The following is a 72,089-nucleotide window of genomic DNA, read 5'->3' on the forward strand; positions in this document are numbered from 1 at the left end:
ATTCTTCGATCCATTCAAATGGTAGTCTGTTTTCTTCCACGTCTCTCTGGTTTTGCTTTCCTTTTTAAAGCACTGGAGATCATTTTAGCTGAACAGCCTATCATTGTTTGCATTTCTTTATAAGTTTTACCCTCTCCAATCAACATACGCTATTCTTCTGAACAGTGTCTCGACAATTTTCTGTGGTGCCAAAGATTTCTGAAGTAACAAACTTGGATTTGGAAAAACTAAAGTAAAAAAGTAAAGGCAACCCTAGTATAGGTTCATTTTGCAAAATATGCCTGATGTTTCAATTTTAGACCAATTTGCAGACATGCATTTAGCCTAAAAGATAAATTCTATAGTTTCTAGGGGTAGGGAATGGGGAGGGGGACAAAAACAATTTTCTAAAAAGTCCTATGCTACTTATTCCTGCAGATTCAGTGTAGGAAAACTAGTAGATAAGCCCCATGGGTTAGAGCTTTAATAGGAATAAAGCTTGTGCAGACCCAGAGACGATATCAAACGCACCACCTTTGACAAGTCTAACACATGTGAATCAAGCCCTAATTTGTTAAGACACTGTCCACCTTTTCATAACAGTTGTCCAGCACAGGCATATACAATTGGCTGAACACTGGTCCAAAACCCATAAAATCAACAGAAATAGGCTGTGATCTAGTGTTCTGTTCATGGACCAGTATGCCCAATGCCAGATACAACGAGATGTGTTCTGGCATCACTTCAGTGTTTGCAAAAATATGTGCGTCAATACACCATAAGAAGCCTACAGTGAGTCAGTAAATATACCACAGTGTTTTATCTCCATAAAGTGACACCGATGCAACCAGTGATAATTGCAACTTCAATTCTGTACACTTTACTATTCAAAACTACAATTTTGCTATATTCATCCTTAAAGGGAATCTGTCATCAGGTTTTAGCCATTTCATCTAAGAGCATCATGATGTAGGGGCAGATGGCTTGATTGCAGGGATGTGTCACTTGTTCAGCTGCTTGCTGTAGTTTCAATACAATCAGTGTTTTATCAGCAGGAGAGTATCAAACACTGTAGGACTAGGTGTCACGTCACGTGCCAGCCAGTCCGTCCAGCTGTGTGTAACCCCACCCCTGATTGGCAGTTTGTTGACAGCGTACACAGGAAGCAGCCAATCAGGGGTGTGGGCGGGGTTATACACAGCTCAGCATTTGGCCCACTGCTACATCTACAGCAGAAAAAACAGGGATATTATCAAAACTGCACCACACAGTCCAGAAAGTGATACAGCTCCAGAATCCAGGTCTGAGAGCACTATAAGCTGGGGCATGAGAATACATAAAACCTGATGACAGATTCCCTTTAAAACGAAAGTTGTCCACTAATGGACAACCCTTGCTTAATGGCTCCAGGGCCCCATACAAAATCTATACTCACTTCCTGCAGCAGCACCGTTCCAGACAAGCTGGCGCTGCTGTTCTAGGTGGGTCTTGTTATTTTCTTGTGACACATTACTGCTGCAGCCAATCAGCTACTGATGATTGGCTACAGGATTTACTATCTGCTCTGACAGAATGTTATTGAGACAGGACGGAAGTAGACAATGCCATGTGACCCACCTGGGATAGCACTGCCAACATTGCAGGAGGAGAGTATAGATTATTTTTCTATGGGACCCTGAAGTGATTAGGCACTGTCTGTCCAATAGTGGACAACTCCTTTAAGCATATAGTGATCATGCCAATTGCCATTGACTTGGTGGATTTTGTGCACTTTGATGAGGAAATGTCATTGAATACTTTTAAAGTACAAAATAAAAATTGCACTGGTTCATGAATCTAGGAAAAAATAATTTACTAGTGAAATCAAACATTATTCAGAGATCTGTTATCCTCGTGATCACATGCACATAAATCACTAAAAGTAAAATCATGGTTACAATAGCATTTTTCACTGTACAACAATGGAACAATTTGCAGTCTTTATTCAAAAATTAAATAAAAGAACTGTCTGGTGAACAAAAAAAAAACAAAAACGCATTTTTAATACAATACATGTGTCTGTGTTCTTCATTCATGCTTGCAAAAGGAAACAAAATGGAAAAACAGACAAGTTTCAGCACCTCAGTGATGGGTTAAGGATGTCGATACAGAAACATTGTTACAAAAACTAAAAAAATCAGATTAAAAATATAGAGGAACAATATAAAGCCACAACTACAGGGAAAATTTCCTTGACTGTTTCATCTAGGCAACCAATCGACATGTTGCATCTGCAGAAATACACTGGTGGCTGCAGAGCTAGACAGCTTCCCAGTATCATAAATGAGCCTTTACATGGCTATGCCTGCAATGCCCATACTTTGCAATATTTATACATTAAAAAAGGCAGCCCAATACCCATGAGGAGCATCAGATGACCGCTTTGCACTAGTGCAAAACAAGTGGTCATCTACTTGGAGCATGCTAACAGACTTGTGATTCCAAATCACCTTATTATGTCCATCAGTGACAACACAAAGTCTAAAAAGCTGACTCGTGTCACTACGTCATTCATCCATTCATATGGTGGCCATATGGGTTCTCAGTGACCCACGCAATCTGGAAAAAAAATTACCTTTCTCTGCTCTATTATGGAAGAAGTGAAGGCCAAAAAAAACCTTCAAGAAACAAAACCTTGTACGAACATAAAGTTGCACAGTCTGCAGCTCCAAATCTAGATTCACATGGGCTAAGTTTGCTCGCCTTATCGGATGGTACAAAACCAGTAAATCAACATGCTGCATCTTAAGTCACAAATACACTAGCTTTCCTTATCAAGGGAACTGGTTAGGTGAAAACTTAGGTCAGTACTTCATTTTTATACCACAGGTAGAGTTCAGGACAAAAAAAAAAACATTGTTGCTTGAAACACCCTTAAACATATAGTATAGTAAAGTTGCAAAATGTAATAGGATGGGGACTGATTATTGGCATGCTTCCCATCAATAAATTTCTTCTTTTTTTGCTATATTACGAAAGTACATTTATTCTTCCTCCTCGATATGAATAGCACACGAGACATTACTCCTTAATGATTGTGTTTGTCAAATCAAGCTTTATTGATAAAATGGAATTCAAAACTCTCTGTAGCAGCAACAGACCCAGCCAGTGTAGTTATTTATAATAAAAAGGAAAAAAAAAAAACACAATCGACACACACAACTGATTACTTGTTAATGGATCTGAATGTTTAAATCGTGGGTACATATTTGTTCATAAAAGACTGCCATTTTCAGTCACTTTTTTTAATATCAAAAAGGAGGAACATCCTGTAATCAAAAAGGCCCGAGCCAGAAAAAAAAAAAAAAAAATCAAAAAAGCTGTCAGAATGCAAGGCTGATCTTCATCCTGAAAAATACTGTACACTAAAGTTACAAATTTATAAACAATCTCATAGGGGACACCCAGCTGGTTATGTTGCTGCTTTTTTTTTTTATCTTTAATATTTTTTTTTTTCCCCCCCTCGCTCTTTTTTTTACCCAAATCTAAAACAACCACATTAACGTATAGGGTTAGATAACTGGTTGCATCACATAACAAGCTAGACCTCCTGTAACCTTTAGAGAAATTTGCAGTCCATAATTAAATATGACAAATTTTGTACAAGGACAATTGCACTTTACAAAAAAAAAAAAAAATCATACAACAGAATTTGCTGGAGTCTGATTTACAACATGTATTCTCTGAAAGTACATTAACAATTCAAATTTTTTTATTTTTTTTTTTTTACAAAACAAAAAAAATTATATATGTGTAGAGAAAGAAAGGGCATTAGGAAAACAGTACAATATTCGGGATTATTTGTACTGATGGGAGTTTTATTTTTCACCAAGCTCACCCACATCATATTCCCTTCTTTAAATCGGGGGAGGAGGGGAAATAAGGTTGAGGATGGACGCTAAGAAGGATCACTGAGGTTGGGCTGTATGTTCATTGAGGACTGATGTAAACTCCATTGCTAAACGGATACATTTACCACATGTCATCAGCTGACGCAGAATCCTTAAGATGAAAGAAGAATAAAAAAAAATACTGTTAGAAACTTATTTTAAAAGTTTAAGCCATTTTATCTAGAACATTCAATGCCTATGTCCACCCTCACAAGCGATTTTCTTGCTCTAAACTTTGGCTACAACACCTTTTAACACAAGCTCTGCAGCTTAACTAATACAGGACAGATAGTAATCACGGTATATGTTTGTAGACTGTTACCTTGTATAGTAGCTGTAGAAAGTTGGGACATTTTGATCAAGCTTTAATGTGCAAAAAGTCTGGTTTAAATTGCACCAAGAAGAACAACAAAACACAACACTGTCTTATGACTTGCACAATATTTATTGTGTGTTTTATACACTACCTTGTGTGAGAAGGGAGCATGGCTTCCCTAAGAGGGGCATGGTTTAAGACCCGACACCTCATAGTTTAGTCTAAGGTCAAACAGTTGAAGGTTTTATGTTTTGGACTCCCTTGTCTAACTGAAGACAACGGCTTAGTCAGGAGCACATGTGAAGCAGAGGACTCAGCTGGGAGACCCAGACGGAAGTCATGAAAGGCCCAATTCTACTATTCTACTTTGCAAGCTCACTATATGCATACGAGCACTGAGAAGCAAGTAAAATGCCATCTGTTTAGTCATGTAAAGTCGGTGTACATTACACCAAGAGTGATTTCTAAAATTGACTGCATATCAATCCCCTGTAAAGAGTTTTTCGTGCATAGGACAATTTTTCACAACTTGTTAGGGAAAAAAAAAAAATAAATAAAAGCTTCAATAATACTTACAGTGTCATCATTTCTATATGGGTTCAGCTTGTTGTACACGGCTTCAATCACACTCCGCCTAAACCAAATTGTGAGAATTATTAAACACAAAGCACTGAAAACATTGGGGATGATTCAATATATAACAGGGTCATTTATCAAGAACGCAGTAATTTAAGGAGTAACTAAACTTATCTTCATATAATTATCCTCCCAGCATTGCAGACTTATGAATATTTGTAAGATATTTCATTACATTATTTTGCTCGCATACACACCATGATGAAAGTGCTGTTTTAACTGCCTTGCTCATGTAGAAGCAGTTTTGGAGCCGCTGCTCTTACAAGAATACATACACGATGTACGAATTCTCCGCTTCCCTCCACAATGCTGTGTTTAGTACCAAACCTTGCTAGAGCTGCAATCTAAAGCAGCTGCTGAAGGAACATGAGCTAGGCAGTGAAAAAAGAGCACTTTTGTAGAGAAGCATAATACAAAGTAATTGAATTATAAAGATTCTGAACTTTGCAAAAGCTGATTTAAAAAAAAAAAAAGTTAATCTTTACACAGATTCTTATAGGGCTTGCTGATAAATGAAATTGAACAATCGGTGTACCTGATCCCATAAAGAGGAGTCTTACTTTGGAGCTATTTAACGGATATATATATAATATAGGGTACTTGGATAACACTATAGTAGGGCTCATTTCTTTGGTTTTACTGTAATCTCTTGAACCAAAAAGGGGGCATGGCCGACCCTTTCTGAAATAAGTATTACATCTGTATAGCTTCCAGTGGATAAGTGTCTCTGTTGGGACCCTGTCTTGCTCTGTCGTTATTCACATTAGGTCACTTGACACATGGTAAAGTTTAAAAACTAGAGACAGGTTAAGACCGTCCCGATGGGTACCCCTTGTCATGGTTTAGATGGCTTTTATGGTTTTTTGATCAAAACAGAGTTAACCAAGTACCCTACGTTTTTTACATGTCCTATTACCATTTACTTAATTGATGTAGTGCATATGCTAATTTAGTTTTTTTTCTTGAGTCACACATGATACACACAATGGGTCACAGGATGAATTCATTATAAAATGGTGTCCATGATTGGTCAGCACTCCCAGAGACATTAAATGGTTCAGATGTCGTCATCTGTCAATTAATTAAGAAGTAACCTATACTCACCCATATGCTCCTCCGAACACATGCCCCCTGACTAAGCTAGGGTGAAACGTGCATTGGGGTGAGAGGACCACATGCGACCTGAAGCCACCACATACCCATATGTAAGTGTACTATTACTTTTGAACACAAGTTAGACCTAGGTATCATACAACATTTGCATCTCCCCACAGGGGGGGCTCATATACCAATACAAGTTGGGTTTTAATTTTGTCAGCACCTTATCAATTGAGTATATACCAATACATTGGGGTTTCATTTGGTTCTCATTTTTTGTCATGTTCTAATTTTTTGGCTTCTGGACTACATTACCATGTCGGATTACAACTGTGTGGTAGTGCTTTTTTGCATGTGGCCCGCCATGGGTTTACTCTGTATTTTACTGCTTTTAATTTTCTTTAAAATAAAAGTTACATTTTAAAGAGCTCTATATGCACCATTTTTTTTTTCTTCGGTTGTCGGACTAATCTGTAATATGAACAGCTGTCAGTGCATGGAATAGGGAAGATTTCTTGGGACATGTTTTTTTTACAACTATTTGTATGAAGGCATCTTTATAGCAGCTTGTGTTTTGTCTAGAGAAGGAGGATTTGCATGGTGGATTCACGCACTGCAAATCTGAAGCAAATTAGGGTGCCTCCACTTTGCGTTCTGGGTCCCTGTCGGGGCATACGTCCTAAATTCCCTGCAAAACGGAGTCTGGACGTATGCTCTGATGGGGGCTATAGACTGCAATGGTGAAGGCAGAGCGGACGTGAGCTCTGCCGTGCACTTTTTTCGGGAGTCTATGGCCCCCGTCAGAGCATACGTCCAGACCCCATTTTGCAGGGAATTTAGGACATATGCCCCACCGGGGACACAGAACCCAATGTGAAAGCACCCTTACGAAACAACTGTAGATTAGGCTTTGATAATGCCATCTACATGTATAGGAATCTTTTAGAGCAAGAAAAAAATATATAAAAAATGACTAGGCTATGCCTCAGATGCCTCCCACTTAAAGGGAACCTGTCACCCTCTGTGACGTATATAACTTATTAATATGGGCATACAGGTAATAGAAATGTTAAACTAGTCCTACCTGTATGCCTCATATTAGCCGTCTTGAGAAATCTTAATTTTCTTTATGGTAATGAATTCTTACAGGCTCTGGGGCATACGGTGCCTGGAAGAAATCCCTGCCTCCTTGTGTCATTATAATGCCAACTCCCCTCCCATGCATGTCACAGTGCCCTGTGACGTGCAGCTGTGGCGCCGGAATCCCGCGCCTGCGCCCTGCACTCCCTCCGCGATCCGTATCTTTTCCTCCCTTCTATAGGCAGTGTATTCAGGGATCTTCTGTGCAGGCGAGTCAGACTTCCACTCCAGTGACCTCCGGTGTGCACGACGATACGGTGCTCTCCCCACTTCCTCCCTGCATAGTTATCGCAAGGAACCAAGTGTGTATGATCTCGAATACACTGCCCATAGAAGGGAGTAAAAGATACAGATTGTGGAGGGAGTGCAGGGCGCAGACGTGGGTATTATAATGGAGAGCAGGCAGGGATTTATTCTAGGCTCCGTACACCCCGGAGCTTGGAAGAAATCATTAGCATAAATGAAATAAAAGTAAAATAAAAGATTTCTTAAAAACAAGACTGCTAATATGAGGCATACAGGTAGGACTAGTTTAACATTTCTATCACCTGTATGCCCATATTAATAGATAATATACATCCCAGGGAGTGATAGACTCAGTTTTATGCACAGAGAACTGACTGGTAATTGTGCAGCAAAAACTGCATACAAGTGGATTTTGCTGCATCAGAACATTTGAAAGAAAAATTAAAAACGAATACATTACCACATTATGTACTTTAAGATGTGCAGCAGTACAAACCTTTTATTAGGAGACATTCAGACAAATTACAAGATTTTAAAAAGATGTGTGTAGCTTAAAGGCTTGTCATGGACATTGTACACCTTTTGCTTTAAAACCTGTAAAGAAGTCAGTTTCAGCTAGAATTCATGGTATACAATACAACCGTGGAGAAACAAGTCTACAGGTTTTTTTTTTCCTTTAACATCTGATGGAGACCTTTTCTACATAGTCTTAGGAAACAATTCAAGAAGTCAGACACTAGCAGCAAAATGCAGTCCCTGGTAAAGGAAGGAAAAAACATCAAGATGACAATAGAGGGGAGAAAACTGCATCCATGGATCTATGTAGCATTTGTGAAGGGAAAAAAAAATGTGCTGAGGGAAAATGTATAGCAAATTAAAAAAAAAAAACTGACAATTTAGTATTAGCTGAGAAATGAAGAAAAATAACGAAAGCTAAAAAGGGGGCAATGCACGTTTCACAGCACACAAAATTGATCATGCTACACAAATATATGCCACAATTTATATAAATAAGTTTATTACCCCCTCCATTGGAAAACTCCTACCCATTACTGTTCATATTATGCAAGTAAAAAAACAAAAAAAACATTTAGTTTTAGGTGCCCTAATTGTTGAGCTTTGTTGTTGTTGTTTTTTTATATTATTCTTCTAACTTGTGTCTGCAAGCAATACAATAGATTCTCTAAAGGACTGCCTGGCAAATCAGCTCCTCAACACCAGCTTTTAGGAGTGGAAACCTGTGAACAGCAACAGTTAACAGCGTCACATTTCTACAGTAGCATCAACTACAAAATAAAAGAAATGTGGTATTTAGATGGTAACCTCTAAAACAGGCATCATAAAATATGATCAAGTCCATCAAACATGAACTCATTTGTGATGGGTTGTAGGAGTTGACCACCATATCCATCTGTGGCTTCGAACAGACGAGGAAACCTCTTGATAATGATTTCAGGTTGTAAAAAGGACCACTGGTATCTAAACTTATTTTCAAAATTGTGGCATAGTTATTCCTACATATATTGTACAGACAAAAATGCTCAGGATAACTCACTTGCTTGCCAATTCTCCTCCAGGTGGGAGGTTAGGGATGGTCTCAGTGGCTAATGTACGCATCACATGGACTAAGTCTGGTACACCTTCTTCACCCTGCTTCTTTATGATCTCTAGGAATTAGAAGTACTTGTTTTGTAAGTGCTGTTCACATGTAACCAGTGTAAAAGTACAGCTAACCATTACAATCATGCACAGGAATGCGGTATCATGTGACAGAATAAGATGCCTTTTCTCATAAAAAAAATAATGAATTAATGTTTCAGGCTACACAAATAGTCCTGGTCTGAAGCAGTGTGCAGTTTTACACATACATTGTAAAATTGTCATTTTTTAGCACATCCACACACAAATGCTCAAAACAAAATAAAGAAAAGAAAAAGCGCAAAAGTGAACTTTTTTTTTTTTTTTTTTTTACACAATAATGGTTTGGTTCTGAATAAAATGCAAAGATATCAGATTTGTTTTGCCAAATTATTTTATTGTGTAAAGGTAACATCTAAAATTGAATCTACAAAGGTTTCTATTGCTGAAATTAAATATACAAAAATAAAGAGTATGATCTGTAGACAATAACATCTGGGCAGAGGATTACAGGTAACAGTCTCCACTAAACATGTACATTAATTAGATTAGTAAGCTATACATACTGCATGATACAGGTGACAAAAACAAAAAATAAGCCAATTAAAAGGAGCAAATTAGAGTAACCAACACACAAGATCATTTTACATCCCCACACCCAAAATTAAGAGTTTTTCCACTATTGGCAATTCACTTTATTTATTCCTTGCTGCAGATTTAGGAGCATAATATTAAACACCAGTATTGTTCACTTTTAGGCTAAATTAGCCTACTTTCATGCATAGTTGGCCTATAAGGGAAAGTGATTTTTTTTTAAGGGGGGGGGGGAATAATTACGTTTTATTTTATTTTTTTGTAAATGGCAATGGCTTTATTCACATCATATTCTATACCTTCTAAGTGCCAAGGTGCAGCATACAAAGGTCATTTGCCATAATGCAAGAAAAAAAAAAAAAAAGCTTTTGCATAGTCAGCTGCTGCAAAAAAAAATAAAAAAAATAACGGGTACATGCCATGCAAGCAGTGGCCAAAAGGATACGCTTTTGGCTATTGTTGGGTAAATTTTGACCTGTGGCTACGCTTAGTGAGTTAGTCTGCCAAGTGCTTTCCAGTAACGCGCACCGGACAGTGTCAGATGTTAATAGAGTAGTCACATTTTACAAGATATTCTCAATCTTACATCAGCACTAATAGAGCTAGACCCCATAACAATACAGGATGTACAATGGGGACAAACGTTAATTGTGCTGCAGACTAATTAACAGACTTATGATACAATTATTTTAAAGGCTCCTACTCAACTCCATCTGGATAATCCAGCCCACATTTGGGTAAAAAAGTGCTTCATGTGCTCAAAAAAATTTGTAGATTTAAATTATCGACCTGATTGAATAACCAGCAGAATGAGAATTTGTGTCACTTTCATTTGGTCATTAGCTGGATTAAAATATATTAAAATTCCATTCACCAGGCAGATTTTGTTGCATAAATGTTGCAATATTTCCTGAATATTTCACCCTGCGATCCACAGTAAATTAGCATGCTGAGGATCTCAAATCCAGGGGTGTGATGAGATTTTGGGAAATCTCATTGATTGTAGTAGCAGGAGATTTTCATCTGTCTGTACATTAACCCTGCGCACATATTCCCTTTGGCTATGGAAAAAGGTCTAAAAAGGAAGAGGTTAGAAACACACCTACCTAGAATAGGTTTTGTTTTTTGGGGAGGGAGGGTGCATGACACTTCAGGTTTCTCATTCACTTGGCTGGCATCAGGTTTAGCTTCAGATTTTGTTCACAAATAAGTGTGGGAAAAAAACGCAGGAAAAACGCAAAATGTGTACACATGGCCTTAGGGTACCACTTCAAGGTGAAATTTAGGGGGGGGGGGGGGGGGGGACGGACCCCAATCAGACAGGTTTCAGTAATGTATGGTTCCCTAAGTATAGCAAAACACTTACCGGTGGCAGTCATCTAATATTTCCAGTGTCGCTCAGGTCCCTTCTAAGCCAGCTTGTGACTGCAACTTTAATAAGCCAGAAGTAACAGCTATAAGTCTATGAGAGCCTATGAAAGCCTAGTTCACTATTTGGCCAGTGTTTTACATTAGTATTTGTAAGTCAAAACCAGGAGTGGAACAATCAGAGGAAAAGTATAATAGAAACAGGTCACCACTTCTGGCTTACAAATACAGATGTAAAATACTGAACGTGATCTCAGACTTGTATTGAGAAGTGACCACCTGTACACTCAGCAAGCACTGCAGTAATCCAGTCACAACTCCAGTCGTGTGATCCAGAAGAGTACCAGAGCGGCCCCGGAAACAGCAGAAGAGTACCAGAGCGGCCCCGGAAACAGCAGAAGAGTACCAGAGCGGCCCCGGAAACAGCAGAAGAGTACCAGAGCGGCCCCGGAAACAGCAGAAGAGTACCAGAGCGGCCCCGGAAACAGCAGAAGAGTACCAGAGCGGCCCCGGAAACAGCAGAAGAGTACCAGAGCGGCCCCGGAAACAGCAGAAGAGTACCAGAGCGGCCCCGGAAACAGCAGAAGAGTACCAGAGCGGCCCCGGAAACAGCAGAAGAGTACCAGAGCGGCCCCGGAAACAGCAGAAGAGTACCAGAGCGGCCCCGGAAACAGCAGAAGAGTACCAGAGCGGCCCCGGAAACAGCAGAAGAGTACCAGAGCGGCCCCGGAAACAGCAGAAGAGTACCAGAGCGGCCCCGGAAACAGCAGAAGAGTACCAGAGCGGCCCCGGAAACAGCAGAAGAGTACCAGAGCGGCCCCGGAAACAGCAGAAGAGTACCAGAGCGGCCCCGGAAACAGCAGAAGAGTACCAGAGCGGCCCCGGAAACAGCAGAAGAGTACCAGAGCGGCCCCGGAAACAGCAGAAGAGTACCAGAGCGGCCCCGGAAACAGCAGAAGAGTACCAGAGCGGCCCCGGAAACAGCAGAAGAGTACCAGAGCGGCCCCGGAAACAGCAGAAGAGTACCAGAGCGGCCCCGGAAACAGCAGAAGAGTACCAGAGCGGCCCCGGAAACAGCAGAAGAGTACCAGAGCGGCCCCGGAAACAGCAGAAGAGTACCAGAGCGGCCCCGGAAACAGCAGAAGAGTACCAGAGCGGCCCCGGAAACAGCAGAAGAGTACCAGAGCGGCCCCGGAAACAGCAGAAGAGTACCAGAGCGGCCCCGGAAACAGCAGAAGAGTACCAGAGCGGCCCCGGAAACAGCAGAAGAGTACCAGAGCGGCCCCGGAAACAGCAGAAGAGTACCAGAGCGGCCCCGGAAACAGCAGAAGAGTACCAGAGCGGCCCCGGAAACAGCAGAAGAGTACCAGAGCGGCCCCGGAAACAGCAGAAGAGTACCAGAGCGGCCCCGGAAACAGCAGAAGAGTACCAGAGCGGCCCCGGAAACAGCAGAAGAGTACCAGAGCGGCCCCGGAAACAGCAGAAGAGTACCAGAGCGGCCCCGGAAACAGCAGAAGAGTACCAGAGCGGCCCCGGAAACAGCAGAAGAGTACCAGAGCGGCCCCGGAAACAGCAGAAGAGTACCAGAGCGGCCCCGGAAACAGCAGAAGACGGCGACCAGCAAGTAGTTTTACCACACAGGAAACATACATTACTGATACCTATACTGTGGTGAAAAGTATAATATAAAAAAAAAAAAAAAAAAAAAAAAAAAAGTGGTACTTTAATGTGCCGTACAATGTTTATATTTCTTTTTAGATTTCATTTGTTAAAAACATGCTTTTAAAAAAACAAAAATATTAAAGATGTGTAAATGTTTAGGCTGGCATTCGTAAATGATTATTCAAGCATGGGACAACCCCTTTAAATGCAGATGAAAATTAAAACTGATTTCATTTAAAAAATAGAATTCAATTCCCAGAGAAGACCCAATAAAGTTAGCTACAAGATCTTTAGTCCTCAGATCTTACAACTATGCTCAAAGCGACTGTTTTGTACCTCTCACTGCTTAAAAGGAGTTATTCCAGAATCTGTTATTTTTCCAAACACCGTTAGTATATTCATCTCTCTAAAGTAACCCACCCAATCCATATAATACTTGTGTTAATTTCCTACATCTTTTCGGGCTCCAGCTCCTCCATAACTCTCCCAGCTCAGTGTCCTGCCCATGTGACCAGTGCCAGCTAGGTTTCCCCATATCCACTCTGCTTCTCCAGGATTCCTGCTCTCCCCCATGTATAAAAGAAAAAAACACTAGTTACTCCTCTAACGGTTCTTTGATCTACTAGTGGCCTCCGGAGCAGACAATAGACATGTCACTGCATAGTTTCTATTATAGCAACACATGTAATTCTTGTCTGTCGCTACCACTAGGTGTAAAGGATTCTGATCCTTCATCTCTGTACATGTGTTTGATACGTTCCACTAATGAATCCTCTCCTAGTTCCAAAAATTATCAGTCTAGCTTTTATTTTACCAGAACCGTATTTTTTTTTTTTTTTTTTTTTTTTTTAAAAAGTAAAGCAGAGAGCTCCGACTGGTGGCTGAGGTTAGCAAGGACAGTTTCTTTTGCAGACAGTATATATAACTGTCCAGTTGTATTTAGCAGTAGGATGCGTCAATTATATAATTATGGACAAAAATATTCATGGTTTTAGAATAACCACAGATGTTTAGTGGCTGGTAATTCTGTACATGCTCTGCTGAGCAACACAGTCAGGAGAGTAGCTGTTCCTCCTTTACCAGGAGAAGATGTACAGTGCCCAGGTCCATCCTGAGGCCGGTGCCATCACCCTGCAAAGTAATAAGAGCATACCCACTATAGAAGAATAGCAAGTCTCTAATGAGCACGTGCCACCTCTAATGAAGGAGCTGCAAGACAAATACATTTGCAAAAGTCTGACATGCAGGTTTGGTTGATATAAAATGGAGCAAACACTTTTTGCAAATTGGTAACATGTGACCACTATTTTAAGCCACTGAGCTATAATTGACATTGAGAGAAAAACCCTTTAAGTTCTGAGTGTTCAATGCCATGTAAGTTTAAAAGGGTTTGTCCAGGACATTACCATTGATGACCTCTCCTTAGGATAAGTCATCAATGTCTGATCTGTGGGGGTTTGACACCTGACAACCCCGCTGATCAGCTGTTATTGGTGTCGGCCAAAACTGGTTAGTTGTGGAGCACAGCTCCGTCGACTGAGGCCAGGAACTGCACATCCACCACTTATTCAAATCAATAGGGGGTGGATGTGAAGTACCAGGCCGTGGCCTCTACTCTGGCGATAGAGCTGTGCAGCTCTAGCTGCCGATGACACCGGGAACAGTTGATTAACAGAGCTGCCAGGTGTCGCAGCCCCACTCATCAGACAGTGATTACCTATATCCTAAGGAGAGGCCATCAATGTTAAAGTCCCAGAAAACTCCTTTAAACTAAAGGCAATAGGGAAATGCTGCAGAATGAGGCCACTTGGTCCTACAGTAAAGGCTGTCGTGGAACTTATTAGTTAGAACAAATGTTATATGTGATTTTACTTTAAGATAGATGTATATATCTAATAAAGGGACTAAACTATCTGTACTGTGCCTATACTCCCTACATGACTTATATCTTCTCACAAGAGGGATGTGACAAAACGAGTCTTTTGTAACTAGGCTACTGCAGGCATTTACCTTCTGCTGATGTCACCAGCATGACATCACACACGCTGCATTGGCTGCCATTTGTGGCTACATTATATTTGTAATATCAGGGAGAAGCCAACAATGCTGTCTGTTCTGGGATGCCAACAATGCTGTCTGTTCTGGGATGCCAACAATGCTGAAGTCCAGTTAACTTCAGTGAGAAATCCCGGCATGGAAAGAAACAAAGGCAATCAATGTAACTTGATTTGTGAAATTTATTTTATCCAGCAATATAGTGAGCAGATATACTCTGACACTTTGACCAAAGGTCTTTCTTCAAGGACATCTGGAGTGGTTGCAGCCAGGAGTAGCCGTGCTTACTTGCAGAATAGCACTCTACTTCTTACATAGTCCATCTCAGATGTCCTAGAAAATTGGTTAAAACGCAGGACTATGTCTGTGCACACTATTGCCTGGATCAAATAAAATTCACAATTCAAGGGCTATTGTTCCAGTGGTCATAAGTTTATTTCCCTTAATATATTTCAGACATTATATGGGGAAGGGGGGGGGGATAAAAGGTCACAGACTTGAATTTTTACATCTTTCACAGACTGATAAACTAACCTTATTCTATGACACGCCATGACGACAGCAATATAAATTATATAAATTTGATATTGCTGTCATCAGGGCGGGTAGACACTCATTACACATTGGTTCGTTAGCCGATCCGCTGGTTCAGACTTTATTAAAAGTTTATGGGGGTCTTTAGAGAATATTTCAGCTGTATGAAACAGCAGAACAGCCAACCATCTAATGTGTATGGGGGCGTCGAATCCATTTAGCGACAGATTATGCCAGGGACCATAAGGATTGGGCAGCTGAAATTCTATTACCTGGTCCTTTTGCTCGCCGGAGTCAATTATTTTGGCAGACACTCCAATGAATACAGAGGGCTCTAGGAAGCAAAGTGTATGGGGGAATCTGGAGAAATAGCTTAGATGACAGCTATTTAATGTGTACGCGCCGAACATATAAAAAGGGTTTATATACAATTTAAAAAAAAAAAAAAAAAAACACATACTATGAGACTAAAAAACTAAGAGGCACTTAGTTGCTACCTACCTGCATGTTCTACCTGGTGCTGGCACACCCAGCGATTCAGCTGCACCATGTCCACAGATCAGCTCTTCTTCCAGGCTGCTGTGGACAAGGCATGACTGCTGACTTCATGCTGATCGACAGCCAGCTCCCCGCAATTAGGAAGCCGCTGAAGCGTCAGCAGGATCAGTCTGTGGCCACTGTGCCGGCAGAGATCGGCACCAGGCACAACAGACAGATAGCAACTAGGCACATAGAGTTTAAAGAAAAAGAAAAGGTAGTCCCCCACGACCCCTTGGACTGTTATGGGGGACTCCCTTTTTGAATAGGTAGTAAAGGGGCATGACCATTATTACATTAAGAAAAGAGAAAGAAAAAAAAAAAAGTGTTTGCGGGGGCTGCGACGGGTGTTTGCCACAGAGCCTATCTGGTCCTGTTGATTGAAAGATTGTGCTATAGACTTAAATTGCCATGCTAGAGATCCAATTAATGACACAGTAAAGTCCTGGGACATGACAATGAGTATCTTTGGCATGGTGACTAATTATGGGTACCCACACGCACACATAGTGGCTCTATCAGAACATGATGTTTGATAAAACTGAGTGCAAATTCATGCTAACAAACCATACTATAAAATACTACTTCCTATGACATGCTTCTGTCATTCTGTAAAACTATATCAAGCTGTCCATTGCTAACTGTAGGAACTTAGGACTGCAATTATAAAATGTTTTATACGCTAAAGACATTGAAGCATGCCATAGTGCCTAATAACGCTACATATTTAGAAAGTCCCAATGAGCAATGCAAATTTTAAAAATCAAGTCAATTAACAAAATCTCTGTACAGAATTACAAACTAAAACATAGGAAGTTGTTACCCACACTACTGATTTGTAAATCACATAAGTAAACTGATTCTTTTGTTTTATTCACAAACTACTATGCATCTTTGGATTTGGACCCTTCCCTGACAAATATGCCTTTTTTTCTAGGAAATAGCCAAAATTTTCAAAAATGTAAGAAAGGTGTCAGTAGACAAAGCTCACATCATATAGACTGTAGTGAACTGTGAATGCCACGTTTACATGGCACTTGAAGGCAAGTTTAACAAAATACTATTCATTAGGTTACTAATTTTGGTTAAATGATCCACCTTCTACTCTGCTTTCCAGGTACTTGTCCAATTCTGCTTCTCTTTTCACTGCCTCGGGTGATACTTTTGGAGCACTTGGAAAACAGATCAGTATGACACTCATGTTGTCTCGGCTTCCCTAGAAGGGGAGAAAAACATTAGTCAGACATCTTTCAATGAGAGAAAGAAAACATTATCATACATTTATCTTTAATTGAATATGCTGTAATTTAGTAATTTTTTATCATCGTTTCACTGCATGAATACACTCCTACTCTGCTAAATCATACAACGCCATTTGTGCTCATCACAGGCATGCCGTTTCAGCATCTCATAAAAGACCAGGTTCAGAAGTTTCCTCTTCCTATATCTATTGACCATTTTCAAAATTTGCATTTTTTTATTTTTTTTTTGTATGCAATGTAGTATACATCCAATATATACAAAATGTATATGGCTTGCATTCCTATAAGGTTCATTCTACCATGTACACATTTGAAGACTTCTTTTTTTATAACTCCAATGTATATATTTTAAAATATTAAAGCATTTACAATAAATTGTACTTAATTTTGGATGGTTTGTCTTCTGCAGCTCCTGTCTTCTACAATACAAGACTAGCTGTTGGATGCAGGTCAACCAGGAAAAAATCTCTGACAGCTCAGTGTCTGTAGCCATCACCTTTGCTGCCCTGAATGTTCAAGTAACTCTTTTGGTGTAAAGGTTTTATGCAGAAAAAAAAAAATTAAAAAACAGCCACTCCACTAATTTTGGCGGAATTGGCCAACTAAAGTGTATGGAGGAATCACGTTCGGTCCCTAACAAATGATGTGGGGGGACGGGGTGGGGGAAGAAAGATTGGGCCTGGTGAATTCGGATGATCTGCTGCCAGAGGAGTCTGGCACTCTCAAAGCAAAAACATAGGAATGCTCAGCTGAGTGAGGACGGGGTGCGCCTGGAGACACTGCGGACAGCCAGTTTAAGATTATTTTATTTTATAAATATCAGTTTAGATTTGCGTTTAGGAGACAGGTTTTTTTTTTGTTTTTTTTTTTAGGACATTCTCTTCTTTTAAGCACAACAGAAGCCTTAAAGTGTGATACAGTATCCCTCTGTTTGGTATACAGAAAAATGCTTCTGACATAAGGCAACAATGTAGTTTACAAAACTGGGCCTAACTTCTGTATTAGGCCTCAGTCACACATCAGTATTTGGCAAGTAATTTGCGTTAGTGTTTGCATGCCAAAACCAGGAGTGGAAGATACAGATAAAAACTATACTTGAAAGTTTAACACCTCTTCTGTAGTTTGGAGACACTCCTGGTTGTAGCATACAAATACTGATCAAAAATACTGAGGTGTGAATGAGGCCTTATACAGAACGGTTTCCCACCAGCCCTGTGTGCATTTTGCAGAAGGATGGTTTCCCCCCTTCCCCAGCAAACACTGACTGCATTTATTCTGGCAAAAATTAGTCACATTCTACTTGTGCCTTGCAAAAAAAATACTTAAAGCTGCAACACCAATCTGTTAGTAAAGATCAATGGAAGAGCAGGAAGCTAGATGTCACAGCCAATAATAGTCTGCTTGCATGTAGCTTCCAGACAGCAGAGGTAGCACTGCAAAGAGCTGCTAGTTACCACTGGTAGTAGAGGCAAGCACTGCTGCAGTCCTTGTGGTGGAAGAGGAAATGGCACTGCTCTGCCCGCATCTCCCAGCAGAGACAGATCCCCATATGGCACTTGCAGTGCTTTTTTTTATTATTTTTTTTTCCAAATATATGTTTGGTGCGTCTAGGTCCACTAATGAGGGCGAAGAAACATTAGTGGGTAAAAGCTAGTGCTGGAGCACTGTAAGAAAAAAAAATACACGCAATACACAGACACAGCTCAAGTAACAATAATGCATTTAACAAAAATCTTCTGTTCATATGTACACTCGCTGTGATCTGCCATCTCAGTCCGTGTCAAACTTTGACTAGCGCGGCAGTGCTCATGCTCCATTTACACCGAGAACTCAGGTCGCTGAGCAATCGTACAATTATCACCTATTCAACGAGTAGCTAAGCTGCGATTATGGAAAAATCTCGAATGACTACTTAAAAGGGGTTTCGAAATCGAAAATAAAAAATGATCAAGCTGCAGAGATGTCACTGTATAACCCACGTGACTGCTGCAGCCAATGGCCTCAGTGGTCTGGGGACATAACTAAGGCCAGTGATTGGCTGCAGCAGTCACAGGGAAGAAAAGTGACGCAGCAGAATCAAATTGTAGTTTTAAATACCATTTCTGGTTAGGGGCATTTTTTTTTTTTATATCTTGGAGATTGAACGGCTTTTTTTGCACTTGCATAGAGTAAGGCAACTCTCGTTTTGAATAAACATAACATAAGCATACAAATATCACATTACCAAATGTGACATGGAACCATGTTTACATACAATACCTTGTACAAGCAGGTGTCAACTATTTCATTGCATACTTTTTCAAGGTCATCAGTAACTTCAAGTCGTGATCTTACAAAATCACATAACTCTTCATTTCCCATGACATCCCATATGCCATCACAGGCAAGAATTATGAACTGGTCATCTTCTTCTGATCGCTCAATTTCATAAACTTCGGGCTCGGGTGAAACAAGCTGCTCTGTAGGGCCTTTTCCGTGGACACATTTGTAGTCAAAGTCACCTAGAGCCCTTGATACCGCAAGAGACCCATTTACACGTTGAATCATTACAGAGCCGCCAGCATTCTGAATACGCTCCTTTTCAAGGGGATTACTTGGTTTGTGATCCTGTGTAAAGAAATGAACTTTCTTGCTTCTACAAAGTAAGCCTCTGGAGTCTCCACAGTTGATAAAATAAATGTGATGTGGCGAGAGCATAACACCCACAGCTGTCGACCCACTTCTATCAGCACCATGTTTCTTCTCAGAAATAACTCTCATGTGTTCATCAATCTGAAGAAAACCTGTTCTGATTCCACTTTTTACACTTTCCACAGATAGCTGTCCATCAGTCCCTTTGAAGTCTTGGTTGCTTGTAATGTGATCAAGCAAATGCTCACAGCAGTATTTGGCAACCTGGGAACCAGCATGACCATCATATACAGCAAAGAAAGACCATCCATCAAGTCCGTTTGGCAAGCCAATCACGGCTGTATGTGCATCTTCCATTTCAACCCGCCAACCTTGCATGCTGCTTAGCCCATAACGCAATCCATTTCCGTGCCCTTGGGCATTATGTTTTTCCATCTTTGGCTTGTCTAAAAACGCCCCCATTGTCTTTCAAATTTTATTTAATTCTGCAAAAGGAAATAATTAAAAAGGAAAAAAAAGAAAAAAAAGTTCAATATCCGCATTGTTCATTGCAATATAGTGAGAAAACAAAAGTTATCAACATTTTAAAAAGAATTCTATCACAAATTATACACAGTATGTATCATACCAGGAAAAACAAAAAGTTGCATGCTAGTTTTCATTAATGTATATATTACCAAACTGTATATTGCTATGGTGAGGATTACCAAGATACAGCTGGAATAGCCATCTGCCTGCATTTAGCTTCCTGTGTAGTATGGATTCATGGGGTTTGATTAGCAAGTAGATGCAAAAGGAATCGGCGTTTCTCAGCTCCAGATTAGACTTCAATTAGAGCTTGAGGGTGACAGCAGGCTTGTCATCAAGAAGACCATGAAAATGCAGATTAATACTCTGGGAACCGCAATGTAACTGGTGTCAAGCATATTAGTCACCCAAGTACTGTCACAATGCTACTTGCTACTTTCTAGAAGTTATATAACCTGCTGTCAATTTTTCGCTTCCTATATTTAGTATTTTTTTTTGTAAGGGCAAAATAAATTGTGACCATACTTTCATACAACTTTACTTTTTTTCTTTTCCAAGTAATCTAATTAAAGGGAACCTGTTATGTCTCATCTACTATGTAAACTGCCCCCATTGCGTTGTTAGTGATGCCATGTGCATCACTAACATGCTTTTTCATTAAAATTGGTGCGAATATGATATACACATATACTACCTGCTCGTTCAGTCATGAGGGTGTGATCCTCGCATTCAGTTATGGGCAGGTGCCGTCCATGCATTTGAATTTTGCTCCCGTCTAGCGCTGATGTTATGCTGCACAAGCACCTCACTTACATGGCCAGCCGCGCGCATTTGCTCATGATATTAGCACGAGTTTTAATGAAAAAAGCGTGCTAGTGATGCACATTGGATCACTAAATGCTTTGGGGGCAGTTTACATAGTAGATAAGACATGACAGGTTCCCTTTAAGACTTATGGCCTGTTGTACACAGACTGTAAACCAGTTTGAATGACCAGAAGTTTACAGACACTCCTGAGGATTAGAGGGACATTTCCATCAGGATGATTCGATGCTGGCAGGATGGAAACACCAGAAGCAACATGGTTTCTTAGTGACAGTTTGACAGATGTGTGCTGGACAGCAATGCTTTCAGTAAACGTACATGTCACTATAAGGGGTATTTATAGGCTTTTTTTTATTTTATTACAGATGCATCAATCTACTTCAGCAATACACAGCTTTATCATTCTACACAGGTGGGGGGAAAAAAAATCCCCCAAAAAAGTGAACTGTAGCAATTGGCCAGTTTAACAAGACCTTCAGCCCAAACAAATTTTGCTAAAATATCCAGCATACTTCTAAGCAGCTTGGCGCATCATTTGCAGTTTTATACTCCAACCCATAAGTCAATACAGAAAACAAGCTGTCAGGGCTGTGGAGTCGGTAAGCCAAACCTCCGACGACTCAATTTCCATGACACCGACTCCACGACTCCAACTCCCTTATACACGGCTCATGTTTAAGTGATAAATTTACTGTAGCACAGATTCATCTCCGCTGAAAGTCTAGACCCTTAGATCAGGAATAGGACAGACATTTATAGGACATTACATAACTTTCCCAAATTCTTATGAAAAAAAAATTCCCCACAAACTGCATTGAACTACTGTACCCAATTTATTATATATTTTAGGAGTCGGAGTTGGTCCATTTTATACCGACTTCACCAAAATGGGCTCAGACTCCACAGCCCTGCAAGCTATAGACAATTGTGGAGTAACAAGACTTGTTTAAAAGGCAGCCTGTCCCCACAGTATCACTAAAACATCACATTATACTCAATTCCTAAAAGTGCCCCTTTTAAAATGGTCTTTTGCAGCATAAAATAAAGTAGTGCACACAGTCAATTACTTGCAGATTTATGAGAAAAGTCATAGGGAAAAGTCATGTGGATGGTCCTGGTCTCCTCAGGAGTCATTCAGTCCTGGCATTTGTGACTCCTCACTGGCTGAGATACATCATTGCCAAACAGCTCTGACATGTGCAGATGATCCAGTACACCCTGCATTATTGTTCACTCGGGCAGCACGGTGGCTCATGTAGCGCTGGGGTCCTGGGTTCAAATCCCACCAAGGACAACATCTGCAAGGAGTTTGTATGTTCTCCCCGTGTTTGAGTGGGTCTCCTTAGGGTTCTCCTCCCACACTCCAAAGACATACTGATAGGAAATCTAAGTTGTGAGCCCCGATGGGGACAGTGCCAACAAGGTCAGTAAATGGTCTGAATTGTAAAGCTCTGCAGAATATGTTAACGTTATACAAATAAAAATATTATTTGTTTTAATTCTGATGTTAAAAAGAAACAAGTCAGTAGGATCAGCCCTCCTAAGCCATCTACATCTGCATGCAGGTTAGAGAAAGCTGAATAAAATGATACCTGCAATCCAATGTCCAGAGAAAGTCACATTTTTCATATATGTGAATGAGCTGTTAAGATCTATGGGCTAGACACTGATCTGCATGAGTATCAGCCTCCAGAGCTTATTTCATATGACAGGAGGCATTAGCAGTGTGATATACAGTACAGACCAAAAGTTTGGACACACCTTCTCATTTAAAGATTTTTCTGTATTTTCATGACTATGAAAATTGTACATTCACACTGAAGGCATCAAAACTATGAATTAACACATGTGGAATTATATACTTAGCAAAAAAGTGTGAAACAACTGAAAATATGTCTTATATTCTAGGTTCTTCAAAGTAGCCACCTTTTGCTTTGATGACTGCTTTGCACACTCTTGGCATTCTCTTGATGAGCTTCAAGAGGTAGTCACCGGAAATGGTCTTCCAACAATCTTGAAGGAGTTCCCGGAGATGCTTAGCACTTGTTGGCCCTTTTGCCAGTGATTCGGAAATTGTTTTTTTCGTGACATTGTACTTCACGTTAGTGGTGAATTTAGGCTGAAAGTTTTTGCATTTGTGAAAATATAGGAATTTTGGTAAAGATTTAGAAAATCTCAAACTTATTTTTTTGTCCTTAAACCATAGAGTTATATCACACAAAATAGTTGATAAAGATCCTAGTTACTTACCAGTAACAGGATTTTACAGAGCCCATGACAGCACCACCTGAGAGAGTATCCGCCCACCAAGGACAGGAACCTACTGAATAAAAAGGCAGTACCTCTCTTCCGCCATCAGTTTTTGTTTCAGAGCATGAGAGGGCCTCCGAAAACAGGTTAATACAAAACCGCCACCTCAACATTTGTAATAAACACCTTAAAAAGTGCACACCATAGTGATAAAGGGGAGGGAATTAATAGGGTGCTGTCATGGGCTCTGTAAAATCCTGTTACCGGTAAGTAACTAGGATCTTTTCCCCTTCTCCAATGACAGCACCACCTGAGAGATTTATAGAGATCAGACACCAGAGGGAGGGATCACCGCTTGCAACACCTTCCTACCAAAGGACAGATCAGTAGAAGAGGAAAGGTCAAGACGGTAATGTTTGTAAAATGTAGCGGGGGATGACCAAGTTGCCGCCTTACATATGATGTCGATGGGCACATCCGCCTTCTCCGCCCAGGAAGCAGCTACCGCTCTGGTGGAGTGGGCCTTCAGGTTCTCTGGAATCGGCAGATTGCTAGAAGAGTAGGCTAAGGTAATAGTATCCCTGACCCATCTAGCTATGGTCCCTCTTGTAACCTTAAGTCCTTTCCTAGCCCCCTGAAAGGATATAAATAAGGCGTCACTCTTCCTCCAGGCTTTTGTCACCTCCAAATACTGGACTAACACCCTTCTAACATCTAAGGTGTGAAGCTTATGTTCCTCAGAATCCCTAAGATTAGGATAGAAGGAAGGGAGAGTGATTACTTGCGTCCTATGGAATTTGGAGGCTACCTTCGGAAGATAGAGTAATCTTAAGACCAGACCCAGCCTATCAGTACATACTTGAGTGAATGGATGGTTAACAGATAGTGCGTGTAAGTCACTGACTCTACGAGCTGATGTCAGGGCTACCAGTAGGGCAGTCTTTAAAGTTAGGATTTTTTCTGAAACTTCCTCTAAGGGCTCGAAGGGAGGTTTGGTTAGTGCCTCCAGAACCAAATTAAGGTCCCAAGGAGGAATCCTTGGAGTAGGAATAGGCCTGGACCTATCACAAGCTTTAATAAACCTAATGATCCACCTATTCGTCGCCAAGTCATAATTATATAATGCCCCCAGAGCTGATACTTGTACCTTAAGAGTACTGGTGGCTAGACCCATGCTTAACCCCTTCTGGAGGAATTCTAGTATGGCCCCAATAGGAACCCTCCCTTTAGCGGACTGACCCGAGGTAGACAGGAACTTAGCCCAGGTTCTACCATAGATCCTAGTTGTTACCGGCTTTCTACTTGTCAGTAGGGTAGTAACCAGATCCGGAGAAAACCCCCTTTGTGTCAATAGCGACCTTTCAAAATCCAGGCCGTCAAATGCAGGCCCGATCTTTGGGGATGACAGCCTGGGCCCTGCCTGAGAAGATCTGGGATGTCCGGAAGAACCCATGGATCTGCTTGGGACATTCTCTTCATCCAAGTGAACCATGGTCTCTTGGGCCAGAACAGGGCGATCAATATAACCCTCGCCCTTTCCTCTCAGATCTTCCTCAGGATAGTAGGGATCAGTATTAAAGGGGGAAAGGCATAGGCTAGAGTAAAATTCCAAGGAATCTGCAGCGCGTCCACCGCAAATGCCCCCTCTTTTGGATTCAGGGAGCAAAAGATTTCGGTCTTTCGATTGAGTCTGTTTGCAAACAGATCTATTTGGGGCTGTCCCCATCTGCCCACAATCTGCTGAAATACGGCTGGATTCAATCCCCACTCTCCTTGTTTTAAGATGTGACGACTCAGGAAATCGGCCTTTACGTTCTCTTCCCCTTTTATATGAAGCGCCGAGAGCGTGAGCAGCTGACTCTCGGCAAACCTGAAGATCTGATCCGCTACTAACATCAGAGGGAGAGACCTGGTACCCCCCTGATGATTGATGTAGGCGACTGTCGATCTGTTGTCTGACATTATCCGGATGTGATGACCCCGAAGAACAGGACTGAACTTTATTAGAGCATTTTTGGCTGCCAACAGCTCCCTCATGTTGGAAGAGAGACTTTAATCGCTGTCCGACCAAAGGCCTTGTACAGAATGATCTCTTAGGTGAGCTCCCCAGCCTTCTGCACTTGTGTCCGCTGTAATTGTATCTGACACCTGGAAGGTCCAAGGAACCCCCAAAGATAGATTGACTGGAGATCTCCACCAGTCCAGGGAGTTGATTACAACTTCTGGAAGAGATATTTTGCCATTCAGGCGACCTTTGAGCCGCCTGTCCGCTGCCAGGATCTCCTGCTGAAGACATCTGGAATGGTACTGGGCCCACTGAACCGCCGGGATGCAAGATGTCATTGTACCCAACAGAGACATTGCCTTCCTCAGGGTCATGGTCGGATTGCTGATAACCCGAGATATTAGGGATCCGATCTTCAGCTTCTTTTCCTCTGGTAGAAGACAGGTTTGGTTTTCTGAGTTCAGAATGAGACCCAGGAAAGACTGGACCGGCTTTGGTTCCAGCCTTGACTTCTCTAAATTTAACAGCCAACCCAGGCGTTTTAGACTGGCCATGACGGACGTCCGCCAGGGCTAGAGCACAGTTGTCTTGATCTGCCCACTACTAGGAAGTCGTCCAGATAAGGGATGACCAGAATATCTCTTTACCTTAAATGTGCTGTGACCTCCAGGATAATTTTTGTGAAGACTCTCGGCGCCATGGAAATGCCAAAGGGAAGAGCTGCGAACTGAAAATGCCTTACGTGCTTGCCGAACTGTACAGCCACCCTCAGAAACTGTTGATGATCTGCCAAGATCGGGACGTGGTAGTAGGCGTCCTTCAGATCGAGGACGCACATATAACAGTCCGGAAATAGCATCCTTATGGCTGACTTTATTGTTTCCATTTTGAACGGCCTGTAGATTAAATGGTTGTTCAGCTTCTTCAAGTTGGCAATGGTCCTGAAGGAGCCGTCCGGCATCTTTATTAGGAAGAGAGTTGAATAGAATCCCCTTCCTTGCTCGGGTGCAGGCGTTTCCACCAGAACCCCCTTCACAAGCAGAGAGAGAACTTCCTGCTGCAAGGCTATCTGCTCCGCTAGACCCCTGGGGGCTGAAATTTTGACGGTGTTCCTGGGCATGCTCTTGAACTCCAATGTGAGCCCCCTCCTGATTATCCCTAAAATCCAAGAATTGGATGAAATTTTCTCCCAGGCGGGCAGGAAGTGGGACAACCGTCCTCCCACCTTGCGGGGGGGGGGGGGTTACTGTCACTTACGGGCCTTTTTATTCTCGGAGGAGGGACCCCCCGAACATGAAGCCTCTGTTATACGGCTTCCTGTCTTTCCAGGTACCTTGGTCTCTAGGAGCTTTACTGCGACTGTACTTCCTCTTCCGAAAGGAGCTTTTAAACTGGGAACCAGACACAGTGGGAAACCCATGTTTTTTGTCTGTGGCCTTATCCAGGATGTCATCTAGACCTTTGCCGAACAGAAAGTCCCCCTCACAAGGGATTGAGCATAGCTTAGTCTTTGATTGCACATCCCCTGGCCAGCTCTTGAGCCATAGCGCCCTACGAGCTGCATTAGAGAGATTTGCAGACCGGGCAGCCAGCCTCACTGAATCTGCCAATGCATCTGCCAGGAATGCAGCCGCCCCCTGCACAAGAGGAAGGTCCGACAAAATCTTCTCCCTCGAGACATTCCCCTTAATCTGGTCTTCCAATTGTTGAAGCCAGATCATCATAGATCTAGCGGTGCAGGTGGCTGCCACCGCCGGTTTAAGGGCCCCTGCTGACGACTCCCAGGCTTGTTTAAGGAAAGACTCCGCTTTTTTATCAAGCGGGTCTTTCAAGGCCCCTAAATCCTCAAGGGGCAGAGTGGATCTTTTTGAGGACTTTGCAATGGCCTCATCAATCTTAGGGGTTTTGTCCCATTTAGCCGCATCCTCTTCCTCAAAGGGGTATCTCCGCTTAGAGGAGGAAGGTAGCTGACCCTTCTCCGTTTTTTTCCATTCCCTTTCTATAAGCGATTTGATCCTCTCATTAACCGGGAATGTGCGTCTCTTCCTCTGGGCCAAGCCCCCGAACATAACATCCTGGACTGTTCTGGGAACTTTGGTATCAGTAATACCCATAGTCACTCTGACGGCTCTAACTAGTCTCTCAGTATTATCTACCGAAAAACAAGGCCTACCCCCCCCCCCCCCCATCATCATCCGAAGATTCCGATGATGATGAGGAGGGATTAGAGGAGGAAGGCAGTTCTCTTGTAAACCGGGACTCTACAGATTCCTCTGATTCTGAGGAAACTAGCTTCTGCTTCTTCCTGCGTGAGGTTAAGCTTTTTAAAGAATCCCTGACTTCTGTCTGGATCAGATTCTTTAATTCCATAGAAAACCTGGGGGACTCTTCCACTATGGTTTTCTGAATACAGTCCGCACACAGGTTTTTGACGTAGGAGGTGGGAAGACTGATTTGACATAAAGCACACTCCTTGTTTTTACTCTTAGAGCTACACTTATTTGGCTCCTAACACCCCAAGAATTGAAAGGAGAAAAAGAGAGGAAAACAGAGAAGAGCACATTACTCAGGGTGAGACTTTCACGAAGATCACTCACCACACTGCCGTTCAGACTAGGGTACCGGAGGCGGTGGTTGGTGTTCACATGAGGGCTCCCATCTGGCGAAGGTGAACTGACTAGGTCTTTTCTGACCGGTTCTGACGGAACTCATACGCCCTCCACTGCTGTGGCTTTGGTGATGGGAAGATTCTTGAACCAGTTTCTTAAGCTGCTTGCGCTGCTTTGGCAGCTGTGGCTGCTGCTGTACCTCCTGCGGTGGTGACAGCTGCTGCCCAGGTGACTGCGGCTCCTCACTCATTATGTCGGGGATGCAGACACCGCCATCTTGATTCCTCCCCATCCTTTAAAAAGCAGTAGGGCTCCACCTCCTTTAGGCTCCTCCCCTTCCGGCAGCGTGCTCATTCTCCCTCTTTTTTTTTTTTTTCAAATTTGGTCAGCTGGCGCGCTACACCGCAGATCCTCCTCCTTCTGCGCGTGCGCAGCCCAGCGGCACCCGGAGCGCTTGCAGAGGGATGTCGGCCTCCCACCCGCGTATGCGCAGACCCGGCTTCCGGCGCACTCCGTGACCGGGCGCATCACCACCCCGCGCGTGCGCAGCCCGGGCTTCCGGCGCGCTACGTCACAGGGTGCGACGCGACCCCCACGTGCGCAGACCCGGAAGTCCTGCCGGCCGGCGCGCGCTCAGTTTAGTCCATTGTGAGGCGCAGACCCGGCCGCAGGACCAGGCGCACGCGGGGAGGACTCCGGAAGGCAGCCCCCCCACACGCAGACCCGGGCAGCAGCCAGATGGGCTGAGAACAGGGGCCATCTGCTGCTTCCACGGCCTCCAGGCCGCACCGACCCCGGAATCCACGGTCCAGGTACGTGAGGTACCACCTGGCGAGGCTCCCATCAAGGACAGGAGTCAAAAACTGATGCGGAAGAGAGGTACCGCCTTTTTATTCAGTAGGTTCCTGTCCTTGGTGGGCGGATACTCTCTCAGGTGGTGCTGTCATGGGAGAAGGGGAAAATAACATTTACAATATGTCTTTACATCAGCCTCATTTATACTTTTTTATTGTTAGGAAGTTAGAAGAGTTAAAAATTGATCAGCAATTTCTCAATTTTCCAACAAAATTTACAAAGCAATTTTTTGAAGGGACCACATCACATTTGAAGTGACTGAGGAATATGACAGAAAATACCAAAAAGTGACACCATTTTAAGAACTACACCCCTCAGTGCTTAAAACCACATTCAATAAGTTTATTAACTTTTCAGATGCTTCACATGAATTAAAGCAATGTGGAAGGAAAAAATGAAAGTTTCTTTTTTCCTCAAAAATGTTAATTTAGCCCCAAATTTTGCACTTTCACAAGTCTAACAGGACAAAACGGACCCTACAATTTGTGCATTTTCTCCTGAGTACACAGTTACCCAATATGTGGGGAAAACTACTGTTTAGGCGCACGGCAGGGCTCGTAAGGGAAGGAGCATCGTTTGACTTTTAGAGCACAAAGTTGGCTGGAACAGAGAGGACAAGTTACCCTTGCAGCAGGGCCGTTGAGTCGGTAAGCCAAACCACCGACAGACTCCTCAATTTCCCTGACTTCCAATTCCACAGCACTGCCTCACTACTGAGCGTGTATACAAAGTGCAGCACAGATTAATCTCAACTAAAAGCCTAAATCCTTAGCTCAGAACAGTTCATAACTTTCCAAAATTTTATTGAATGCGCATACTGCATTTTACTAATGAACCCAATTTATTATATATTTTAAGAGTCAGAGTCAGTCCATTTTATACTGACTCCACCAAAATGTACACCAACTCAGACCCCACAGCCCTAATTTGTAGAGCCCCTGATGTGGGTGGGTTTCCACTGTTTAGGCACAAGTGACCCCATTTTGGAAACTACGTGCCTCAAGGAATTTATCTAGATGTGTGGCAAGCACCTTGAACCCACAGGTGCTTCACAGAATTTTAGAACATTGAGCCGTGAAAACGAAAATACATTTTTACAGCAAAACAGTTGATTTTACCCCATGTGTGGGGAACCTCAGGACCAAGGGCCATTCATGACCTTTTCCCGCAGATTCCTGGGGACCACAGTGCTTGGGACAGCAGCTGTGTTTTGACGGCCACCGGCTTTTTAATTTCTTCTTGCTCTGTGAGCAGACGTAAACAGCATTCACTACTGCATGTGGAGGCATGTGCAATGAAAGATTACATCCTGACACCAGTGCCAAGTCTTACTTTTGTGGGCAGAGTTAGGGCACAATTTGTACAGCCCCCGAAGGATGGTATAAATCAGGGGTCGACAAAGTTGTTCAGAATCTAGGAGCCAGAATTTTTTTTGTTGACAAACTGTACATATAGACCCCCTCACACACGGCGTCTCCCCGGGGAGCACGGCCTTTGTATGTACTTACACAGGTAGCGGGAGATGAGAACGGGCCCCCGGCCACAGCGATCCTTCCCCCCAGGGCCGGCTCCAGGTTTTTCTGGGCCCCGGGCGAGAGAGTCTCAGTGGGCCCTTTTAACACATACACGATTCATGATGCACAGATACGGCGGAGAAATAAATAAATAAATTATATATATATATATATATATTATATATTATATATATATATATATATATATATATATATATATATATATATATATATATATATATATATATATATATATATATATATATATATATATATATATATATATATATATATATATATATATATATATATATATATATATATATTTCACATGGCCCAGCCTGCCCCCTCATCCTTCACATACGCAGACATATGCGCGCGCGCGCACACACGGTACGCAGACATATGCGCGCGCGCGCACACACACGGTACGCAGACATATGCGCGCGCGCGCACACACGGTACGCAGACATATGCGCGCGCACACACGGTACGCAGACATATGCGCGCGCGCGCACACGGTACGCAGACATATGCGCGCGCGCGCACACGGTACGCAGACATATGCGCGCGCGCGCACACGGTACGCAGACATATGCGCGCGCGCGCACACGGTACGCAGACATATGCGCGCGCGCGCACACACGGTACGCAGACATATGCGCGCGCGCGCACACACGGTACGCAGACATATGCGCGCGCGCGCACACACACGGTACGCAGACATATGCGCGCGCGCGCACACACACGGTACGCAGACATATGCGCGCGCGCGCACACACGGTACGCAGACATATGCGCGCGCGCACACACGGTACGCAGACATATGCGCGCGCGCGCACACACGGTACGCAGACATATGCGCGCGCGCGCACACACGGTACGCAGACATATGCGCGCGCGCGCGCACACACACACGGTACGCAGACATATGCGCGCGCGCGCACACACGGTACGCAGACATATGCGCGCGCGCGCACACACGGTACGCAGACATATGCGCGCGCGCGCACACACGGTACGCAGACATATGCGCGCGCGCGCACACACACGGTACGCAGACATATGCGCGCGCGCGCACACACGGTACGCAGACATATGCGCGCGCGCGCACACACGGTACGCAGACATATGCGCGCGCGCGCGCACACACGGTACGCAGACATATGCGCGCGCGCGCGCACACACGGTACGCAGACATATGCGCGCGCGCGCACACACGGTACGCAGACATATGCGCGCGCGCGCACACACGGTACGCAGACATATGCGCGCGCGCGCACACACGGTACGCAGACATATGCGCGCGCGCGCGCACACACGGTACGCAGACATATGCGCGCGCGCGCACACACTGTACGCAGACATATGCGCGCGCGCGCACACACTGTACGCAGACATATGCGCGCGCGCGCACACACTGTACGCAGACATATGCGCGCGCGCGCACACACTGTACGCAGACATATGCGCGCGCACACACTGTACGCAGACATATGCGCGCGCACACACTGTACGCAGACATATGCGCGCGCACACACTGTACGCAGACATATGCGCGCGCACACACGGTACGCAGACATATGCGCGCGCGCGCGCGCACACACGGTACGCAGACATATGCGCGCGCGCGCACACACGGTACGCAGACATATGCGCGCGCGCGCGCACACACGGTACGCAGACATATGCGCGCGCGCGCACACACGGTACGCAGACATATGCGCGCGCGCGCACACACGGTACGCAGACATATGCGCGCGCGCGCGCACACACGGTACGCAGACATATGCGCGCGCGCGCACACACGGTACGCAGACATATGCGCGCGCGCGCACACACGGTACGCAGACATATGCGCGCGCGCGCACACACACGGTACGCAGACATATGCGCGCGCGCGCACACGGTACGCAGACATATGCGCGCGCGCACACACACGGTACGCAGACATATGCGCGCGCGCACACACACGGTACGCAGACATATGCGCGCGCGCACACACGGTACGCAGACATATGTACACATACAGACATACACATAGATAAAACAGACAAATATATATACACTGACATTCACATACATGCACTCACACAGACCCATTACTAATATTTTTAATATGGGGATTGGGGAAGCCTCACTCACCTGTCCCCGGTCCAGTGTCCTGTCCAGCAGCTCCTCGGGTATGGGGCAGTGCAGGGCCCCCGGCGTGTCACAGACTTCATGGCCCTGGAACATCAGAGGGGCCCACTTGCGGTCGGGTCCGGGCCCCTCCCGCCCATCTGTGCAGGACCTCCGCTCCGACGGTGTTTGATTGCCGGCACTCCCCCAGACATGGCCGCGCGCTGTGCGGCTGTGTCTGCTAGTAATGACGCGGCAGGAGCGACACACAAGCACAATTAAAGGTGCAGTGCCGTCGACCCTGCCGTGTCATTACTAGCAGACACAGCCGGACAGTGCGCGGCCATGTCTGGGGGAAGTGCCGGCAATCAAGCAGCGCCTGCGTCCCTGAACAGGTGCCGAGGAAACGGCCAGGGCCCCGACAGTGAGTGGGCGGGTGGGTGTGTGGGCCCGGCCCCGACAGTGAGTGGGCGGGTGGGTGTGTGGGCCCGGCCCCGACAGTGAGTGGGCCCGGCCCCGACAGTGAGTGGGCCCGGCCCCGACAGTGAGTGGGCGGGTGGGTGTGTGGGCCCGGGCCCCGACAGTGAGTGGGCGGCTGGGCCCCTCTGATTTTCCAGGGCCCCGGCACTTGCCCGGGTACGCCGGGTGCTGACGCCGGCCCTGCTTCCCCCGTAACCCAACTCTCCCTGTCCAGTCCCGGAGCATAAGGGGGGCGGAGCAAAGTGGAGAAGGCGGCCTGAGCGATACTGTCCCTGCTTCCTCCGATTGGATGACTCCGTGCAGGAGGTGGGATTGGATTGAGAGTATTTTTTTTTCTTCTCAACTCCTCAAGCACCAGGCAACATTTTCTAGGCGCCACTGGCGACCAGGCGCCTGGGTTTGTCGAGCCCTGGTATAAATATCCAAACAGTCCTTTGCAGAAAAAAAAGATTCCTCACCCCTGCCATATGTGTGTGGTACTACTGCTTGGGCACACGACAGGGATCAGAAGGAAGGAGTGCCAACTGAATTCTGAAGCTCAATTTTGTCTGCAATAGCTTATGGATGTCATGTCACATTTGAAGAGACCCCGACACACCAAATCAGCAGAAACCCCACAAGTGACCCCATTTTGGAAACTATGCAATAGATGAGGAATAAGGTGTTTCAGAATCGTCACTGCTGAAAATCAAAAAGTATGATTACACATGAAGATGACGAAATAAATCACATTCATGCTTCAACACGTTTCAAGGTTTTCAAACCTCTTCATGACAAAACCACAATTTATCCTGATCAAGAGGTTTGAAAACGTTGAAACGCATTGACACAATAAACCACATTCATGCTTCAGTTTTGTGTGTGATCATACTTTTGGACCTTCGGCAGCACAGACTCTGAAGCACCATATTCCTCATCTATTACATCGTATCTCATTGGTGGTCTGGCAGCAGCCTTTTACATGCTTCTATAAGAGTTGTGACGGTCACAACCCTATATCATTTGAGTACTCCTTTAATATTCAATACCGCATGGTTACCGGATAAGACCCTATTTTGTGCTTCGTCTCTTCTGTTATTCTGATTTTCATTTTGGAAACTACCTCTTGATAAATTCATCTAGGAGTGTAGTGAGATTTTTAGCCTTCAGGCGATTCAGATAATTGTGTAACATTAGGCTGAATAAATGGAAAATTACTTTTTTTTTTCCATTAAAGTATTGCGTCGGCCCCAAGCTTTTAATTTTCAAAAAGGGATAATAGGAGAATATGAACGGCCCACCATATGTTATCAGTCACAAATGCTCATCTCTGTACAGAACTGTAGAAGAGCTTAGTGCAATAAAAAAAATACTTATCTAGTTACAAAATACACAGATTTCACAACACAGATAAAAAAAAAAAATCTTCTATAAATAGTTTTAATTTTTATTGTAAAGTGGTGCGGAATATGTTGGCGCTATATAAATTATTATTATTGCTTTACACTTTTTTTGGTTTTAAGATCATATTAAACATTTGTTTTTAAAACTTTTGGAGAATTCAACTTCATAAAACTTATATTTGTATTTTAGAAATGGTGAAACTCAGGAACTTGGGCCAAATCTGGCCCGCAGGGTGGTTTTATTCGGCTCGCAACACAAGAACCACCAACCCTATGTGGGGCCCATCATTCTGAATACTGGTTGGCCTGTGACTGATGTGAGACTAACTACTATAGAACCTTAATAATCAACACACTGGACCAATGCACAAACTCAATATCGACGTTATTTTTTTTAATGTATATGTTTCAGCACAGTGTTTGTGCATCTGTATCATAATGGTATGTTCACACAAAGCAGATGCAAATCGGAACACTGAATTCATACAACGAGCGGTCATTCCACAAAGTATTAAGAGTAGTGGCAAAGTACAGCAGAATTTAAATCTCATCTCCACACTTCCAAAATAAAATCTGTGCGAAAAACTGGAATGAGTTGGGGATTTTAAATTTGCAGCGTGTCAATTTTTTAAGGCTATGTGGCCACGATGCAGAATTGATGAGGATTTTTCCTGAGCGTTTCTGCATCTCCCTGGCAGAAAAAACGCATGAGGATTTTACATGCGCTTTATCTGCCAGGGAGAAGCGATTTTGCATGCATTTCCGCATGCGTTTTTTCAAGCGATTTTGAGCATCACTTGGAAAAGTGCTTTACAAGTTGGTCACGCAATATAAATCCATGCAACTGGCATGGATTTATACTGTGTGACCAACTTATGCTGCTTTAAATGCAGCATGAATAGTAAAAAAAAGCATTAAAAAGTAAAAAATGAAAAAAAAAAAATTATACTTACCTCTCCGGCGGCCCCCGGTCTCCTCTCTGGTGGGGTCCTGTCATCGGCATTCCGTGGTGTTCTGAAAGGACCTGCGTTGACGTCATTTAGTCAGCTGACAGGTCCCGCGACCGCTGACGTCAGTGGTCGAGCGACCATCACATGACTAAATGATGTCACCGCAGGTCCTTTGAGAACACCACGGGACACAGAGGACAGAGCATGACACTGGAGAGGAGACCGGGGGCCAAAGGAGAGGTAAGAATAATAATAATAAATATATATATATATATATATATATATATTTTTTTTTTAAGTTTTAATTTTTTTTTTTACTAATGGTACCCGGGTCGGATGAGTCTCCTTCTCCAGACCCGGGTACCATCCGCGCATTGAACCGCATGCATACATGCGGATGTTATGCGGTTCAATGCAAGTCAATGGCGGTGATTTTGCAGCGATTACGTACAAGAAATGGTTGTGCTGCAGATTTTTCCACAATGATAACCCGCAGCGGAAATTTCCGCAGCATGTGCACAGCACATGCGGATTATCATTGGGAAACATGGCAGACAACTTAACAAGCGTTTTTAATGCATTTTCGCGGCGGAAATACAGCCGCAAAAACGCATTAAACCCGCATCGTGGGCACACAGCCAATGCAGATTTTTATTGTGGATAATACTTACAGCAAAAGGTGAAATTCGTGGCAAATTACAACCAAACCTGCATATAATACATGAAAATTTTTCCACAGATCCAGAAAATAATAATTTGTCACACGTGGACGTTACTAAGTATTTCCTGCTTCAAAATCAGTCCTCCTTGCCAATAGCTTAGGTGAGAAGATAGTACTCTAAACTATTGTATAAATATAGCACGGTAAGTTTGCATGGGAACACAACATTAATGACAGTATTTAATATACAAGTAGACTGTATTCCGTCAGCCTTCCCAGCCTACCAAACAATAGGAATTCATACTGTTCCACTGCTTGAAATTTCAATATTTTATAACAGGGAGTTACTGCTTATGCAATTCCCCAGAGGGGAATGTAACCAAATTCAATATGCTTTTGACAACACCAAGTACAGATCAACTGATTGTCCCGGGTTTGCCCCTAGGATATTAACGTATTTGCAGTAAAAAGTCAAATGAATAGGCAACCATGTAATAACATGAGCTTGTGCCTCTCACTGCAGCAGTTCTACCCTCTGGCTAACAGAAGGATGTCCACAGCAGGACACAAATAGGATTTGCTACAAATCCTATAAAGAAACTACAGTAGCAAATGGCTCCACTCTTCATAAATGCAGTATTCCCAAAACAAAATGTCTTAAATATTTACCCAAAGACTTCTTAAACACTCAATTCTTAGAGGGGCTGTAAGAATAAATCATGGGCAAGTATCTGAGCAAAGTAAGCCAACTCCCCCAATGAATTGCATGTCAATCACCTGTTGTGCACTGGGCAGGCTACTAATCTCATTGCTTGTGTTGATGTAGCCATGGCACATGCTCAGTAAGCTGACCAGAGGGCTCACTTGGGTCAACTTCTCATATGGTAGTCCAATCCAGGTCTCTTCATCATGGGATTTGTAATATTTTAGCATTAAACTAAAAACCACTAACACGTCCCATTAAGCAGTGCTGTGGAGTCGGAGTCAGTGTCCATTTTGGTGGAGTCTGCATTAAATAGACCGATTCAGTCACCTAAAATACACTCATGTGAAAAATTAAAAGCATCAATATTTCCAAATTCATTTTGAAATGGAACAATGGTTGGCTTGAAACAAACTTTTGCATAGCTGTAGGCCAGACCCTAAATTTCATGATAGGGAAATTGTGTTGCTGTTTTCAAATCAATTCTAGGGCTGCAACCCTCTAAACACCCCAAATTGGAAAATGGCTAGAGATTTCATTTTGTGACTTTAAGGCCATCTTCACACTAGCCGTTTTTTTCTGCAGTATTCTCTTGGCAGGAAAGAAGCTGCGTCAAAAACGCAGGTTTTGGTGGGTTTTTCAGGACCCCAAAGCTCAGCTTTGCTTCCATCACAGAAGCATGAACACAGATCACCAATGCAAGACATATGTGAAACCATATTAACCAGAATTACACATGTAATAGCGGGGGGGAAGTGAATTGTTCAGGAATAATTTTTCAAAGACACTAGCAGTGCATTGAGTTTGTAGGACACTATTTACTTTCACACTATGGTCTGCCATTGAGTTGCTCAGAGATTGTTCAATTTCACACCTCTGTGGGCCACAGGTATTGTTCAATCTCACACCTAGGTCAGCCAATGTTTACATTTTACATATCACTAATTTAATTACTGTCCTAATCCAAACTGCCATCTCAGGTGACCAAGACAAGATGGTAAAACCACAAAAGTAAGCAAGTTTCACATACTGATGTACTTGCTTTTTTCACTAAACAGCAAAACCTGATAGCTATGTTCACAATAGGAGTTTTCAGCTTTTTTTCACCACCCATTATTTTCAATGGGTGAAAAACGTTGAAAATAATACAGAAAAAAAACACAAAGCGACATGCTCTACTGCACAAAAAAACATGCAAAGCACAAAATACTGATGACACAAAAGCCAATGTGTGTGTGCATGAGATTTCTGAAGTCTCAGGCTTTGCTGGGACTGTAAAACGCAGCTGAAAATTAGCAAAAGAAAAATGGGGGAATGTAAATTTCAAGTTGGCAGAGAAATTACAAAGGCAGTATTTAAAAATAGTAGGCAGGTCACTGAAAGCTCAGTGACCTGTCAGAGGCCAGAGATAGGAATACATAATGAGAGCACCAGATACACACCCCTCCCTAGAGTTCCGCCCCAGAGCACAAGCATATCATTGTGGTAGAACTGAAAATAAAGATTATAAAAGAACCACTGGACGGATTTCATCAACAAAGATATCATTTTACTCAGTGTAACGGCGCACACCTGACAGTTTGTGTGGTTTACTAAGCACAATCCTGCTGACAGGTGTGCTTTAAGAGATGAATGGCTGAATCTGAGTATAGCATAATGTAGAGGCAGCGATGTCACTTGCTGGGCTGCCAGCTGTAGTTTTGCTTGCTGCCTCTACACCATGCTGCTCTCAGATGGGGTGGCAAAAACTTGATGACAGCTTCCCTTTAATAAATGTCACAATTAGCTCACGTAATTCTTTTTTTTTTTGAAAATTGTATAAAATGGCACACTTGAATCTGCTTCATTAAGAAGGCAGTACAGCTGAATTTTTCTAAAAAAGCAATTAAAGTTGTACCTTTAAAAAAACAAAAAAACAAACACTTTACTCAAACTGCGCCTAGGGACTGGGATATTCTGAAAGTACTACTTTCACACTGATGCCCTATCCGTAGGACAGGGCATCAATGTATGATCGGCTGGAGTCCTGCAAGCGGCACCCTCACCGATCAGCTGTTATCGGCGCCAGCAGCCAGCCGGAAGTCCTTACCTGCGGTGCTTGGCCGTCAAGTTGTAGGGGCCGGCGCTGGTTACTGCACATCCGCCTCCTATTCAATTCGGCGAGGCGGATGTGCAGTACCCCGCGGTGGCCACTACAGATGGACGGCCAAGCACCGCAGGTAAGCACTTCCGGCTGGCGGCCACCGATAACAGCTGACCGGCGGGAGTGCCGCGTGCGGGGCCCTGGCCGATCATACATCCACATGGATACGGCATCAATGTGAAAGTAATGGACAACTCCTTTAAGGCTGTCATTTAGAGGTTGTAGCCACCATGTTTGTGAAAACTGCACCTGCATGCTGGGCAGCACAACACATGAACATAAATATAAACCAGGTTCACATGACTTACAAAAAAACAAAATAGTCAATTTCACCCTGAAAATTCTGACTTTTTACCACTTATGCGTGTGCAATCTGTTTTTTATTTTCACAGCCGCTATTAATTTACAAGACCATTTACAGTTTCAGACGTTAAAGAGCTGCAATGTGTATGAAAATCGGATGCTATACATATGGAATGCATGTATCTTTTTTCCTTCTTTACAAACCCATAGACTTGAATGCATGATTCTAATCTGATTTACTAAGGAAGATACTATAGTGCATGCTGCGATTTTTTTCACACGCAGGTTTGTTCATTGAAAAGAAAAATTGCTGGTCTGCACTGCTCCATTAAATAACATTGGTCTTGGTGTGCGTTTTTTTTTTTTGAACACACACACACACACACACAGTCAGAGCTGTGGAGTCGGAGCCCGTGTCCATTTTTGTGGAGTCGGAATAAAATGAACCGACTCCAACTCCTAAAATAGATAATAAATTGGGTACAGTAATTCAATGCAGTTTGTGGGGAATATTTTTTTCATAAGAATTTGGGAAAGTTATGAAGTGTCCTATAAATGTCTGTCCTATTCCTGATCTAAGGGTCTAGACTTTTAGCTGAGATGAATCTGTGCTACAGTAAATTTATCACTTAAACATGAGCCGTGTATGAGGGAGTCGGAGAGTGTGTCATGGAAATTGAGTTGCGGAGTTGAGTCGGAGGTTTGGCTTACCGACTCCACAGCCCTGCACACAAACATACCATGTCTGTATAGGCTCATTTTTGTACTTTCGCGATGTTAGGAAAAAAAAAGAGGGATCAGCTATGTTAAAGTAAGTGTCGCCCCAAAAACTCAAATTCAATCAACCATTTAAACATTCTTATAGGGGGAATTACACCCTATAAAAAAAATCCTTTTAGTGTAGATTTTACTTTACAGTTATGAAAAAGTTTGGGCACCCCTATTAATCTTAAGCTTAATGTTTTATAAAAATTGGTGTTTTTGCAACAGCTATTTCAGTTTGATACAGTATATGTAATAACTGTTGGACACAGTAATGTTTCACCCTTGATATGAGGTTTATTGTACTAACAGAAAATGTGCAATCTGCATTCAAACAAAATTTGACAGGTGCATAAGTATGGGCACCTCACCAGAAAAGTGACATTAATATTTAGTAGATCCTCCTTTTGCAAAAATAACAGCCTCTAGTCGCTTCCTGTAGCTTTTAATGATTTCCTGGATCCTGGATGAAGGTATTTTTGACCATTCCTCTTTACCAAACAATTCCAGTTCAGTAAAGTTTGATGGTCGCCGAGCATGGACAGCCCTCTTCAAATGATCCCACAGATGTTCAATGATATTCAGGTCTGGGGACTGGGATGGCCATTCCAGAACATTGTAATTGTTCCTCTGCATGAATGCCTGAGTAGATTTGGAGCGGTGTTTTGGATCATTGTCTTGCTGAAAGATCCATCCCCTGCGTAACTTCGTCACTGACTCGAACATTATTGTCAAGAATCTGCTGATACTGAGTGGAATCCATGCGTCCCTCAACTTTAACAAGATTCCCGGTGCCGGCATTGTCCACACAGGCCCAAAGCATGATGGAACCTCCACCAAATTTTACTGTGGGTAGCAAGTGCTTTTCTTGGAATGCTGTGTTTTTTTGCCGCCATGCATAACGCCTTTATGTATGACCAAACAACTCAATCTTGGTTTCATCAGTCCACAGGACCTTTTTCCAAAAAGAAATTGGCTTCTCCAAATGTGCTTTTGCATACCTCAAGCCGACTCTGTTTGTGGCGTGCTTGCAGAAACGGCTTCTTTCGCATCACTCTCCCATATAGCTTCTCCTTGTGCAAAGTGCGTTGTATAGTTGACCGATGCACAGTGACACCATCTGCAGCAAGTTGATGCTGCAGCTCACTGGAGGTGGTCTGAGGATTGTCCTTGACTGATCTAACCATTCTTCTTCTCTGCCTTTCTGATGTTTTTCTTGGCCTGCCACTTCTGGCCTTAACAAGTACTGTCCCTGTGTTCTTCCATTTCCTTACTATGTTCCTCACAGTGGAAACTGACAGGTTAAATCTCTGAGACAGCTTTTTGTATCCTTCCCCTGAACAACTATGTTGAATAATCTTTGTTTTCAGATCATTAGACAGTTGTTTGGAGGAGCCCATGATGCCACTCTTCAGAGGAGATTCAAACAGGAGAACAACTTGCAAGTGGCCACTAAGTAGCTTTTCTCATGATTGCATACACCTGGCTATGAAGTTCAAAGCTCAATGAGGTTACTAAACCAAAAAAAGTGCTTTAGTACGTCAGTAAAAAGTAGGTAGGAGTATTTAAAAAAAGAAAATGATAAGGGTGCCCATACTTATGCACCTGTCAAATTTTGTTTGAATGCAGATTGCACATTTTCTGTTAGTACAATAAACCTCATTTCAAGGCAGAAACATTACTGTGTCCAACAGTTATTACATATATCAAACTGAAATAGCTGTTGCAAAAACACCAATTTTAAGAAAACATTAAGCTTAAGATTAATAGGGGTGCCCAAACTTTTTCATATAACTGTATCTCACTTTACATGCGAAACATTATTTGATATGTAATCAAGGGGTTCTCGTTGCACCCAGGGCTGTGGAGTCTGAATAAAATGGACCGACTCCAACTCCTAAAATAAATAAATTGGGTACAGTTGTTCAATGCAGTTTGTGGAGAATATTTTCTCATAAGAATTTGGGAAAGCTATGAAATGTCTTATAAATGTCTGTCCTATTCCTGATCTAAGGGTCTAGACTTTTAGCTGAGATGAATCTGTGCTACAGTAAATTTATCACTTAAACATGAGCCATGTATGAGGGAGTCGGAGGCATGGAAATTAAGGAGTCGGAGGTTTGGCTTACCAACTCCACAGCCCTGGTTCCACCGTTCCACACAACTTAAAAGGGGTTGTCCACTACTATTCAAAATAGCCCAATGTGTTTTTATGATGAAAAGAAGCCTCTTTCTAATTACCTCCCACTGCTATTCCTGCCTGTGAGTGGGCGCTATTGCTGGCCGTTCACAGGCATCACGCGACCCGCAGCTGCAGCCGGCTCTGACATCAGCTGATGTCACGTCATGATTCCGGATGCAGCCGGGGGTCTCTCTTCTGCGTTTCTATAGCGGATGTTGGGCTGTGGGCAGGGTTACCCCTCCCCCATCACACCCAGGGTAACCCCGTCCACAACCCAGCAGCCACTGCGGGGACCCTAGCGCTGAGTCACGCCTCACTTGACATGATGTCAGCGGGGGGGGGGTCACGTGCTGCCTGTGAGTGGCCAGTGATAGCGCGCTCACAAGCAGAAACAGCAGCGGGATGTAATTAGAAAGAAGCTTCTTTTCATCAGAAAAACACATTGGGTTATTTTGAATAGTACTGGACAACCCTTTTAACATTACTAAAGACCTCTCCTTATGATGACAGCCAGCACTCGCTTTGGAGCGCTGCCTTGATTGAATCTTCAGCCCTGCACACACTAAGGCCAGTTTCACACGTCCGTATATTTCCGGTATCGGAAAAATCGATACCGGAGATCTGTGTCCCGTGTGCGTCACACGTGTGGAAACCATGTGCCGCATCAGGATCACACAGACAGGAGCCGGGGAATTGGCGCCTGGGAATCAGCGCTACAGTTAGCGATGTTCCCAAGCACTGAACACTGCCCTCATCATGGTTCCCTGCCGGCGCTGCAATCAGCACCAGCAGGGACAATGATGAGGGTAGTAATAGTCTGCTTCTGCAGTGTCCCTGTGTAAAAAATAAGATTAAAATAAAATCCTTATACTCACCTGTCCCAAGTGTCCCCCGCTGTAATCCTCCAAGCGCTGACGCCAAGGAGAATGAGCCGCTGCAGCGAGCGGCTTCGGTGCTGAGCTCACTGAGTGACAGGACACCGCTACTGAGCTCAGCTCCGGAGCCCACTCGGTGTGGAAACACACTGACATGTGCACAGACACATAGATTTGAATGGGTCTGCGTGTGCCAGTGTCTCCAGTACGTGTGGATACTGTCACGTACTGGAAACACAAGTGTGAAAGAGCCCTAACAGCAGGAGCAGAGTGGTCACACAGTGAAGGAGTGTGCAGGTGCGTTCCCATATCCCACTCATATGCAGTGGCCGCTCGCTGCACAGAGGATCATACAGTAGACTGGCCAATGCGGAGAGGAGAGGGATGACAGCTTGCTTATACACATACACAGAGGGCCAAAATGAAAAACTTGGACAAAGTCGCGGGCCAATCAGTATACAGTGCCCCACACAGAATAATGGGCCCCACATAGTCCTCCATACAGTATAATGGGTCCCACAAAGTCCTCCATGAAGAACAATGGATCCACATAGTTGTGGTTCTGGTGTTGAGGGCCAAATATAACTATGCGGCCAGATTTGGCCCACAGGCCGGGGTTTGACACGTATGGCTTACACTGTGTGCCTGCACTTGCTGGGCTCCTGCTGTGTAGTGTGCACATGCTCTCATCTCCCTCTTCTTTCAGCATCGACCACCCGCTACTAAGTGATCCTGTTTGCAGTGAGTGGCCTCTGCAGATAAAAGAGGCGGATAGGAGTGCACTTACACTAACAAAGAGCTTGGCCATTGCAGAGTGCGCACGCATGCAGGGTCTAGGATTCGATCCATGTAGCACTCCAAAGCCCGGGCAATCAACATATAGGTAGATATGGAGGACTGTAACTGAGGAGGCGCAATTGTGCAATAAATTCTTGGACATGTCAAGAAGTACACCGAGGACCCCTTATTTACATATGCAATAAAACATTTATGTAAAACGAAATAAGTAAAATCTACACGTCAGGTATGATTTTTACAGACGGTAAGTCCCCTATATGAATGTATAAACGGTTTTATTTGAGTTTTGGGTGTAAGAAATTCTTTTAGATGTCGGTATCAATAGCCAAAGGCTAGGGCCACATGAGCACATTTTCTTTCATCCAAGAGAATAGAATGGAGTATACAAATCACACTGTGATCAGAGTTTGATCATAGTATGCTCAGATTGTCTCAGATGAGAAGATGGAGAAAAAAAGTCTCCATCTTCTCCAGTCAGTCTGTGGAAATCGGACTGCACTCAGATATCATCCAAGTTCAGCAAGATGGTTTCCACAGACTCATTGACTTACATAGCCGAGTGCCATCCGAATATAGGATCAAACTCAGGCATGCCATGATCATTTCCTCAGACTGGCTCTGTCCAAGGAGAGAAAAAAAAAAAAAATCGGAGATGCACGGCCCCATAGAATAACATTGGTCCGGGTGTGATCTGATGTTTTGTCGGATCGAAAAATACAGTCGTCTGCACATGGCCAAAGAGTAAACAAATTGTAGAAGGGTCCGACTAGTGGGACATACAGCGATCAAGAGAATGAGTCTCTCAAATACTCAGTTCATTCTCATTGGAACTGCCGGAAGAAGTTGTGCTCTATACTCTGCGATTTTCAGCAGTCGCATAGAGAATGAATTATAGTGATGTCATGCATGTGTAGCCACTGCTCTATCCCAACAGGGCATTTCAGAGTCCCGTTTTCCCAGATAGGTGATAACTTTTAAAGGGATAATCTGGCACACCTCACTTCCGCACTGGGAGGCAAGCGGAGCTCGTTAAAGTCATTTCTGCAGATTTCTGCTGGTTCAAGTTCACGGGAGGAAAGTTTTGATCTCAAATTTATTACATATCCGTGGACATGACTGACCAATGCAGAAGTGGAGATTGGGCACGCGGTCAAAGATTGCTGTATACCAATATTACATCACAGCATGATGCAAATGAATGGAGTCACATTGCAACATTGTGACCTACAGGGTGTCATGACAAGCAAATCACCAAGAGTCGGCGACAGATTTTTAGTGATTCCCTTGTCGCGGTACCTTGTGGTTCACAATGAAACCCCATTCATTTGCATTATGCTGCGATGTAGCAGTGGAATAAGGTGATCTTCGTTCGTGTCCCAGCCAAAAAGTCAGCTATGAAACCAGCCGCAGACATTAGATGAATATCTGACAAACGGTGCATTGGCTGATTGTTTGGTCGGTCTTCATCTTGGCCAGCTCTCCCATACACAGAAGAAGTTGTTCATCTGATAGCTCCTGTGTTCTCTATGAGAATATCTCCCTTAACGATTAGCTGTGCGGGTCCCCATACACAGTAGACCACATATGCAAAACTCTGGCCCGCAGGGGGGTTATATTTGGCCTGTGACACCAGAACCACCACCCCTATGTGGGGCCAATTATACTGTATAGAAGGCAATGTAGGGCCAATAATACTGAGGACGACTATGTTGGGCCCATTATACTGTACGGAGGATTATGTGGGGCCCATTATACTGTATGGGAAGCTATGTGGGGCCATTATGGGACCCATTATACTGTATACTGGTTGGCCGGCGACTTTGTCCAAGTTTTTCATTTTGGCCCTGTGTTTTTGACATCCCTGCATTAGACTGTCAGCCGAGCCCATTTTTCCTGTTGGTCTTGATGGGGGTGCAATGACGTGCGAGGAGCTCGATTCATTAAGAAGCACATGCCTCTTAATAAATCGTGCGGAGAGGCATGCATCTTGTCACAAGTCTTACTCCAATAAGGAACGCCACGCCTCAGCTTCACCAACTTAGTTGGAGCTGGGCAAAAAAAAAAGGTGTGAAAATGATAAGGACTTTAAAGCTTTACACCAGTTTTCTGGTGTAAAAGCTTTGATGAATCTGGGCCTCCGTGTGAACACACCCATAGAAATCATATCCACTTCTGTTTTTTCAATAGGAATTTTTCAAAACCTGAAGAAAAAAAAAAAAGCTCAAAAACCGAACATTTGATTAGTAGTAGATCAACATCGCAAAGGTATCGTTTTTTCAACTGTTTGCAACAAGGCTTAAAAGCATGTTTTTTTTTTTATAAAATCACTCCAAAATATTAATAAGAACATAGCCCAATACTACATAATTAGAACCTCCAGAAAATGGCCAGCAACATGCAGTCTGCAATCCTACAGGAAACCAGTCGCCAAGTAAATGCGCTGCTAAATATGCAAAATTGTAATTGCATACGCCATACAATTGTCTGTATTGCGACGTATAGGTTTAACCTAATATTATACGTCCATCTACATATTCATATATATTTTTTGAAATGTATCTTTTACCCTACCCTTTCCACCCAACTATTTTTTACTGGTTTAGACAGGCCCACCCACCTCAAATTCAGCACCAACTCTGTACGCAGGTGAGTCAAGGAATAGACCTTTCCAAATTCATAAAAAAATCATTATTGCATTTGCACCTGTATTTTAGTCCACCTTTTGTTTTTTTTTAAAGGGAACCTGTCATGTCATTTGTATAAGTTAAACTGTCCCCAGGTGGTTGTTAGTGATGCAATGTGCATCACTAACATGCTTTTTCCATGAAAATCATTGCTACAGTTGTCAAAAGCACTTCATATACTTATAACTTACTTGCTCGTTCGGTCATAGGGGTGTTCTTTACTGGACTTAGTCATGCTGGTCGCCGCCCACTCAATTTGAATCTTAATTCTGATCTTGTGCACTTTTCTCATTGCTCAGGGATTTTTTTGTCGTCAGCCGCTGCGCAATGTGTCAGGTTAATTTGCGCTTGTGCATAGTGCCCGGGGTCCCCGCGCGTGCACACCCACAGTCAGTGAACCTATGAACTAAACACAGCTTCACTGCACACGCGCCAGGACCCCAGGGACAGTACGCAAGCGCAGATTAACCTGACACATTGCACAGTGGCAGCCAATGACAAAAACTCCCAGAACAAGGTGAAAAGTTCACAAGCGCAGAATTAAGATTCAAACTGAGTGAGCGGCAACCAGCATGACTAAATCCAGTAAAGAACACCCCCATGACTGAACGACCTAGTAAGTTATAACTGCTGAGATGGCAGTTTGGATTAGGACAGTTTAAATTAGTGATGTGTACAATGTAAACATTGGCTGACCTAGGTGTGAAATTGAACAATCCCTGAGCAACTCAGTGGCAGACCATAGTGTGAAAGTAAATAGTGTCCTACAACCTTAATGCACTACCAGTGTCTTAGGTAAACCATTCCTGAACAATTCACCTCCCTCACTATTACATTTGTAATTCTGGTTAATATGGTTTTACATATGTCTTACATTGGTGACCCGTGTTCATGCTTCTGTGGTGGAAGCAAAGCTGAACTTTGGGATCCTGACAAACCCACCAAAACCTGCATTTTTGACGCAGCTTCTTTCCTGCCAAGAGATAAGGTTTTGCTGCAGGAAAAAAAAAACGCTATAAAAACACCTAGTGTGAACATACCCCAATAGTGAAAGTCAAATCAGTAGCGCTACAAAAAGTCGCAGTGTAGCTCACGACTTTGTGTGTCAATACATCTCCCAGTTAAAGCTATAGAAAAAAAAAAAAAAAAAAAAAACACAAACATGATTATGACTTTCTTTTGAAGGGGGTGGGGGAAAAAAAAAAAAAAAGGTGCGGTCAACTAATTTTTTTGTTTTCTTCCAAAAATTATATAGTTGGTGGTCAACTATATAATTTTTTGCAAGAAAACAAAATTAGTTGACCGTAATTTTTATTTTTCCTCCCCATCACCTCCGAAAGAAAGTCATAATCATTTTTACATTTTTCTTTTCGTATGAAAAAAAGCCCACAAAAAAAAAAAAAAAAAAGGATTACGACTTTCTTGTGGATGAGTAAGGCTATGTGCCCACGATGCAGAAATGCTCAGGATTTTTTCCTGAGTGTTTCTGCATCTCCCTGGCAGAAAAAAAACGCATGCGGATTGTACATGCGGATTGTACATGCGTTTTTCCTGCCAGGGACATGAGGATGTGAAGCGTTCTTCACTTGCATTTCCGCATGCGGGTTGAAAAGTGCTTTCCAAGCAATTTTAGCATCACTTGGAAAGTGCTTGTCAACTTGGTCACACAATATAAATCCATGCAAACGGCATGGATTTATATAGTGTGACTGAAAGAATGGTAAAAAATAAATATATACTTACCTTCCGATGGCCCGCGCTCCGTCCAGGCTGCCGGCAGCGGTACACTGAAGGACTTGCCGACGTCAGCGTCTCGTGACCCGTCACTTGACTAGGATGTCAGCGCAGGTCCTTCAGTCCATCGCTAGCTGCCGGCATGAAAGGACGAGTGCAGTGGGGGCCGTCAGAAGGCAAGTATAATCTTTATTTTTTATTTTATTTCTTTTTTTTTTTTTTTTTTTTTTTTTTTTACAGTTTTCTATGGTACCCGGGTCCGGATGAGTCTCCACTTCGCTACACCTGGGTACCATCCGCACATTGAACGCATGTATTCCGCATGTCCTTATCTAGTGAAGCGGAATGCACACGTTCTAATGTAAGTCAATGACGGCGAAAACGCAGCACTTCCGCAAAATAGTTGGTAGTGCTGCGTTTTTTTCCGCAATGATAATTCGCAGCGGAAATTTCCACAGCATGTGCACAGCACATGCGGATTGTCATTGGGGAACATGGCAGGCCTTCTACCATGCGTTTTTTAAGCGTTTCTGCCAATGCGGAAACGCTTAAAAAAACGCATCGTGGGCACACAGCCTTAGACATTTTTTTCTTCCCCAAATATATATATCACTACAACTAATCTGAAAACAGTTAAAAAAAAAACAAACAAAAACTAAATACATCTATGGGTATATATATATTTTTTTTCTTTCGAACACTTCGGGCATATACTTGACCTCATAAATTAGAGTTAATCGAAGGACCTGGCTCATCGGCCACTTGATGGGAGCCCAGAGAACCTTCTCCTACTGGCTGGCTACATTGGCTCTCTTGGATTAGCTGGCTTGGTGTGATGCTGTGTCGGGCCGGCTAATTATGCTCTCAGGACCCTACCCCCCTTCCCCAGTCTGATGGCCACAGATTACAGAGTCCAATGAATTGATTCAGGCCAACTTTACTAGGAAGTGTGTGTGTGTGTGTGTGTGTGTGTGTGTGTGTGTGTGTGTGTGTGTGTGTGTGTGTGTGTGTGTGTGTGTGTGTGTGTATATATGTATATATATATATATATATGTATATATATATATATATATATATATATATATATATATATATATACATACACACACACATACACACATTGGCACGTGCACTGTTGGTAACTGCGCCCATCGGCGGCAGCCTGATACCCTGTCACCCCCACAGCACGGACTCTGCGCGGGTCACCACAGAGGGGGACGACGACTAGCTGTCAGGTGTCACAATGGAGCCGGTCATGTCAGGGATTGCTAGTTAGGCAATTCCCAATTCCCTAATACAGAGGGAATGTGACAGGAGGGGGTGCAGAGATGAAGGCAGAGGAGGGGGTGATCCGCCTGACATGTCCGGGCTCCAGGGCCGGTGGCGCAGTGGGATTAGCATTCGCTCGCTATCCACCCACTGCTGCGAGGCTCGGGCCCAGCTCAGCGCCCAGAGCGGAGGCCCCGGCCTGAGCCTCTCCGTGCAGCCTCCCTCTCTCCTTCCCTCCCTCCCCCGCTTGTTGTTGCGCAGTCGGAAATAAGACTCACCTGCTGGAGAAGAAGCCGCAGCAGCAGCGGTGCCGGAGAGCAGAGGCGGCTGCCTCTCAGGCGGTGGTGGTGATGAGCAGCAGCGTCTTTCGGCCTCGACCAGACGGTCTCGTCATTCCCCTTCCCCCCAACCCCCACGGGGGACAGGAGCAGAGCACAGGCAGCGGCGGAGACGAATGAAGGAGAAGGGTTTATGAATGAGATGTCACTGAGGGGGGAGAATGCCGGGCGGCCGGGGAGAGTCAGCCTGGGACTGAGCTCATAACACCCCCCTCTCTCTCTCGCTCTCTGTCACACAGTCCTGAGCGCGCGACGTGGGCGAGCATCTGCTGCGGCCGCGCGCGCTCCCAGCTACGTCATCTGCCTCTTTCTTTCCCCCGCCCATTCCTGGTCGAGGTGCCCGGATGTAGCACTGAGCGCGGGCCTCTGCGGCCGCGAGCGCTGCCTGCTACGTCATCGGCCTCTTTTTTTTTTCTTTCCCCGCCCATTCCTGATCGAGGTGCCCGGATGTAGCACTGAGCGCGGGCCTGAGGCCGATGACGTCACTGCGTCGCTGTAATAATGTCACATGTGTCACTGTCATGATGGAGCTGAGGTGGTTCTGAGGAGAAAGCTCCTGTCCTGTTTGACAGTCCTGTCTGAAGGAAGGGAAGAACTGCTGGGAGTTGTAGTTTCACCTCAGCTGATATTAGAATGGAAATTTTGTGCTGAAATAAACACCACATCCTGTCATATATGGCAAAACTCGGGTTTATAATAAACAGTGCACGGTCATAGAGCGAATAAAAAGTCGCCACATAATACCACAGACAAACGTACACGTTTTCAGTCAAATAGGTGATTATAATTCGTATACTGGATAAAAAAAAGTCACGTCCTTTTTTATTTTGGCCACCACTCAGCAAAAATACATGTGTGAACAGCCCCATAGATTATAGGTACAGGGTCTGTCCCTGAAAGACACAGACATGTGAACAGCCCCATAGATTATGGGTGCGGGGTCTATCCCTGCAAGACACGCACGTGTGAACAGCCCCATAGATTATGGGTACGGAGTCTATCCCTGCAAGACACGCACATGTGAACAGCCCCATAGATTATGGGTACGGGGTCTGTCCCTGCAAGACACGCACGTGTCAACAGCCCCATAGATTATAGGTACAGGGTCTGTCCCTGCAAGACACGCACGTGTGAACAGCCCCATAGATTATAGGTACAGGGTCTGCCCCTGCAAGACACGGATGTGTGAACTGCCCCATAGATTATGGGTGCGGGGTCTGTCCCTGCAAGACACGGACGTGTGAACAGCCCCATAGATTAAGGGTACGGGGTCTGTCCTTGCAAGACACGCACGTGTGAACCGCCCCATAGATTATGGGTACGGGGTCTGTCCCTGAAAGACACAGACATGTGACCAGCCCCATAGATTATGGGTACGGGGTTTGCCCCTGAAACACTGAGACATGTGAACAACCCCATAGATTATGGTTATGGGGTCTGTGCCTGAAAGACATGGACGTGTGAACAGTCCCATAAGGTGTGGGTACGGAGTCTGCCCCTGAAAGACACAGACATGTGAACAGCCCCATAGATTATGGGTACGGCGTCTGCCCCTAAAAGACACAGACATATGAACAGCCCCATAGACTATGGGTACGGGGTTTGTCCCTGAAGGACACGGATGTGTGAACAGTCCCATAGATTGTGGGTACGGGGATGTCCCTGAAGGACACAGACGTGTGAACAGTCCCATGAGGTGTGGGTACGGAGTCTGCCCCTGAAAAACACAGACATGTGAAAATCCCCATAGATTATGGGTATGGGGTCTGTCCCTGAAGGACACGGACGTGTGAACAGCCCCATAGATTATGTGTACAGGGTATATTGGATGAAAAAAAAATCACGTCCTTTTTTATTTTGGCCACCACTCAGCAAAAATACATGGATGTGTGAACAGCCCCATAGATTATAGGTACAGGGTCTGTCCCTGAAAGACACAAACGTGTGAACAGCCCCATAGATTATGGGTGCGGGGTCTGTCCCTGCAAGACACGCACGTGTGAACCGGCCCATAGATTATGGGTACGGGGTGTGCCCCTGCAAGACACGCACGTGTGAACCGCCCCATAGATTATGGGTACGGGGTCTGTCCCTGCAAGACACGCACGTGTGAACCGCCCCATAGATTATAGGTACAGGGTCTGTCCCTGCAAGACACGCACGTGTGAACAGCCCCATAGATTATAGGTACAGGGTCTGCCCCTGCAAGACACGGACGTGTGAACTGCCCCATAGATTATGGGTGCGGGGTCTGTCCCTGCAAGACACGGACGTGTGAACAGCCCCATAGATTATGGGTACGGGGTCTGTCCTTGCAAGACACGCACGTGTGAACCGCCCCATAGATTATGGGTACGGGGTCTGTCCCTGAAAGACACAGACGTGTGAACAGCCCCATAGATTATGGGTACGGAGTCTATCCCTGAAAGACACAGACGTTTGAACAGCTCCATAGATTATGGGTACAGGGTCTGTCCCTGAAAGACACAGACGTGTGAACAGCCCCATAGATTATGGGTACGGGGTCTGCCCCTGCAAGACACGCACGTGTGAACAGCCCCATAGATTATGGGTACAGGGTCAGTCCCTGAAGGACACAGACATGTGAACAACCCCATAGATTATGGGTACGGGGTCTGTCCCTGAAAGACACAGACGTGTGAACAGCCCCATAGATTATGGGTACGGAGTCTATCCCTGAAAGACACGGACGTGTGAACAGCCCCATAGATTATGGGTACGGAGTCTATCCCTGAAAGACACGGACGTGTGAACAGCTCCGTAGATTATGGGTACGGGGTCTGTCCCTGAAAGACACAGACATGTGAACAGCCCCGTAGATTATGGGTACGGGATCTGTCCCTGAAGGACACAGACATGTGAACAACCCCATAGATTATGGGTATGGGGTTTGCCCCTGAAACACTGAGACATGTGAACAACCCCATAGATTATGGTTATGGGGTCTGTGCCTGAAAGACATGGACGTGTGAACAGTCCCATAAGGTGTGGGTACGGAGTCTGCCCCTGAAAGACACAGACATGTGAAAATCCCCATAGATTATGGGTATGGGGTCTGTCCCTGAAGGACACGGACGTGTGAACAGCCCCATAGATTATGTGTACAGGGTATATTGGATAAAAAAAAATCACGTCCTTTTTTATTTTGGCCACCACTCAGCAAAAATACATGGACGTGTGAACAGCCCCATAGATTATAGGTACAGGGACTGTCCCTGAAAGACACAAACGTGTGAACAGCCCCATAGATTAAGGGTGCGGGCTCTGTCCCTGCAAGACACGCACGTGTGAACCGGCCCATAGATTATGGGTACGGGGTCTGTCCCTGCAAGACACGCACGTGTGAACCGCCCCATAGATTATAGGTACAGGGTCTGTCCCTGCAAGACACGCATGTGTGAACAGCCCCATAGATTATAGGTACAGGGTCTGCCCCTGCAAGACACGGACGTGTGAACTGCCCCATAGATTATGGGTGCGGGGTCTGTCCCTGCAAGACACGGACGTGTGAACAGCCCCATAGATTAAGGGTGCGGGGTCTGTCCCTGCAAGACACGCACGTGTGAACCGGCCCATAGATTATGGGTACGGGGTGTGCCCCTGTAAGACACACACGTGTGAACCGCCCCATAGATTATGGGTACGGGGTCTGTCCCTGCAAGACACGCACGTGTGAACCGCCCCATAGATTATATGTACAGGGTCTGTCCCTGCAAGACACGGACGTGTGAACTGCCCCATAGATTATGGGTGCGGGGTCTGTCCCTGCAAGACACGGACGTGTGAACAGCCCCATAGATTATGGGTACGGGGTCTGTCCCTGCAAGACACGCACGTGTGAACCGCCCCATAGATTATGGGTACGGGGTCTGTCACTGAAAGACACAGACGTGTGAACAGCCCCATAGATTATGGGTACGGAGTCTATCCCTGAAAGACACAGACGTTTGAACAGCTCCATAGATTATGGGTACAGGGTCTGTCCCTGAAAGACACAGACGTGTGAACAGCCCCATAGATTATGGGTACGGGGTCTGCCCCTGCAAGACACGCACGTGTGAACAGCCCCATAGATTATGGGTACAGGGTCAGTCCCTGAAGGACACAGACATGTGAACAACCCCATAGATTATGGGTACGGGGTCTGTCCCTGAAAGACACAGACGTGTGAACAGCCCCATAGATTATGGGTACGGAGTCTATCCCTGAAAGACACGGACGTGTGAACAGCCCCATAGATTATGGGTACGGAGTCTATCCCTGAAAGACACGGACGTGTGAACAGCTCCGTAGATTATGGGTACGGGGTCTGTCCCTGAAAGACACAGACATGTGAACAGCCCCGTAGATTATGGGTACGGGATCTGTCCCTGAAGGACACAGACATGTGAACAACCCCATAGATTATGGGTATGGGGTTTGCCCCTGAAACACTGAGACATGTGAACAACCCCATAGATTATGGTTATGGGGTCTGTGCCTGAAAGACATGGACGTGTGAACAGTCCCATAAGGTGTGGGTACGGAGTCTGCCCCTGAAAGACACAGACATGTGAAAATCCCCATAGATTATGGGTATGGGGTCTGTCCCTGAAGGACACGGACGTGTGAACAGCCCCATAGATTATGTGTACAGGGTATATTGGATAAAAAAAAATCACGTCCTTTTTTATTTTGGCCACCACTCAGCAAAAATACATGGACGTGTGAACAGCCCCATAGATTATAGGTACAGGGACTGTCCCTGAAAGACACAAACGTGTGAACAGCCCCATAGATTAAGGGTGCGGGGTCTGTCCCTGCAAGACACGCACGTGTGAACCGGCCCATAGATTATGGGTACGGGGTCTGTCCCTGCAAGACACGCACGTGTGAACCGCCCCATAGATTATAGGTACAGGGTCTGTCCCTGCAAGACACGCACGTGTGAACAGCCCCATAGATTATAGGTACAGGGTCTGCCCCTGCAAGACACGGACGTGTGAACAGCCCCATAGATTAAGGGTGCGGGGTCTGTCCCTGCAAGACACGCACGTGTGAACCGGCCCATAGATTATGGGTACGGGGTGTGCCCCTGTAAGACACACACGTGTGAACCGCCCCATAGATTATGGGTACGGGGTCTGTCCCTGCAAGACACGCACGTGTGAACCGCCCCATAGATTATATGTACAGGGTCTGTCCCTGCAAGACACGGACGTGTGAACTGCCCCATAGATTATGGGTGCGGGGTCTGTCCCTGCAAGACACGGACGTGTGAACAGCCCCATAGATTATGGGTACGGGGTCTGTCCCTGCAAGACACGCACGTGTGAACCGCCCCATAGATTATGGGTACGGGGTCTGTCACTGAAAGACACAGACGTGTGAACAGCCCCATAGATTATGGGTACGGAGTCTATCCCTGAAAGACACAGACGTTTGAACAGCTCCATAGATTATGGGTACAGGGTCTGTCCCTGAAAGACACAGACGTGTGAACAGCCCCATAGATTATGGGTACGGGGTCTGCCCCTGCAAGACACGCACGTGTGAACAGCCCCATAGATTATGGGTACAGGGTCAGTCCCTGAAGGACACAGACATGTGAACAACCCCATAGATTATGGGTACGGGGTCTGTCCCTGAAAGACACAGACGTGTGAACAGCCCCATAGATTATGGGTACGGAGTCTATCCCTGAAAGACACGGACGTGTGAACAGCCCCATAGATTATGGGTACGGAGTCTATCCCTGAAAGACACGGACGTGTGAACAGCTCCGTAGATTATGGGTACGGGGTCTGTCCCTGAAAGACACAGACATGTGAACAGCCCCGTAGATTATGGGTACGGGATCTGTCCCTGAAGGACACAGACATGTGAACAACCCCATAGATTATGGGTATGGGGTTTGCCCCTGAAACACTGAGACATGTGAACAACCCCATAGATTATGGTTATGGGGTCTGTGCCTGAAAGACATGGACGTGTGAACAGTCCCATAAGGTGTGGGTACGGAGTCTGCCCCTGAAAGACACAGACATGTGAAAATCCCCATAGATTATGGGTATGGGGTCTGTCCCTGAAGGACACGGACGTGTGAACAGCCCCATAGATTATGTGTACAGGGTATATTGGATAAAAAAAAATCACGTCCTTTTTTATTTTGGCCACCACTCAGCAAAAATACATGGACGTGTGAACAGCCCCATAGATTATAGGTACAGGGACTGTCCCTGAAAGACACAAACGTGTGAACAGCCCCATAGATTAAGGGTGCGGGGTCTGTCCCTGCAAGACACGCACGTGTGAACCGGCCCATAGATTATGGGTACGGGGTCTGTCCCTGCAAGACACGCACGTGTGAACCGCCCCATAGATTATAGGTACAGGGTCTGTCCCTGCAAGACACGCACGTGTGAACAGCCCCATAGATTATAGGTACAGGGTCTGCCCCTGCAAGACACGGACGTGTGAACTGCCCCATAGATTATGGGTGCGGGGTCTGTCCCTGCAAGACACGGACGTGTGAACAGCCCCATAGATTAAGGGTGCGGGGTCTGTCCCTGCAAGACACGCACGTGTGAACCGGCCCATAGATTATGGGTACGGGGTGTGCCCCTGTAAGACACACACGTGTGAACCGCCCCATAGATTATGGGTACGGGGTCTGTCCCTGCAAGACACGCACGTGTGAACCGCCCCATAGATTATATGTACAGGGTCTGTCCCTGCAAGACACGGACGTGTGAACTGCCCCATAGATTATGGGTGCGGGGTCTGTCCCTGCAAGACACGGACGTGTGAACAGCCCCATAGATTATGGGTACGGGGTCTGTCCCTGCAAGACACGCACGTGTGAACCGCCCCATAGATTATGGGTACGGGGTCTGTCACTGAAAGACACAGACGTGTGAACAGCCCCATAGATTATGGGTACGGAGTCTATCCCTGAAAGACACGGACGTTTGAATAGCTCCATAGATTATGGGTACAGGGTCTGTCCCTGAAAGACACAGACGTGTGAACAGCCCCATAGATTATGGGTACGGGGTCTGCCCCTGCAAGACACGCTCGTGTGAACAGCCCCATAGATTATGGGTACAGGGTCTGTCCCTGAAGGACACAGACATGTGAACAACCCCATAGATTATGGGTACGGCGTCTGTCCCTGAAAGACACAGACGTGTGAACAGCCCCATAGATTATGGGTACGGAGTCTATCCCTGAAAGACACGGACGTGTGAACAGCCCCATAGATTATGGGTACGGAGTCTATCCCTGAAAGACACAGACATGTGAACATCCCCATAGATTATGGGTACTGGGTCTATCCCTGAAAGACACGGACGTGTGAACAGCTCCGTAGATTATGGGTACGGGGTCTGTCCCTGAAAGACACAGACATGTGAACAGCCCCATAGATTATGGGTACGGGATCTGTCCCTGAAGGACACAGACATGTGAACAACCCAATAGATTATGGGTACGGGGTTTGCCCCTGAAACACTGAGACATGTGAACAACCCCATAGATTATGGTCATGGGGTCTGTGCCTGAAAGACATGGACGTGTGAACAGTCCCATAAGGTGTGGGTACGGAGTCTGCCCCTGAAAGACACAGACATGTGAAAATCCCCATAGATTATGGGTATGGGGTCTGTCCCTGAAGGACACGGACGTGTGAACAGCCCCATAGATTATGTGTACAGGGTCTGCCCCTGAAAACATAGACATGTGAACAGCCCCATAGATTATGGGTACGGCGTCTGCCCCTAAAAGACACAGACATATGAACAGCCCCATAGATTATGTGTACGGAGTTTGTCCCTGAAGGACATGGATGTGTGAACAGTCCCATAGATTGTGGGTACGGGGTCTCTCCCTGAAGGACACGGACGTGTGAACAGTCCAATAAGGTGTGGGTACGGAGTCTGCCCCTGAAAGACACAGACATGTGAAAATCCCCATAGATTATGGGTATGGGGTCTGTCCCTGAAGGACACGGACGTGTGAACAGCCCCAAAGATTATGTGTACAGGGTATATTGGATAAAAAAAAATCTCGTCCTTTTTTATTTTGGCCACCACTCAGCAAAAATACATGGACGTGTGAACAGCCCCATAGATTATAGGTACAGGGTCTGTCCCTGAAAGACACAAACGTGTGAACAGCCCCATAGATTATGGGTGCGGGGTCTGTCCCTGCAAGACACACACGTGTGAACCAGCCCATAGATTATGGGTACGGGGTGTGCCCCTGCAAGACACGCACGTGTGAACCGCCCCATAGATTATGGGTACAGGGTCTGTCCCTGCAAGACACGCACGTGTGAACCGCCCCATAGATTATGGGTACAGGGTCTGCCCCTGCAAGACACGGACGTGTGAACTGCCCCATAGATTATGGGTGCGGGGTCTGTCCCTGCAAGACACGGACGTGTGAACAGCCCCATAGATTATGGGTACGGGGTCTGTCCTTGCAAGACACGCACGTGTGAACCGCCCTATAGATTATGGGTACGGGGTCTGTCCCTGAAAGACACAGACGTGTGAACAGCCCCATAGATTATGGGTACGGAGTCTATCCCTGAAAGACACGGACGTGTGAACAGCCCCATAGATTATGGGTACGGAGTCTATCCCTGAAAGACACGGACGTTTGAACAGCTCCATAGATTATGGGTACAGGGTCTGTCCCTGAAAGACACAGACGTGTGAACAGCCCCATAGATTATGGGTACGGGGTCGGCCCCTGCAAGACACGCACGTGTGAACAGCCCCATAGATTATGGGTACAGGATCAGTCCCTGAAGGACACAGACATGTGAACAACCCCATAGATTATGGGTACGGGGTCTGTCCCTGAAAGACACAGACGTGTGAACAGCCCCATAGATTATGGGTACGGAGTCTATCCCTGAAAGACACGGACGTGTGAACAGCCCCATAGATTATGGGTACGGAGTCTATCTCTAAAAGACACGGACGTGTGAACAGCTCCGTAGATTATGGGTACGGGGTCTGTCCCTGAAAGACACAGACATGTGAACAGCCCCATAGATTATGGGTACGGGATCTGTCCCTGAAGGACACAGACATGTGAACAACCCCATAGATTATGGGTACGGGGTCTGTCCCTGAAAGACACAGACGTGTGAACAGCCCCATAGATTATGGGTACGGAGTCTATCCCTGAAAGACACGGACGTGTGAACAGCCCCATAGATTATGGGTACGGAGTCTATCCCTAAAAGACACGGACGTGTGAACAGCTCCGTAGATTATGGGTACGGGGTCTGTCCCTGAAAGACACAGACATGTGAACAGCCCCATAGATTATGGGTACGGGATCTGTCCCTGAAGGACACAGACATGTGAACAACCCCATAGATTATGGGTACGGGGTTTGCCCCTGAAACACTGAGACATGTGAACAACCCCATAGATTATGGTTATGGGGTCTGTGCCTGAAAGACATGGACGTGTGAACAGTCCCATAAGGTGTGGGTACGGAGTCTGCCCCTGAAAGACAGAGTCATGTGAAAATCCCCATAGATTATGGGTATGGGGTCTGTCCCTGAAGGACACGGACGTGTGAACAGCCCCATAGATTATGTGTACAGGGTATATTGGATAAAAAAAAAATCACGTCCTTTTTTATTTTGGCCACCACTCAGCAAAAATACATGGACTTGTGAACAGCCCCATAGATTATAGGTACAGGGTCTGTCCCTGAAAGACACAAACGTGTGAACAGCCCCATAGATTATGGGTGCGGGGTCTGTCCCTGCAAGACACACACGTGTGAACCGCCCCATAGATTATAGGTACAGGGTCTGTCCCTGAAAGACACAAACGTGTGAACAGCCCCATAGATTATGGGTGCGGGGTCTGTCCCTGCAAGACACGCACGTGTGAACCTGCCCATAGATTATGGGTACGGGGTGTGCCCCTGCAAGACACGCACGTGTGAACCGCCCTATAGATTATGGGTACGGGGTCTGTCCCTGCAAGACACGCACGTGTGAACCGCCCCATAGATTATAGGTACAGGGTCTGTCCCTGCAAGACACGGACGTGTGAACAGCCCCATAGATTATGGGTACAGGGTCTGTCCCTGCAAGTCACGCACGTGTGAACCGCCCCATAGATTATGGGTACGGGGTCTGTCCCTGAAAGACACAGACGTGTGAACAGCCCCATAGATTATGGGTACGGAGTCTATCCCTGAAAGACACGGACGTGTGAACAGCCCCATAGATTATGGGTACGGAGTCTATCCCTGAAAGACACGGACGTTTGAATAGCTCCATAGATTATGGGTACAGGGTCTGTCCCTGAAAGACACAGACGTGTGAACAGCCCCATAGATTATGGGTACGGGGTCTGCCCCTGCAAGACACGCACGTGTGAACAGCCCCATAGATTATGGGTACAGGGTCTGTCCCTGAAGGACACAGACATGTGAACAACCCCATAGATTATGGGTACGGGGTCTGTCCCTGAAAGACACAGACGTGTGAACAGCCCCATAGATTATGGGTACGGAGTCTATCCCTGAAATACACGGACGTGTGAACAGCCCCATAGATTATGGGTACGGAGTCTATCCCTGAAAGTCACAGACATGTGAACATCCCCATAGATTATGGGTACTGGTTCTATCCCTGAAAGACACGGACGTGTGAACAGCTCCGTAGATTATGGGTACGGGGTCTGTCCCTGAAAGATACAGACATGTGAACAGCCCCATAGATTATGGGTACGGGATCTGTCCCTGAAGGACACAGACATGTGAACAACCCCATAGATTATGGGTACGGGGTTTGCCCCTGAAACACTGAGACATGTGAACAACCCCATAGATTATGGTTATGGGGTCTGTGCCTGAAAGACATGGACGTGTGAACAGTCCCATAAAGTGTGGGTACGGAGTCTGCCCCTGAAAGACACAGACATGTGAAAATCCCCATAGATTATGGGTATGGGGTCTGTCCCTGAAGGACACGGACGTGTGAACAGCCCCATAGATTATGTGTACAGGGTCTGCCCCTGAAAACATAGACATGTGAACAGCCCCATAGATTATGGGTACGGCTTCTGCCCCTAAAAGACACAGACATATGAACAGCCCCATAGATTATGGGTACGGGGTTTGTCCCTGAAGGACACGGATGTGTGAACAGTCCCATAGATTGTGGGTACGGGGTCTGTCCCTGAAGGACACGGACGTGTGAACAGTCCCATAGATTGTGGGTACGGGGTTTGCCTCTGAAAGACATGGACGTTTGAACAGCCCCACAGATTATAGGTACGGAGTCTATCCCTGAAAGACACAGACTTGTGAACAGCCCCATAGATTATGGGTACGGAGTCTATCCCTGAAAGACACGGACATGTGAACAGCCCCATAGATTATGGGTACAGGGTCTGTCCCTGAAAGACACGCATGTGTGAACAGCCCCATAGATTATGGGTACGGGGTCTGCCCCTGAAAGACACAGACATGTGAACAGCCCCATAGATTATGGGTACGGGGTCTGCCCCTGAAAGACACAGACATGTGAACAACCCCATAGATTATGGGTATGGGGTTTGCCCCTGAAAGACAGAGACATGTGAACAACCCCATAGATTATGGTTATGGAGTCTGTGCCTGAAAGACATGGACGTGTGAACAGTCCCATAGATTATGTGTACAGGGTCTACCCCTAAAAACATAGACATGCGAACAGCCCCATAGATTATGGGTACGGCGTCTGCCCCTGAAAGACACAGACATGTGAACAGCCCCAGAGATTATGGGTACTGGGTCTGTCCCTGAAAGACACGGACGTGTGAACAGATCCGTAGATTATAGGCACGGGGTTTGCCCCTGAAAGACATGGACGTTTGAACAGCCCCACAGATTATAGGTACGGGGTCTGCCCCTGAAAGACACGGACGTGTGAACATCCCCATAGATTATTGGTACGGGGTCTGCCCTTGAAAGACACAGACTTGTGAATGGCCCCATATATTATAGGTACAGGGTTTGTCCCTGAAAGACACAGACGTGTAAACAGCTCCATAGATTGTGGGTACCGGGTCTGCCTCTGAAAACACAGACGTGTGAACAGCCCCATAGATTATGGGGACGAGGTGTGCCCCTGAAACACACAGACATGTGAACAACCCCATAGATTATGGGTACGGGGTCTGCCCCTGAAATACACAGACATGTGTGAACAGGCCCATAGATTGTGGGTACGGGGTCTGTCCCTGAATGACACAGACATGTGAACAGCCCCATAGATCGTGGGTACAGTGTCTGTCCCTGAATGACACAGACATGTGAACAACCCCATAGATTATGGGTACGGGGTCTGTCCCTGAAGGACGCAGACATGTGAACAACCCCATAGATTATGAGTACGGGGTTTGCCCCTGAAAGACACAGACATGTGAACAACCCCATAGATTATGCGTATGGGGTCCGTCCCTGAAAGACACGGACGTGTGAACAGTCCCATAGGGTGTGGGTACGGAGTCTGCCCCTGAAAGACAGACATGTGAACAGCCCCATAGATTGTGGGTACGGGGTCTGTCCTTGAAAGACACAGACTTGTGAACAGCCCCATAGATTATGGGTACGGGGTCTTTCGCTGAAGGACACGGACACGTGAACAGCCCCATAGATTATGGATACGGGGTCTGCCCCTGAAATACACAGACGTGTGAACAGCCCCATAGATTATGGGTACTGGGTCTGTCTCTGAAAGACAGCAACATGTTAACCGCCCCATAGATTATTGATATGGGTTCTGTCCCTGAAAGATACGGACATGTGAACAGCCCCTAAGATTATGAGTACTGGGTCAAACTCGGAAAGACACGGACTTGTGAACAGCTCCATAGATTATAGGTACGGGGTCTGCCCCTGAAAGACAGGAACGTGTGAACAGCCCCATAGATTATGGGTACAGGGTCTGCCCTTGAAAGACACAGACGTGTGAATGGCCCCATAGATTATACAGTAGGTACAGGGTCTGTCCCTGAAAGACACCGACGTGTAAACAGCCCCATATATTATGGGTACGGGGTCTGTCCCTGAAAGACACGGACGTGTGAACAGCCGCATAGATTATGTGTACGGGGTCTGCCCCTGAAAACATAGACATGTGAACAGCCCCATAGATTATGGGTATGGGTTTTGTCCCTGAAGAACACGGATGTGTGAACAGATCCATAGATTATGGGTACCGGGTCTGTCCCTGAAAACACAGACGTGTGAACAGCCCCATAGATTATGGGTACGGGGTCTGTCCCTGAAGGACACGGACATGTGAACTGCCCCATAGATTATGGGTACGGGGTCTGTCCCTGAATGACACGGACGTGTGAACAGCCCCATAGATTATGGGTACGGGGTGTGCCCCTGAAATACACGGACATGTGAACAGCCCCATAGATCATGGGTAGTGGGTCTGCCCGGAAAGACACAGACGTATGAACAGACCCATAGATTATGGTCATGGTGTCTGTCCCTAAAAGACATGAACTTGTGAACAGCCCCATATATTAGGGACACGCGGAACTGCCAATGATATTCATTCTGCCTGGTTTGGAGTTGGAGGAGTTGTTTGGTGTTTGGAGTTGGTGGTTGGAGAGTTGTTCTGAGATTTCTGCGAGGAGTTTGTTTGCGTGTTCATCCTCTCCTATTTGGTTTCACCTACCTTACCCTCCCCTGTGTTTTACTCTACTCTGTTGTTTGGTGAGTGTATCTTGTATGATTGTAGTTTTCTTTTATCCCTGTCTATCTTCACTGGTCTCTCTAGTTAGTGTAATCTTACACACTTCGGCCTCACACCTTTCTGGGTGGGGCAGGGAACAAATAAGGGTAAGGCAAAAGCATAGCAAGGTATGTGACCCCGGCCTCTCCACCTTCCGGGGTAATACGGGGGACAGGGATAGATTAGGTCGCCCCCTATCTTGAGGGATAGGGAAGGAGCACCTTGCCCCTGGATATCCTGCAACACTACCGTGACAACTCCCTCTGACGTTCGGCATTGTGTTTGGTGATGTAAGGCAGCATGCAGGGGCTCGACCATCCAAACTCCTGGCAGGGGGCACAGTTTTTGTGCCAATGTTAATGCCAGAGGAGGTCTGGACTCTGCAATTATGGAGTCAACAGAGCATTGGTGACTTTTCTGCCCTCTGCTCCTCAGCACTCAGTGATCCCGCTCTGTAACGTTACGTGGTCTGCACTTCGTGGCTGAGTTGCTGCGGTTCCTTCCACTTCTCAATCATATCACTCACGAGTGATAGGGGAAGATTTAGGAAAATAAATTCCCCAATGGCTCCTATTACAGGACTGCACTGGTATAAGTGAGCACTTTACCACCAGCCATTCTGTCAAATGTTAGTAAAGGCAGACGGCATGGCGGGGGGCTGGATGTTATTCACCGAGAGGTGAGGGGCCGGATGTTATGCACCGGAGGGCAATGGGGCTGGATGTTATACTCCGCGGGGAATGAGGCCAGATGTTATACATCGGAGGCGAGGGGCTGGATGTTATACAGAATGGGCAATGCGGCTAGATGTTATACACCGGGGCAAGGGACCAGATTTTCTACACTAGGGGCAATGGGGGGCAAAGGGCCGGATGTTATAAACCGGAGGGGGTGAAGGTCCGGATGTTATATATCGGGGGCGAGGGGCTGAATGTTATACAGAAGGGACAATGGGGCTGGATGTTATACACTAGGGGCAATGTGGCTGGATGTTATACACCTGGGACAAGGTGCCAGATATTATACCCGGGGGATGGAGGTCGGAGGACCGGATGTTATATATCGGGGGTGAGGGGCTGAATGTAATACACCGGGGGTGAGGGGCCATATTTTATACACTGAGGGCAATGGGACGAAATGAAAAACCTGAATTCTATGATTAATATGTGTGGACGAACATACAGTATTTCTTCATACAGTGTATTTTGCAAGAAGCTGAGATATACAGAAGGTGTGGAGAAAACATGATTATAAAATGAAGAAATCAATACATGGGATAAAAGGTTGCTTGAAGACAATTTCATATGCGCAGTTAACCCTTTACATACATGTAAATAAACCAGTATAACATTGCGTCATATGCTGATAACACCAGTGTTTCACTTTACATTTTAACCAGTGTTGCATTAATATTGGACACCAACTACATCACTCAAATTTTGAATACGAGATCAAAAACATAACCTGATGTGCTGTTTAGTCCTACAGAATAAAAAGGTTTTCACTTAAGATGATCATCCACACATAGCTGAATTGCTGAGGATTTTCTGTCCAGGTTTCTCAGCAGAAAATAGACAGCGTTGTACAATAACAGGAATGTGAAGAGAATTTGTAGGTATTGATAGTGCAGAAATTGACCTGAGGTGAACATTTTTTAATCTTCATCATGTTGATACCTCTTGTGGATAAATAAGTTTTATTGTGTAACTTCCCTATTAAGTCCATTAGAGATATTTTTTGTCAATTGTGCAGCTGATTACCAAAAAGTCCACTGCAAAATCCACAAGTTCTAGCATTAAAAAATCATGTGAAACTGAGCTTTAGCTGCATGTAGGAGTGTTTCCATGTTGGTCTTGGTAAATTTGGCCTCTTGGCGTGACATTTCATCTCATGCATTACTTTGCACTGAACTTTCCATACTATTTGGGTTTACAGTAAACACACTAAGGTCTGAAATGATTTTATAAAATGTTAGTATCATCTAACAAGTCAGTGGTGTGAGTAATGTGGAAAGGATGTTGTGCGAATGTGATTATTCATAAGCGAACATGCTAACTATATATGGATGCTGGAAGGAAAAGTAAGAACATGCATATAGCAAATTAAGGAATTGGGCAGGTGGAAGAATTACTGCTGGCTTTCAACAAAAGAAAAGAAAAAGGCTTTGGTACCATATTAGCCAGTTGAAAAAGATTGCTCTCAATAGGAAAAACAAAATAATAATCTTGTAGCTATGATACCTTTTAATGGCTAACAAAAATAAATTAAGTGATGTTACAAAGCAAGCTTTTTAGACTACTTCATCAAGCATGGTATAACAAAGTATCTGAAGAAACACACATATGCACAAAAAAGAGCAGAGACATGGCATAATAAATGGTCATAAAAAAAAGATGCAACAATGAATCTAGAAGACAATAGGAGAATAGCTATGGGCAAATCAACAATGAAGACACTGGACAAGGTCTTCAGATCGAGGAACATTTCACTGGTGCCAAAGACACGGCTCGTACATAGTTTGGTCTTTTCTGTGGTAACATACGGATGTGACACCTGGACGATGAAGAAACAAGACTTTTGAAATGTGGAGCTGGAGAAGGATGTTATCAATACCATAGATGGCAAGAAAAACAAACAAATTTATTTTGGAACAAATCAAGCCAGACATGTCACTCGAAGCAAGGATCACCAAGCTACGTCTAGCCTTATGTAGACACACCATATGAAGAGACAAATCACTGCAGAAAGTCCATCATGGTCAGAAGAATAGAACGAACAAGGTGAAGAGGCAGACCAGCAACCCGATGGCTTGATACTATCAAGTTAATGGCAGAGAAGACCCTGGTGGACCTATCTAGGCTTGCACAAGATTGATCTTCCTATAGATCGTTCATCAAGTCGCCATAGCTCGAGATCAAGCCAAAGACCGTTAAAAGATAAAACAAAAAAAGCAACAAACTGAGCTTGAGGAGTGAATCCTTCATTAGCTTAGGTAAATGGTGTGAAAGTTTTATTGCCCCAATATTCATGTAAGATCACAGACCAGATGCCCTCACTGTCTCTGGAGCAGATTCCTCAGATTTAAAGATAGACTTGGTAAAGAAAACTTGGAGCTTCTAAGCAGCCAAACACAAGTTAGACTAGGGGACAAGAAAAAATCTGTCTGGACACCTTCTCCTGGCCACAACAACCAATATATTGACTCATTTAGACATTCAGTGCAGTTCACAATTTTGGATAAACATAGAAAAGAAACATCTAATATCAGTGTGCAGAAGAGAAGGGCAAAGCCTGAAGAACAACAAGTAGATCACATTTAAACCTATAGATAAAGGTGATGCCATAGTCCTCCTAAATACAAAGGAGCACATTAAAGAAGCGCACAGACAGCTCCAAAATATATGATGGCGTTGAAAAGGGTCATGAGTGTACAGATTCTACAAACCTTTTGGACTTTATTCCTTGAGAATCATAGGATAGGATTTTTCTATATGCTTCCCAAAATTCATAAGCCAGGCAACTCAGGGAGGCCAATTATCTCAAGGGTGGGAACGCTAACTGAAAAGCTCTCAGGATGGGTAGAGAATGTCTTTAACCCGATTTTAAGAAAAACAATGAATACTTCAACTGAAATCAAAAACATATATTTAAACAGAGTATCAGAATGAAGGAACACACCCCCTGATGAAGCAAGGGTGAAACGCGCGTTGGGGCGCCCAGGACCACATGCTAATACACACAGATTGGATATGTGAGTAAAATTCCTTCTTTTTACGATTATGTCATGTCACTAACGTTTTGAATGCTACAATGACGTATTTATTAAATCTTTATACCTCCATATGACTAAATGAAGATATGTATACGTGATAGGAGGTTTACATACAGTTATATGAAAAAGTTTGGGCACCCCTATTAATCTTAAGCTTAATGTTTTATAAAAAATGGTGTTTTTGTAACAGCTATTTCAGTTTGATATATGTAATAACTGTTGGACACAGTAATGTTTCTGCCTTGAAATCAGGTTTATTGTACTAACAGAAAATGTGCAATCTGCATTCAAACAAAATTTGACAGGTGCATAATTATGGGCACCTCACCAGAAAAGTGACATTAATATTTAGTAGATCCTCCTTTTGCAAAAATAACAGCCTCTAGTCGCTTCCTGTAGCTTTTAATGAGTTCCTGGATCCTGGATGAAGGTATTTTTGACCATTCCTCTTTACAAAACAATTCCAGTTCAGTTAAGTTTGATGGTCGCCGAGCATGGACAGCCCTCTTCAAATGATCCCACAGATGTTCAATGATATTCAGGTCTGGGGACTGGGATGGCCATTCCAGAACATTGTAATTGTTCCTCTGCATGAATGCCTGAGTAGATTTGGAGCGGTGTTTGGGATCATTGTCTTGCTGAAAGATCCATCCCCTGCGTAACTTCAACTTTATCACTGATTCTTGAACATTATTGTCAAGAATCTGCTGATACTGAGTGGAATCCATGCATCCCTCAACTTTAACAAGATTCCCGGTGCTGGCATTGGCCACACAGCCCCAAAGCATGATGGAACCTCCACCAAATTTTACTGTGGGTAGCAAGTGTTTTTCTTGGAATGCTGTGTTTTTTTGCCGCCATGCATAACGCCTTTTTGTATGACCAAACAACTCAATCTTGGTTTCATCAGTCCACAGAACCTTTTTCCAAAAAGAAATTGGCTTCTCCAAATGTGCTTTTGCATACCTCAAGCCGACTCTGTTTGTGGCGTGCTTGCAGAAACGGCTTCTTTCGCATCACTCTCCCATATAGCTTCTCCTTGTGCAAAGTGCGTTGTATAGTTGACCGATGCACAGTGACACCATCTGCAGCAAGTTGATGCTGCAGCTCTCTGGAGGTGGTCTGAGGATTGTCCTTGACTGATCGCACCATTCTTCTTCTCTGCCTTTCTGATGTATTTCTTGGCCTGCCACTTCTGGCCTTAACAAGTACTGTCCCTGTGTTCTTCCATTTCCTTACTATGTTCCTCACAGTGGAAACTAACAGGTTAAATCTCTGAGACTGCTTTTTGTATCCTTCCCCTGAACAGCTATGTTGAATAATCTTTGTTTTCAGATCATTTGACAGTTGTTTGGAGGAGCCCATGATGCCACTCTTCAGAGGAGATTCAAACAGGAGAACAACTTGCAAGTGGCCACTTTAAGTAGCTTTTATCATGATTGCATACATCTGGCTATGAAGTTCAAAGCTCAATGAGGTTACAAAACCAAAAAAAGTGCTTTAGTAAGTCTGTAAAAAGTAGGTAGGAGTATTTAAAACAAGAAAATGATAAGGGTGCCCATACTTATGCACCTGTCAAATTTTGTTTGAATACAGATTGCACATTTTCTGTTAGTACAATAAACCTCATTTCAAGGCAGAAACATTACTGTGTCCAACAGTTATTACATATATCAAACTGAAATAGCTGTTGCAAAAACACCAATTTTAAGAAAACATTAAGCTTAAGATTAATAGGGGTGCCCAAACTTTTTCATATAACTGTATAGATGAGAAATCAATTTCAGCATACCTCAAGTGGTCCTTCATTCTGTCACTTTATTTAAATATATGTATTTGATTTTAGTTTATTCAATAAATATTGTATTTTTTAGAGACTATATGCACCTTATTTGGTTTTGTTGTATTAGGCTAAGTGCTCTGGATTTTTCCTGAGCATTTCTGCATCTCCTTGGCAGAAAAAACGCATGCGGATTTTACATGCGTTTTTTCAGCCAGTTTGTCATGCGTTTTGCACATGCGATTTCGCATGCAGGTTGTCAAGCGCTTTCCAAATGATTTTAGCATCACTTGGAAAGTGCTTGACAACTTGGTCACACTATATAAATCCATGCAACCGGCATGGATTTTATATAGTGTGACCAAGTTAGGTATAAAAAAGAATAAAAATGGTAAAAAAAAAACATATACTCACCTTCCGATGGCCCCTAGTCTCCTTATCCGATGCGTCCAGTCTTCCCGGTGTCTTGCGGTTGTGTAAAAGGACCTTCCATAACGTCATTTAGTCATGTGACAGGTCACGCGACCGCTGACATCAGCGGTCGCGTGACCCGTCACATGACTAAATGACTTCATGGCAGGTCCTTTTAGACCATCGCGAGCTGCCGGGGAGCCAGGACGCATCGCTATGGAGACCGGGGACCATCAGAAGGTGAGTATAATGTATATTTTTTATTTAAATTTTTTTTTTTTACAGGTACTATGGTACCTGGGTCTGAAGGAGAGTCTCCTCTTCTCCAAACCCGGGTACCATCCACATATTGAATCCTCTAATATCCGCATGTGTACATGTAATCATGCGGATATTAAGCGATTCAATGCAAGTCAATGGCGGCGAAAACGCCGAGATTACGCAAAATAATTGGTAGTGCTGCGGATTTTTCCGCAATGATAATCCACAGCGGAAATTTCCGCAGCATGTGCACAGCACATGCGGATTATCATTGGGGAACATGGCAGGCCTTCTACCAAGCGTTTTTTAAGCGTTTCTGCAGTGGAATTGCTGCTACGGAAATGCTTAAAAAACGCATAGTGGGCACACAGCCTTATTCATTGTTCAGGGTGTGTCTCTAGTAATTATGAATATGTTTAATTGATTGCTCCTTGTTGTTGGTAGCAGGGGTGGATTAAGAGTAGCAAGGGCCCCGGGCAGTTTAGAAGGCGCGGCCCCCCCCCCCACACCTGATGTATCACGTGACATGTCACATGATCCCCTGTGATAGATCATGTGATAGTTCACGGGAAATTAATTTGGCACAATATTAATTGTGCTGCCTCATCTGAGAGCAGCACAATATTGGGGCAGATACCCTGATTCCAGCGATGTGTCACTTTTTCAGCTGCTTGTTGTCATTTTGAGAAAATCAGCGTTTTATCTGCTGCAGATCTAGCAGCTCTCTGAATGCTGCGCTCTGTGTAGCCCCGCCCACACCACTGATTGGCAGCTTTCTGCCCATGCTCAGTGTACACAGAAATCTACTGATCAGTGATGGGGGTGGGGTCCTACAGAACTTACTAGTCATCTAGTGATAATTACCTTCTGACAAATCAATGATTTTATCAAAACAACACTAAGCAGCCCAGTAAGTGACTCATTACTGGAATCAGTGCCTCTAACCCTACATTATGCTGCTCTCAGATTAGGTGGCAAAAACCTGATGACAGATTCCCTTTAAAGGAGCTGTAAACACAAAAGTTTGTGTTAAAAAAATACAAGCCAATTGTGAAATTAACTTTTTTTCATTGTTAATTCACATTAGACTGTATCTTCAACACTTTTGTCAGCAGGTCTTATTACAGACTCTGAATAGGGCAGCTCTCTCCCTCTCCCTCAGCAGAAAGTCACAGCATGGTTAAAAAATGGGATCTTTTATGATTTTCTCATAATAAATAAAAAAGGACATGCAAGTCCTCCAAACTATTTTCCGTTTCTGTATAGGGGAGGTCCTAAATCTTTCTTGTTCTTTAGTTGATCACATGTCAAAAAGGCAAAGCATTTACTATGAACTCGCCTAAAAAAATATACACTGGGAGAGTAATATCATCATCTGCATGTAAATATTCCTTGACTCTAAGGGCTCGCTCACACTGTCGTATAACAAGGCCGAATGCTATGTGATGTTTTATCGGATAGGACTCGGCCTTATGTTATACTATGGGACAGTGCAGATCTGCGATTATCGGCATGAGAAAATAATCTCATTCGATATTCGGACCATGTGCACCCATACAAGTCTATGAGTGCACGTAAAACATTAGACTGCACTCGGATGTCATCCAAGTGCAGTCTGATGAACACTCATAGAGACTATGGAGAAGATGGAGAAAGTAAGTTCTCCATCTTCTCCATATCTGTGCTGCGAGAGAATCGGATCACACTCAGTTGAAGCTCTGACAGAGTTTGAGCCGAGTGTCATTAGCATAATTGGCCCTATTCTCTTGCATGACAGAATATATGGCTTAGTGAGTGGACCCTAAAACTGAATAGTAGTGACGGACAGGCACCTCACAAGTGGGATCCATGTAGCTCTCAGATGTCGTGTAGGTAGGGCTTCATTCCATGGGGTAGGGCTTAATTTCAAGGTATATAAAAAAATGGACTTCAAATAAAAATTAAATGAACACAAAAAGCACTAATTGAATTATTTTTTTCGTATTTATGTTTGCAGCCCCTTTAAAAACCCTTTGAGGACCAAGGCACATATATGTCCTATAGTTTTAAACTGGAAAAAAATTTGATTGAATAAAATTTAAGGTCCTCGAAGGTTTAAGTAGGTCATAAATTCATATGAATACTTGCTCATACAATTGCACATGCCAGTAGATGAAGAAGAACAGAATCAAAAATATGACATTAAGTGGAGCACTTACAGGTATTCAAGGTGAAAGAGACCAGCAAAGGCATCGTCTCGAATGACAGTAAATGAGTTAGAATTCAGCAAGCTGAAAATGAAGACAGCAGGTTAGAAGCGAACCAGACTTTATGGTGCTCAGAATTAGTCAAGCAGAATTTATTGACTGCTCTTGCAAAGCACTGAGACTCCCGCGGTGTATAGATGGCGCCGTGCGGCCTCCCGCTGTGTATAGATGGCGCCGCGCGGCCTCCCGCTGTGTATAGATGGCGCCGCGTGGCCTCCCGCTGTGTATAGATGGCGCCGTGCGGCC

General features: G+C 44.7%; 1 protein-coding gene across 2 annotated transcripts; it reads right to left on the minus strand.

Annotated features, from left to right (window-relative positions):
• Positions 1–3,053: 3,053 nt before the first annotated feature.
• Positions 3,054–49,675, minus strand: PPM1A (protein phosphatase, Mg2+/Mn2+ dependent 1A). Of its 2 annotated transcripts, none has more exons than XM_073638725.1 (6): positions 49,537–49,675; positions 19,254–20,110; positions 16,831–16,948; positions 8,900–9,011; positions 4,801–4,858; positions 3,054–4,020 (listed from the first exon to the last, which is right to left on the minus strand). In XM_073638725.1, the coding sequence occupies exons 2-6, from the start codon at positions 20,085–20,087 to the stop codon at positions 3,991–3,993; spliced, it is 1,152 nt and encodes a 383-aa protein (XP_073494826.1). In that variant the 5' UTR covers positions 20,088–20,110; positions 49,537–49,675; the 3' UTR covers positions 3,054–3,990. The 2 variants fall into 2 exon arrangements, with proteins under 2 accessions (XP_073494826.1, XP_073494827.1); XM_073638726.1 differs by lacking the exon at positions 49,537–49,675 and adding an exon at positions 36,583–36,701.
• Positions 49,676–72,089: the final 22,414 nt, after the last annotated feature.

Source organism: Phyllobates terribilis, unplaced genomic scaffold (assembly GCF_046119375.1).
Source record: "Phyllobates terribilis strain yellow unplaced genomic scaffold, ASM4611937v1 Scaffold_7__3_contigs__length_470593459, whole genome shotgun sequence".
Classification (NCBI taxonomy): domain Eukaryota; kingdom Metazoa; phylum Chordata; class Amphibia; order Anura; family Dendrobatidae; genus Phyllobates; species Phyllobates terribilis.

What these genes read in the sequence shown, in the direction of transcription:
- PPM1A (XM_073638725.1), bottom strand. Translation starts at nt 20,087, where the DNA reads ATGGGGGCGTTTTTAGACAAGCCAAAGATGGAAAAACATAATGCCCAA. An exon ending in GGAGGAGAATTGGCAAGCAA is followed by an intron (nt 4,859 to 8,899) that starts GTGAGTTATCCT and finishes AATTTGGTTTAG; the next exon opens with GCGGAGTGTGATTGAAGCCG. An exon ending in CATATAGAAATGATGACACT is followed by an intron (nt 4,021 to 4,800) that starts GTAAGTATTATT and finishes TTTCATCTTAAG; the next exon opens with GATTCTGCGTCAGCTGATGA.